General features: G+C 50.3%; 1 protein-coding gene across 3 annotated transcripts; it reads left to right on the plus strand.

Annotated features, from left to right (window-relative positions):
* Positions 1 to 35,476: 35,476 nt before the first annotated feature.
* On the plus strand, positions 35,477 to 46,428 carry LOC119103452 (protein bowel). 3 transcript variants are annotated; one of them, XR_005094768.1, is made up of 5 exons: positions 35,518 to 35,560; positions 38,184 to 38,224; positions 39,140 to 39,257; positions 41,142 to 41,252; positions 45,401 to 46,428. XR_005094768.1 is itself a non-coding variant. In XM_037226994.1 (4 exons), exons 2-4 carry the CDS (start codon positions 39,148 to 39,150, stop codon positions 45,453 to 45,455), a joined length of 276 nt encoding a protein of 91 aa, XP_037082889.1. In that variant the 5' UTR covers positions 35,477 to 35,560; positions 39,140 to 39,147; the 3' UTR covers positions 45,456 to 46,428. The 3 variants fall into 3 exon arrangements, 2 of the variants coding, with proteins under 2 accessions (XP_037082889.1, XP_037082890.1); XM_037226994.1 differs by lacking the exon at positions 38,184 to 38,224 and having other exon boundaries at positions 35,477 to 35,560; XM_037226995.1 differs by lacking the exons at positions 35,518 to 35,560; positions 38,184 to 38,224 and adding an exon at positions 38,793 to 38,898.
* The last annotated feature ends 25,661 nt before the right edge of the window (positions 46,429 to 72,089 follow it).

Genomic DNA, 72,089 nt, shown 5'->3' on the forward strand with positions numbered 1-72,089 from the left:
TAGGTGACGCTGATCTTTTTAGAAGGACGAAAAAGATGCGACATTTTCGAACCTCTTCGGCAGAATGCCCTGGAAACCCTGGCAGTATGTTAAGTAGTGTTAGGTCCCTCTTCCCGTTTTTTTGTCCATGAAAAAATGAAGTCATGATTCTAACCACGTATTGTACACTCACATGAATCGATATACACACAGTCCATGGCCAATCATTTATTCAAGTATGGACGGCAGTGTGTCGAATTCTTTCAACTTTGTTTTAATCAATACGACGACAAAAATGTATCAGAACCAGATCAAGATTCACAGCGATTTGGTGGAGGGACATTTTTAACGTCTCGTGCACGATGAGAAACGTTGTGTCATTTTGTGTCAGTTAATTTGGGGAGAAGGCAGAAATTTTGTCTAGAAGGGTGCATCAATATGTGCTGGCGAACTACCCACATCTTTTCAGCTTTCAGCAGCGTACTTAATTGGGATCGGGTATTGACTTATCATGAATTTAACTGGGGGGGGAGGGGAAGGGGCTAGGTGCGCGGAATTCGTTGCCTGCAGTTTTCCAAAGCAAAGCGTATGTGGTGTTACCAGTAGATAACATTCTGCCAGTGCTGTATATTCATCATAACATTTGATAATGGAATGCGTCAATGAGCTGGTAACCTGTATTTGCATTACTTAATATCGACACTTATGCCTTTTGTCGATCTGTTGTAATGGTCCAGTTTCATGACAGGTGACAAATCATTTAAATATGGCTTCAGTTGTTGTAGATCCAGCTCGGCCCCATTTCGTGTGTCGTGAAAATTTGTCATCCGGCGCAATCCAATACGCTGATTTATTATCAACCATGAAGTTTTCAATGGCCTTCATCAAACTCCATGCAGGTCATCTCACCAGACAATCCAAGCAGTCAGCCCAACCGAACAGATACGTCAGACTGCTCCAGATAGATGCCAACGCGCTAGACCAGACTGCCCCAGATAGATGCCAACGCGCTGGACGGGTCTACGAATGGGTCTACCAGATATATGCCAACACGCTGGACGGGCCTACGTATGGGCCTACCAGATAGATGCCAACGCGCTGGACGGGCTACGGATGGGCCTACAGATCGCCTCATCGGACAGCTCATCAGATCGCTGCGGAGAGCCCCATATGACAAGCTCACCGGACACCCCACCAGACAGCTCCACTAAACGCCCGACTAGACGACCTTATCAGACAGCTCCACCAGACAGCTTCAACAGATAGCTCCACCAGACGGCTCCACAAGACACCCACCAAACAACCCCATCCGACAGCTCTGCCATCCAGTTCCATCAGACGGCTCACTAGACAGCCTACCAGACGGCCCACAGGATAGCTCCACTAGACAGCCCAAAGAGACGGCCCTATTAGACAGCTCCGCCAGATAGCTCGAGCAGAAGCTCCACCAACCAGCTCCACAAGACAGCTCTACCAACCAGCCTCATCAGACAGTCCACCAGACAATCCGCCAGACAGCTCCACCAGACTTTTCCACCATACTTCTCCACCAGGCTCCACAACAGCCCCACCAGACAGTTTCGTCAGACAGCTTCATCAGACAGCCCTACAAGACAGCCCCATCAGGCAGCCTCATCAGACAGTTTTAGCATGTTCCTCCATCAGAAAGCCCCACCAAACAGCTTCATCAGACAGCTCCACCAGTCAGCACCACCCGGCCCCGTTCGGCCCCCGTCAGCCGACTGGAAGTGATACGAGCTGATAGAACAGACGTAGCCTGTTACAGGTGATCTACGCGCTGTGGTGGGAGACATAACCGACTCATTAAGCCCGGCATTAGCGGGCTCAAAGGTGCAGCGCTGCAGCGGCGGTCACCAGCGCCAGCGCCAGCACCCGGCCGGCCGCTCGGCGACTTTCTGTGAGGGAACCGGCTGGCAGCGCCGGCCGTGGAAATCCCCTGGTCCGAGCGGCCGCACTCTACTGCGCACCACACTGCCCCGGCCAGACGCGCCGGGCGCTCATCGGAGCGACGTTAAGACGCATGCTTTCGGCCCGAAATTCAAATTGGCTTTCCATTTATCGCCGGCTAATATCGTCATCCTGGATTTGCGGCCGGATGAGAGCCGACGCCGGCCGGCGGCACACCTGGGCAGGGGCCAGAGCAGCGCCGCCGTCATGTTCCGTCCACGGAGATGACGCCGTGGCGAGTGCGCCGTGGGCGGACGGCGGGCGGACATTCCGCCTGGGCGACGAGCCGTCGCAGGCGACGCTCCTAATCGCCCGGTCGGCGCCGCATTCCCATTGTCTGCGGCCGGGATTCGTGCTGCGGCGTTCGTGGAAGGAAAGGCTGGCGAGAGCTTTGATTGCGAGACTGAGAGTGACAGGAACATCAGTATATTAAGAGACAAACTGCCGTCCGAGGAGACTAACCGGAGCGGCTCACTACCGCAGGCCGTCCTTCATCGCCGCTGGATTGCGGACGGCCCGGCCGTTGGCCCCCAGGCCGAGCGGCCGTGCAGGGAAGCGCGCCATTCATCCGCTTCCCGGCTTTTACTTACATTCACCGCTTCCTGTCTACAAAATGTCCTTGGGACGTGGATCAAACGGGCACGAATGAAGCTGTCTATGTTTTGCTCGTTGACGGGTGCATTCTAAGCATTTTTCTGATAATCAATTTTGGCCTTACGGGCGTTGCGAATGACACAAATAGCTCACCGCATTGTGGCATCCCGCGATTTTCGAGCAAGGTCTACCATAGTTGATCGAATACGCTTCCCTCACAAGGTCAACAATGGTAGTAGACAAAAATTACCCACTAAATTGATAAGATAAGATTATTTTAGATTAGCTTTATATCTTTGTTGATTCTTAAATTGGCATGACAGGTGCCATTAAAGTGCGCTGGCTAACAGATCCTGCCTACATACCGTCGCCGCAACGTGTGGCTCGTTCCAAATAAAAACTAGCGGGCGCCACTTAACCTCTGCGATTTTACAACTGCTCTGATGCTATGAGAAAGCACAACTGTCTCAATCCCAGTGCTTACCGTACAATGGTTAATCAGTGTCGGTGGGAAACTATTTTTACTCGGGTCGTTCGCGAGACGGAATTGAGGCATCCACTTGTCATTTTGTCGCACAGTGTGGTACGGCGAATCAAGAACGAGGGGCCGGGTTCGTCATTCAAACAGTCAAATGCTTCCGGTTTGTCATTCGAAATGAAACCAGTCGCGTGCCAAATCACGTCGTCGTCATCACCTTGAGGCGCAGAATTCGAATAGTTGGAACATCCAGACCATAGAACACACTTGTGGGTCGAATGTAGTCATGTAATGCCCTGATTCAGATCGTATGACGATATTGACCCATGGACAGTGAACTGCGTATTTTTGTAACGTAATGATTCGCTGATTCCTTGCCCAAAATACCAAGTCTCTCTCAGAAACAGAAAAATGGCTTCTGCAAGTCTTCAGAGATGACATGGCAGCGCAGTTACCCGACTGACCTCGGGCTATTCGTTGTATCAACACGCATTCAAATAGCTGTGTCATCAGCTGTCCAAATTGCACGACACTGTCGTTGGGTTGTTCTCTTGTGTTGTGTGGATAATGCTGCTTTGGGATGACATCCACCCCACCCGCCCCCGAGGGTGAAGTGCCAAGTACGCAACCGAGGGTAGCTAAAAGACGTGTGATTGGTAGGGTTCTGCGCTCAGATCGTGTTGATAAAGTTTGGGCTGTGGTCTGATGAGTGTAAGCCTGCCTTTTCCCCGCAGTAATCTCTGCCTTTGTCTTGGTAACCCCTGTCTTTCCCTTCTCCCACTTGCCTCACATTGCATCGTCAGAATGGACTCGACACACCGACTGCATACCTTATACATCATACCTTGGCCTTCGATGCTGCTGCTTTCTCGGACCACGATTCTGCCTCGGTCTAAGCTATGCATCCCAGAAGCCCAATCCCGTAGATAAATAACGATGAAGACAAAATTTGTCAGAAAGAACACCTTAGCCATCACGACTTTTTCACGCAGGGCGGAGTTAGTTCGGTGCGGCTGAGTTACATAGGAACTCACATACACTGACGCTTTGTCTGAGTCTGGCAATTCCGTTTCACGAAACTCGCACCCCACCTGCCTGAGGAGGCTCAAATTAATAGGTCCCTGATGCTGTTCGCCACCCTAGTCAGCATGGACGCTCTGCAGAAGCGGCTAGCTGTTCCCAGGACACGCTGCCAGCTCAGCGTCGTGAGCCTATTAGACTGGTATCTGCTGGCGTGGCAGTTTGAGGTCATGTTGTGCACATCTTCGTCAGTGTCTACCCACTAATGAGTTCCTGATTAGAACGGGAAGCTGCCTATCTGTGTCAAAAGCGCTCCCGGTTTAAATCCTTCACCAGGTGTGATTAGAGCCTCATTCTTGTGCGATCATTTTCAAAATTTTAACGGCCTCCGATATAGTGAATGCCAGGTATCTTAGCCTACTGACCAAACATTGACACTCCCTGTTGAGAAGTAGGGAATGATGGAATGGAAAGCACGCTTCATGAGAAGTACGGAAGCCCGTGGACATGCTTACCAGAAGTGTTAAGCTGGAACTCAGTTTACATAAAATATAATTTGCAATGTGTCTATCTTACCCTGTGCTTTCAATACTCGAGTTTCAACTATTTTTAAAGCAAAATTTGTATGTCAATACTCAAGTTCAAGGCTTGGTCGATGTGCCTATGCTCTCTCCCATTTTTGTCTCGACTTGACGAAAATATCCATGCGCTTTGTATGAATGATCTAACCACTGCTTCGTTATTTTGACTGCTGCGATGTGAACTGAGTATTGAGTTAAGACATGTTATAACATATCCAAGACCTGTTTACTGCCCTCTAAGTATTAACTTGTCTTGGATATGACATGAAGTCAAGGCTATCTAGCTCATGAAGTGTAAATATTTATCCAGGCGTGGATTTTTATCCAGGCCTTTCTGAACACTCCTGTGTCCAGGCTACCCTCGCTTGACCGTGATATTAAAATGTCAAGGCAAGGAAGAAAGCCATTTTCCTACATTTTTGTGGTAACCTGGGTCCCCAGGCACGCGGTGTTTAAAGGGAATGTTCAAAGATATGAAGGATGTTGAAGATCATATACCTGGGGATATTCCAGATGGTACATACAAAGATATCGAGCTTATTGATATGAAGACATTGAACTGTGTATCAAATTTGATTAAATAACTAAAATCAAATAAGGCAATAAAAAGGTCACAAAATCACAGCTTTGATTTTGATGTGATTCAGTGCGATTTTGCGGCTTATTTATTGTCTTTGAGATGTGTTTCAGCCTGCAGTCAAGGGTATACGGCATTACCTTTGTTTTAGATGTCAAAGACTGCTGTAGACAAAAATCCTTTTTCACTAAATGTGTTGCGCAGTGCTTCATCGTATGAATTCGTCATGGAAAGTCTTTATGACGTTAGAGTCGCTGCCAGACTGGCCACGTTAGAATTGCCACTCTTACGGATGGGTCGACCCACTAATAGTACTTCAACTTACCGAGAGGTGACTGTTTGTTGGAGCGTGCTTGCGGAACGGAATATCGTCATGTGCCCTTATCATGGCCCGTTCTCGTTGTGTTCTTACATATCTATCGGTGACATTATAATGTCTATTTGCATTCACATTCTCGGCTACCGCGTTGTTCTTAAGTAATTCAATTTCAGTTTTGTGTCCGCCATAACTTGCACCACTGACCCCCCTCCCCCCCAATTCATGTATGATGTAGCATAACACGTGGTTCATGTTCGAAACTTGCACCGAACGGATTGCTTTGCCTGAGGGCCAACCGAAGTCCCTTGATGCCAGAGATCGTGCTGATATACGCCAGGCATAAATAATTCGATGGTCATATCTAACTTGATCTTTAGCACTGCATGGCCAATAAGGTGTCAGTATGAAATCGCGGGCGTTGAGCTCAGAAAAAAGGGTTTTAAGGTTTAAAATGGCAGGGCTGTGAAATGCAATAAGTGATTTTCAAAATGGCTGTCATTTCAAAATCCCAAATAACTGTGGCACGCTTCCTGTAAGTGCTGGAGAAGCTGTGGGATATGGCGCTCCCGCAGCACGACAAACGTGTCATCTCCCCACATCCTGATCTGAGGAGGAAAATGGTATACTGCGGCGGAAAACAAAGCAGAATAATCTTGTAATCCGTGATAATCTAAGTTAAACGTGACCTCATGTGGTCACGCTCATGTAACCACCATACCATGTGCGAACCCGAGGAGTTACCTAATTTACACGGAAGACTTTGGGCTTAATAACTATAAGGATTGGGTAAACGGATGGCTTCCTACATAGAATGGGTAGCGGACGGGTTAAGGTACAAATAAAAACCGGACATGGTTATAAGCAGCGGTAAGACGTCTATGAAATGTCGCGGAGATCCTTCAGAACATTATATACCATATTGCTGCTTGCGTTTAGTTTAGTCATATTTTGTTCCATTCGAACAGCTCTTGCAATTATGAACGAAAAACAGCACCTTTGGTGCAAAAATTCCCCAAATCGTCCGGGTAGGTTAGTTCCTTCAAGCGCGTGGATTCCAGCTCATCCAACCGTGGCGGGGTGGGTTCGACCCACTCAATGGTGAATAACGCTAGTGGTATTTGTCCTGACTGGCATGACCTGAGGACGCCAACGGCGGTTACGATAAAAAGTCACGTAACGTTCCTAAGAGAGCAGGATGAGCCGTGCAGAACACTGCGGCACAATAAACCTTCGCCACAAAATTCTGCCATTGACCCGGAACTTCACGATCGGATGTTGAAGCCTGGGCTCCGCAGCAAGCACTGCCTGGTGAGGGCACTGATCCTTGAAATTGCTACTATTAGAAGGTTCGAACTAAATCTTTAAGAGGACGATTTCATAAGTCAGAACTTAGGTCCCGGAAAATCCACGCCGTTGGATAATAAGGTGGGTGCTACTGAAGGGGAGTGGGTGGCGGGATGGTATCAGCACAGCCCTTTGGGTACCGGGTGGGTTGAGCAAGAGGAATATTGCCCGTGAAGGCCTCTGCTCTTCGCGCCGGTCCTGTTTCACTTAAAAGCGACACACGTGCGTGTGCGACCACGATGTAATTCTCCGTTTCATAACCGGCGCACTTGTCTTTGTTGCGACGCATTCATCTCCTCTTCCTGACTCGGGCGAAATGACGAATGACTGTCTACTCCTGGATCAAAGTTACCCGGAAGCAGATCACGTACGAGTGGTTTGATGCTATTATTGCCACCAAGCCCCGGATCTTGCCCCGAAGCTCTCCACCATCATACCACAAAGAGACCCACGACTTCTACAAGAGCTCCTAGGATTGCAGCAGGATTTTCCATTCAACTGCCAGTCAAACAGTTGCGTGTCCAACAGCATCATGACAATGTTTCCTCGTAGTGTGAATCGTCCTATTGTACATGAGACGCAGCTGTATGGGCTGTCCCGTGTTTCGGTGATGTTTCGGAGCTCCGAAGTTTCGATGATGTTTCGGCGTTTCGGAGTTTCGGTGATGTCATTTATGTCTTGGATATTTGGCGATGTTTCCGCAGAACTGAGTACCTTATCTATACTTACCTTGTTGGTGGGGTTGATAGCCAATGCTATGTGTGTTGCCCCTTTCTAACTTTCCAAAGTTGCTATCTGTCAACGAGGCTTGCATCGTCACACGCTGGTCGACGAACGCTTTCTGATCATTCATGTTCTGCCGCACCAGACAGAGTCTCACCCCGGGTGGTTACCTTTCGTTGCTCTTCCAGTCTGGCCGATAGAGGGCGACTTGTCTCTCCTTTGTACGACCCCCCGCAGCTGCATGGCATGTCGTATGTGAAGCTTTTTGTTTTACTAAAGTGTCGGAGGTACAACTTTGGTAAGACCTCTACGCAGCGTTAAGCGTTCTTTACAGGCCGTTCTGATGCCGCATCTTTCACAGATTCTTTTGATCTCTGTCAAGTCTATGTTGTATAGCAATGGTACCGCTGCTGCTGTCTTTCCTTCAGCTGCCCTCTTTGTTGGGCATGCTCTTTGGGCTCCCTTTCCATGGATCCTTTCGAGCAACCATTCCTCCGGAACGGTTCGGTTGCGTCGCTTAGTTCTCTCGTCGTAGCTGTGACATCATCACTGATGACGTTTGCGCGATGCTGAAGGCATCTCACGATGCCTTTCCTAACTGCACTCGGGTGGTGTGGCTTGAAATTCAGGTGGCGATCTGTTGCTGTATATCGATGTCCTAAATCTGGTGTTGGTTCTCTCAACATGTACGCCTGGGAACGGCGGCTTGCTGTTATCTTTACATTCAATGGTAACTTACATGAATCGTTGTAAGCTGTTGGCGTGGTCGAGGTATGTCGTTACGTTTTCCTGGTGTAGTGAGAGGACGAAAGTGTCGTCGACGTAACGCAGGCATACTAAGAGTTTCAGTGATGCAGTTCCCATACCCACGTCTTCCAACTGTTTCATGTAGATGCTGACAATCGCTGGCGACAGAAGATGTCGACAACTCCCAATGAGCCGACCTGGATAGTACTCATGTCAGATGAGCCAGTGGCTAGCAGTGATGTCCGTACCATCCACAAATAGAGCGTCAAAGCGGCTGGAAAATACCTACGGTGTGATCAGATTCCACATTTCGGAGAGCAGCGAAGAACAGCTGCTGCATGTCCATTGCCGCATATGGCGAATTCAAGTAGCTTTCCACGAGTACTGCCCATTTTTCACGCCTCTCAAACGAGCTGGAAGTTGCCAGTCGTGACGTCAACGGAGCCAAACCACCCTGGTGGCGCTCACTCGCGTATCGTGTGCTCATGACCACGCGCACTCCTGATCTGACGGTATCTTTGCCTGCATCTCCCACCGTAGCACACCGCGCCCCGCCCGCAGACCCCGGTCAGACCACGGAGCTCCACCCGTCACGCCGTCATTCACCGAAACGCGGTCAGACCGGCTGCGGCGTCGGATCACGCAGCCGCCAGCGGGCGCTCCTCGCGTGGCGCGGCGGTCTGAGCCCGGCGCGACCGTCAGCGCGCCGCGCCACACAATGCCCCCTGATGGCGGCCGGCAGCGCGGCGACCGGACCGGCGCGCGGGCCGGGCGCGCCGCGGTCGAGGTGGCGGCATGACGCGGCGCGGCGGACGAGGCGGCGGGGCGCCCCGCCACGGGCGGCCCGCCGGCCGCACCGCTCACGCCGACAGGGTCATTCACGGAATAATCAGACAACAGTTATGACCGGGCGGTGATTTAGCAGAGGCGCGGCGCCGAGACGCGCTGTCGCCGGCTCCGGCAGGCGGGGGCGTCGGTGGGAACCCGTGCGCCCTGCTCCCGCAGGCGGCGGTGGAATCCGGCGGACCCTGCTCCCGTAGGCAGCGGCCAGAACCGGCGGGTTCTGCTCCTGTAGACGACGGGTGGGACCCTGCCACCTCCTGTAGACAGCGGTGGAAATCGGCGGGCCCCGCTCCTGTAATCGGTGGTGGGACCCTGTCAGCTCCTGTTGACAGTGGTGAGAATCAGCGGGCCCCGCTCCTGCAATCGGTGGTGGGACCCTGTCAGCTCCTGTAGACAGCGGTGGGAATCGGCGGGTCCCGCTCCTGTAATCGGTGGTGGGACCCTGTCAGCTCCTGTAGACAGCAACCGGAGCCGGCGGACCCTGTTCATGTAGACCGTTACGGGAACCGGCGGACCCCGCTCCTATAGACAATAATGGAAACCTCCTGTAGACAGCGTGGGGGGTACGGATTCGTGGGCCGTACGGGCTCGTTGGTGGTATGGATTCGTGGGCGACTGTGTTAACGGATGCGAGGAAAATGTTTATTGCAATTTGTATAGGCATGTTGAGTCTCTCTTTAATTTTCGCGCTTGTAGCGATGGCATCAGGTCAGGTTGCTGATCATTATGCGTCGGTTGAGCGCGGTCTGTGGGATTTTGAAGCTCACTGAATGGGCACGTACGCTAAAAGTCGTTGCGGCCGGGATTTTTGCTCGGCATGCGGTACCAGGGGTCAGTGGCGGGAACTACTCGGCCAGCATGTGGCTGCAGACTAATGCGGGGCAATTGCCACAGAAATGCTGGCATGCACAATGTCGAATCAGACGATAAGGGCGTAATATTCGGCTGTCAGAATTACCGCGCAAAAAAGTGTATCTGAGAAGCTGCATACGGTTGAGTGCTATCAGTAACACGGTTCTCAGTATCCGCCATCGTCAGCAAACGTTCCAATTTCAGATAGCTGAGGATGACGTACGCGATATGAGCCACAGGCAAGGCTTGGGCGCGGCTGTTCATAATGGCGTTACGCCGGGGTTGGCGTGCCTTCCACCTACAGTGCCGGCTATGAAAGAAGCTATCAGCTAGACTATCACTAACTGGGCGGAAGGGGGCGGGGAGAAGGCAGCATTGAATTTGCCGGTAGCAGAGTTTTGTATTCGTCTTGCAATCTCCGAAAATATGCAAGCGTTTTTCCCCTCTATCGTTTAATCTGCGAAGTTAAAAGACGGTGCAAAGACTCTCGAGCCACAACTTCAAGACAAATTATCTGGTGACGCTAAAACCCATGAAAAAGTAAGATATTTGAGCAACTAGTGAGCGCTTGCTTATCGCAGAAATGTGTATATAGGCCGTTGCCTTTATAAGTCCGTCATGTGGTATTCTTGCAGCTTTCTAAACTTGGGCTACGGCGAGGCACATCGAGAGAGGAGGCCAGGCCATTACCCGTCAAGTTCAGATGTCCCACCCAAAGGAATCCATACTCATTGCTCAAGGCCGAGGATAATGTCTTAGCTCGAACTCAACCAAGATCGGTGAGGTCTAGTGTAAGCTGATAAATGCACAATTTTCCCTTATCCAAGTTAACGAAGCGTTTCTATGCAAGCAGCTGATCAGACGCCTGGTCTCAGTGCCACCAGGAAAGACTAAACCCAATGCTTTAGCGAGCTCAGGAAATGACATCTAGGTTCAGTAAGGATTTCCTGCGTTACATGCACGCTCAGTGCATACCATCTGATGTAACTGCATACCACTTGTCAGCACAGAATGCAATGGAGAAAGGTGAAAGCTATAATTTGCAGCCATTTTCATTTGGTAAATTTGTTTTCCTTTGGTATCATCCGCCATTGTATTCGGACGCTACAGGAAAGTTTTTGTGCATTAGCTAATTAAATTGTGGCGTTAAATTTTCAAATACAATTGACTGCACATTTCAGTAATATCATTACCAAGAGTACGAAAGTCCTTCTATGAATGCGATTTTAAAAGCATCGCGGGAGCTCAAGAAACATGGTGAACGCCTTTCAAATGCATGTGTCATGACATGAAATTGCTATGCCGATGCACTTTTATCCTGAGTTGGAGGGGCAGATGTAGATATTGGGCGAAGTTGCCAGCTCGCTCCCTATTTCTCTGTCCCAAGGCTCTGCACACTTGTAACTGAAATACACATCATCACAGTAATAACGCCAAAAGATGCAGGGATCACAGATGGAACGGTTGGAGCGTGCAGATGTGCCTTCCCCAACAGCACATTGCAAGGGCAACAAAACAAAACAACATAACGAAGACAAACCACTCACAGTATAATATGTATCGCTTCATTTGATGGCATCAGCTACAAACCTTTGATATGTTTACATTCTGCATCAATCTGTGCTTGTTTTCAAACGCACATTGACTGTGGCCGGGATTGTCACTTACCTTTTGACAATAGCCACCTGAAAACGGCAGATAAGCACACGAGAGAAAACGTGAACGACCTTCCCTTCGATGTGCCAATTTTTTCGCGTCGACCTAACGACGCCATAAGCGCAGCCTTTCGGAGTTCATGTATCTCATGGAACGTGATTATTTCCCGATCCCCCTCCACTAAGCAAGTCGCGCCTTGGACACCGCAACGTAGTCCTGTGCCAGCGTGAGTGCGATAGCAACGCTATCGCTCTGCACATAGCTGAATGCAGCGCATTTCAGCCCGCCTTCGTAAACTCACCCCCGGCAACATCCGCTCCGGTGTCGATGGTCGCTGGCCCTCGCACGCGTGTGTAGGGGGCAAAGGCGCCGAGGGTCAGATTGACGACCCGCTCGTGGGGGAGGGGCGGGGGCGCAGGTGACATCCAGGCGGAGGGCGTCCGGTCGGCGGCCAGCGGCGCTCCCCGCCGCGCGCTGCCAAACTGACGGCCGCTTTATACGCGTGTTGTGAACGCCTCCCATGTTAGGGACGATGAGAAACGCGACAGCAGGGACGATCGGAATATTCAGCAGGCGTGGCCACCGCCTGCGTCGGAGGACAGCACTGGTCGCCGGCAGCAGCAGACGAGGGCAGGCGTCCCGCCGACCGGACGGCGGCGGAGGCGTTTGGCGACAGCGCATTCTCTGAGAAGATGGGATGGGAACCGAGCCCAAGGTTTACCTTGTTTCTTTACGTGCAACCTAAAGAAACAGGGTAAACGTTCAACTTTCTCGCCACGTCTCCGATGACGAGAAACTGAATGGCCAGATACAAATAACCAAAAAAGAATAGCCAGATGCAGATCTTCAAGGTTCACATTCAAAAAAAAAAAAATGCGCTGAACTATATTTAAGCCAGTTTCTTGTTAAGACGCAAAGCTGCAGTCTCTTCACGCCACAGATCATGTATGACGTAGTTGGTCAATACCTAGCTTAGACACGAAGGCGCTCTTCCAGATATGGATCATCATTGATGACCCCTGAAGATGTTGCCCTGGACACCGGATCACAACCACTGAACCATCTCACCTCATTTCAGTGATCCTTCATACCTACCACGACAAGATCTTGAAATCAGTCCCGTCTAAATATCCGGATCTGGACTTCACTGCCAAAATTCAGGCGCGTTTTGTCCGGGAGAGTGAGGGTTGAAGCTCCACGATGATGTTGTTCAACGGTCGTAGACATCAGGCTAAAAAGATCAAGGACCATCTCGCTCATGTGGTTTCCCTCTGAAAACGTCGCCCACTTTAGCTTACACTCTTCGTTCGTTTGTACGGCTAGGCAGAACCCTTCTAAAATCGTTTCAGAAACTCCACCGTATGATTTTGTTTCACTCCCCCTAAACGACAGGCTCGCAATGCTGCCTCACGGACCCGGCCTGGGTGGGGGCGAATGCTGAGCGTTGGCTCGCGGCTTCTAAAAGTACTCACTGAGCTCAGGCCAATTTCGAAATACATGAGGCCCACATAGACGCACCGCGGAGGCGGCTGAACGGCTGTCACGTTTAAATTACACACGCAGAGAGGTGCCTGATGTCAAACGAGTTAACTTTTATGTATTTAAATGAGTAATTGATCAATTCTGCTGTGGAAATAACTTTGAGTGGATTTAGGAGCATTCACGTAGTGCCTCCTCCCCACGGAGGCATGCGCCCTCTTATCAGATTTATTGCGGGGTATTTACATGGAATGGCATGAGCAACGAGAACGTGCATAACTGTTCACAGCTGTTGGAATTCCGTCTCAGATTATCCTAATTAGACACGTACAGCTAAACAGATGAAGATGATACGATGTTGTGTCACGGCATGCAAAACTGCTCGCATGTCTGCGTCGCGACAAATTGGGTTTCAGGTTATTTTTTTCGTTGTGCTCACTTCCCCACAACACAAATGCATACGACCCGGGACTGAATACCAAAACCTTAGATCGAAATCGTGTATCCACTGAACTCTGTAGAGTCTTCATCGCCGAAGGATCGCAGTTTGTCGTTTCATGTATCGGACGCGCCAGAATGCCTTAACTTGAAATGAGGGCCACTTCTACAGACAGTGTTACCGTGCGCTTTTCGTGAGTGTATAAAAATCAAAATATTAGAGTTTGGTCTGACTAGGTGCATAGTTATTCTAGGTCAGTGACAGCGTCGTGAGTGAAAAAGCAATGATTTCGTGTATGAGAATGATGACTAAAATAAATACTTTTCTAGCTTTTTTGTGACATAATTGCAACAATGGACACAAATTACAACCACCACCCCAGTCCCACGAAACTCAAAGCCTAGTAATGGTCTGCACACGGTAACGCTTACAGCGTGTGCTTGTGTATAGCACATGTCGAAACATTGACGTTTCACTGTTTGAGCAAGCTGGGTCATAAAATTCTTCCAAATATAGTGGCTTTAATCAGGATAGTTTTTAGCAGGTGTTAGAAATGTACTGCATGCTACATTACATCAGTGTTGACGTCACAGACGAGTGGTGACACGGTGCTTTTCCGATGCCGCTCAGATTAGTGCTTATCACAAATTTGTCAGCCAAGGTTCGCTTCACGTACTTAACAGCATAAAATACCAAATAACCAAAAAAGGTAATTACTGTACAATAATATAAATGTCATTTTATATCCAATATATCATATATATATATATATATATATATATATATATATATATATATATATATATATATATATATTTAAATATCTTATAATATAAAATAAAGGTAAAATACAAAAAAGGAAATTACTACTCGTGAAAATTGGGTCGGCCTATGCAAATTACGACGAACGCGAACGGCCAGCTATGCAACGTTTAAATTGTCGTATCACTTGAGACTTTTGGCTTCGAATGCTCACCTGTGAATCGGGTTCGGTGCGAGCCTGTCGGCTACCGTTGGTCGTTCTCGTGTCGTGAGGAGTATACCCGCTTCAAAGACGCAGCTAAACGCCAGTTTTTTAAGGTGCTGAGCGACTTTTGCTGAGGACCTACCATGGATGGAGTCCCTAGAAATAGCGTCAAAAACCCTGTCGATCTAGGAGCCTTGCTGTTGCGGATGCCTAAGCTGTACCCTGCGAGGTCAACGGAGGAGGTTGAAGCGATGCATGTGAACCCTTTATAAGGAGCTTTCTACTGCGAAGAGGAGCAGCGGCTTTAGGGTAGGAGATCTCCGGCATAGGCCTCGCGCACTGCCTGCCTCACCGCAGATTCAGCGAATTGGTCAGTTGACAGCTGAGAGATAAAACGCTTCACATGTTCATTTTATTGTATGAAGAACTACATAGATTTAATTCAGATGTTAAGTAGCCCTAATCAGGGTAGTTTTTAGCACGTGACAGAAATGCATTAAATATTATGCCATATCATTGATGACGTCACATCCCAGTGGGGACGCATAATTTTTCCAATGCCCCACAGAACAGAATTCTAAAAACTGTTCCAACAAAATGATCGTGCATGTTTTATATCAATATTGTTTTGAGCTGCGTGCTAGGCTCCGTTGACCGAGATTCCGTCAACCGGCGCGTTTGCTAGATCTGTTCGGCGGCAGGCGGTCGTGGTTGAAATAGATACCTAAGGGAGAACTTAACAAAGACAATTACTCACGATACTTTTGATTAGCTGTACACTCTTGCTTCAGCATACCATGCCTAATTTTCCTCAACCTGTTACATAATATTTAAGGCAGAACGATTTCATGCACTCGCCATGCTCCCATCAACCGAGCGCCGCCGCCGCCATGCCGTGCTCAATGACAGAGTAGAAGTTTTTGTTTTGCCTGACCGCCTCAATACCGAATGACGTCACGATCCAAATAAGGCCGAAAATTTCCCGAGCTTTAACCTAAGCTAAACTAACCCTGCATGTGGCCTGCCGCGAACGCTCTCGCCAGCATGAGATCGCAATCATTTTATTTCAACGGTAAAGTGATACAATTTCGCTGCTTCCGATGCTGGTTGGTGTATTGTGGTCTAAAGAAGTTCTACATGGTAATTTTATAGAGATAGTTATTTTCTGAAAGGAGATGCGAGCCTCAATTCACGCCTGGCAGGTAGTCAGCGAGGCCTACGCCGGCGATACACCAAAATGTATGATTTTGTTCCAATTTGTGTGACGTTATTCTCAGGTGCCTGTATGGCCATATCAGATTTGTAGCTGCAGGGATGCATTTTTGCAGTAGGAGTGGAAAAGGGGCTCAGGAAGAAAGAAATGGCTGGCCTGCCTCCAAAATGCAATGAAAGCTGTTTCCCCCAGCGCTGACCCACTTTCTTTTCTGCGTTGTAGCAGGGGCGTGGTTCCGCAAAATTGGTTGAGGGGCTTGGCCTTAAAAAAACAATGCAACCTGTCCCTAAAGTGTGCCAACAAACAGGTCTCTTCCCGGACTTGTGGACACACTGGACTGGACACACCTCAAAATTGGGAGCTTAAGTCCAAATGGTGGTCGTAGGATGCTGTCCTTACACCTGTCCCCCCCCCCTCTCCCTTCGCGTGCTTGTGATCTTAAACTGGCAAATATAGTTTGCAGGGAAAGGGTCGACTGCTTCCTCTGCGTGCTCCATTTCCGCCTACGCAATCCCTGGTTGCACTTAGAAGACAAGCAGCCCGGTGAATTTCGTTATGCAAGGCCTTGCGTTGTAGTGTAGTCCCAGTTACGTCACAGGTGGCAAAAGCGGAAGTTCTGTAAGCGGCTTCTGTGGCGCGATTACGCCGACCGCTGGATGCACGCCACGGTGGCTCCGTAAAGCAGGAGTACATTCGTCGGACGCCGGTCAAATCTCCCATCATGGTTCAGGAGCTCGTCATGCGGTCGGCCTGAAGCTCCGACAAACGTGCGCCCCTGCCGGCTTTCCACACCAAAGGCGGAAGATATTGCTGAGAAGTTCGTTGAACTGATCAACTTTTTCTCCACCTACTTTGAGGTTGGCTTGAGTGCAACCGGCCGGCAATCCCTTGTTTTGGATGGCGCCGCAAGCGGACGCATTAAGCCATCCGTGAAACAGGAGCCGCTCTCGCTCCCTGGCTACGGTTTAGCGAAGACCATAAGTCCACGACTTACCCTCACCAGCTGCCAAAACCGGACCCTGTTCCTCCGCAGAAGAGCTTCAGTGAGTAGTACGCCAGTGGCAGGGAGCGGGTGTGCTAGGGGCGTGGCTGAGAGTAAGGCTGAGGTGTGCATACCGCACTCAGTGAAACATTGCCTCCAATTTTACGAAAATAGTGTTCACCCCAAAATATTAACATAACAAATTTTCCTTAGCACATTTTCTCACAAAAGCATAATTTTGGGAGAGATGGCCGTTATCTTATCGCGATGAGCTTCCCTCCTCATCTACGCATGATATTTTGGGGTTGCGAAAAAGAGGGACGAGGTGGCCCAGTTTTAACCCTCGGCAGACAAGGAACTCATCGGCTCTCGTGAGATCTTCCGTGCATGGATAAGGTCTATGCGAGACATATATTCGTTTCCCAGAAAAGCATTCAACCTTTTCGCAACTTCCGTTACCGTGTAAAAATCCTGCCAGCGTTAAGAGGACTTTAACTCTACCCTTCTCGACACGGAAAATGAAGGTTTTGTTGAGGCGTGTAACCGTATGCTATGTTCAGGCACCCATTAATGTTCTTTGGAACCTTCCGGGGTAATAGTTTCCTATTCGGCCTCGGGTAGGGGTTCCCTAGCCTAACGTGGACTTGAGCTCCCTCATTTTGACAAAAGCGCGGGCCAAATCCGGCGGAGACACTTTTTGGAACATTTGAGGATACGTTTGTTATCTTTCACTGTTCTTGCCCCCCCCCCCCCGCCCGCCCCAATTTATTTTGCAAAACTGCCCACCTGTCACATTTCATGGTTTCAAAAATCAGTTCCTGGTCTCACCTAAGTGCTAAACAAACAGACCGAAGCAAATGACTCTGGATTTGTGCATGCCTGCTTCCTATATTTAAATTGGCCAACAATTCCGTCTTGCCGCTTGCTTTGTTTTTCCCTGGTTATGTCAGAGATAAATTGTTATGCCTGCCAATGGTCTACTGTGGGCATCACTTGAGGTTGAGCAGCATATGAAGCTACATTAAAAGCAGCTAAAGCTCACAGAGATAGGAACCATTTAACCTCACATTTGACAACAATCAAGGGCGCGTGTCAGGTACTTGTTCACAGTAAGAAGGTTGCGCAGTTATTTGCCACGAGTGTCACACTTCAAGGACACTTCACGAACGTCGCGAGCAGTGCAGTCACTCAGGCTCTCATCTCCAGTCATCCAATATGCGGTGCTGAGCTGAGTGCTGCCCTTAACACTGGCGGCTAACCCAAACGTTTTCGATGACACCGAGCGAAACCACAGCAAGAAACTTGCCGGGTTGTGCCATTGTTCACCAAAATGACTGGAAATTTTTAGAAACGTAATGTCCAAACGATATCGTTCAACAATCATTCCAACAACTGGCCGGAAGGTGTCAGAGTTCACCACAATGACCATAAAATTGTTTCAAAATTTAGATATACATATATATATATATATATATATAGATATAGATATAGATATAGATATATATATATATATATATATATATATATATATATATATATATATATAAACGGCATTGATCAACAAGCATTCAAGCTGCTCAAAAGCTTAGCGTAAGAGCATCAGGGTCTCAAGGCGGATTACGGCTGTGGAACTACTAATTTGTGGTCTTTTGCTGCCAATGAAATTTTCAAGAGGGCATTTGGTGCATTCTGGTCCATTGTCACGTATGAGGTTACCAGGGCTGGTTAAATGTGCCAACTTGGTGGGTAAAGTCGGCGACAAAAACGTATGTCTTCGCGCAAAGCAAAGCAAAGCAAAGCAAGTTTTAGCCACGATCACGACAACTAATGTAGCGCACACTGCTCAACCTGGCATAAGGTCTCCACACATAAATATTATGCCTCCGTGGCAATATATTTTATCACATAACACATGAAAACCTTTCCGTAAATACCCTTCTTCGTACCCTACGGCCCCATGGTACTTTTTTAGGCTTCCTTCCAACCCTGCGACAAAGATGTTTTTGATTTGTTATTGGTCGCTCGAATCGGCGACAGACCGGCGGTATATCAGTGTATCCTATGGTCCGGCCAGTCGGCCGATACGCTGTTCTTACCAGTCTTTTCTTAGTGTCCCAAACTGGGCAGTAGAAAATACTGAGTAAGATCTAGATATGGGGATTCATGCGGCCGCAACGGCGTGTTTCAGTCGTTGCGATGAGAATGATATGAGGTGGGCGGTGACTTTCATTGCAATGTCACCTTGCAAGGGGCATTCACATTGCAGTGTCGTGAATACCTGCCTAGGGTTTAATTTTTGGGCCTTGACAGTCTAAAGTAAGTTGGCGAGATGATCCAGTCGAGGTAGAAATTGACCTGTGATTATCCAACCCGCCTTTTCAAGACACCGAAAAGGCTGTTGTTTCACTGTAGCAATCACAAATGACCAGCTTTCCTCCATTTGAAAAGCCGTGGGTTCGATATTGAAGGCTGATGGTACTCCTCATGAAGGGAAATGACAGATGAGAGTGGCTCGCAGTTCCAATTTATGTCATTTTTGCTTTTGCCCTGATTGGCGATGGTTACCAATGATATAGATCGATAAATCACGGGTTCACCTAGTTTTCTTTTCAGGTCAGGACTACAGCCCTTCCTAACTTTGTGAACAAGTGTGTCAATCTGGGAGGCACTCACATTTTAGGGCAGACTGCATAGTTTTTCGCTGCTTCCCCAGCCTATCTCCAAAAACTATGCCCTGCCTGAAATGCAATCATTTCATCAATGTTTTGTTAGCATTTGAACAAAATTATCAACATTTGAACCTTTTACTAATATTACTATAGGTTGCTGGAAATTTACATGATAGCGAATGATGCAGCCAATCGATAGGCAATGGGACGTGAGGAGTAAAGAGGTAAAGCAAATGTAGGCGGTGGGAAGAGGGAAGGAGAGGTCACGTTCATTTGTCATTTTGCTTTGCCAGGACTTCGAATGACAGGAGGTTTTGTGGGATTGTGGTCGAGTTGTCATAGGTGCTCGGTGAAAGATTAACATTTGGTTCTCTCTCAGGCCGATGCTGACAATTTTCTGATGTAACAGGAAAGCTGTGGAAGTGAGTCATTCTTCAGTGTTCATCCATAAGTGCATATTTTCTTGCTAGGATGACCTTTCATGAATGCAGCTGTGATATACTTCAGCCTTATTTTTGCTAACATTGAAATGAACATTGTCCTCGTGAAGCCTTCAACATAATCCTTGTATATATTAAATGCAGGTTGTGAAGGTAGACCATCTTCCGTAATGCAATCTACATTGATGACGGAAATTGATGTAGTTTTCCTCGTGGTCGCCTAAGGACTGGATTCAATCTTTATGCATCACTGAGAGGGAGGTAGCAACCCATGGCCCACACAGTCTCGCCTCCCGCTAAATGTGTTTTTCAACAGAGTTAGTCTGCTTTGATTTGATAATAGGCGATTTTGACTTTTCTTCTTTTTTGTTTTATTATTTTAAATGTTTAAGCAGCATAATGGTTATGGCCAGTGAATAAAACCCACAGTCGATATGCTTTGTGTTAAAGGCTATTTTTCTTATATATTTTGTAATCTTCGAGCTCGAAGTCTTGCGTGGGGCAGCGGGACCACCATTGAGGGGCCCAAACTCAGCACGGCTCTTTTCATCCTCTAAACCAGTTTGACTAACCTGCCACAGTTACGTGGCGCCACCACGGCCGAACGTGATTGCCCCTGTTTTGTCTTCTAAAAATATGCATTTAAAAAGCTGCCTGCTTTCAAGGTAAACGCAGTATGACTGCTCTCAAATCTGTACTTTGGCAAATTCTCAGATCGTCACATTGATGTAAGGCATTGTGCTTGGTTGTAGATAAGTGACTCAACACGCGCCCGGGCGGATCGTTGAATGCGATGCGCTCGAGTGGGGATGGGATCAGTTTACAACTTGAAATCTTAAAAATTAAGAGCGCTTAAGACACCAAATACACATGGTCTGTATCTGTACTAACTTGCTTAAAATTTTCGGGTTCCAAGGTCATGATCTCCGTGTCAAAAAGGTTAAATAAGGTTGAACAATGCCAAACTCAAGATTGTTTTCCTAACTTCCGTGGGGTCTCATTATGCAACCACCTTTAACCTAGATGGTGGTTCTAAGCGAAGCCCACTGGTGTTCACGTAGGGTCAGTGACCTTATATAGCCTTCAGAAGATTGCTGTGATCAAACACCTTCAATATTTTTTCCATTAAATAATCGACTAAGCGTCAAGGATCATGATAGGTGGTATGCCTTTAAAAACAAACGGTTGCTCGGGGCCAGTTTGGGTCAGTAACTTTTCTGGTCCTCAGTAAGTTCGAATATGATATCTGTTGAGGTCGCTGTGATAAACAAAATTAGAAGTGATGGGTAAAAACTGCCCATAAGACATGTTGTTCAGTCAAAAAGTAGGACACTCGTAGCTGAGTCAGGGTCAATGAAATTGCTCATTATTATGTTTTTACTTGTTAACTTGTATAAAAACCGTGTCAAAAGAAAATGGCTTCATCTTAACACCCCCTGGGCGCATCAGATTGAACGATCCCCTAACAATTCCTTCGCCGACAGCCATGGTTTGGTTTCGACCAGCCATGAGCCATAGATCAGCGACTTCAGAAGGTGCATCTAATTTTGTCCATCAAAAGATAGCCCATTAAATTTTCTGCAACTATACCTGGATTGGCGTGGTTACGCCCCGCCATCAGAGGTTATTATTTTAAAAAAGACCTCAGCGTGTCAATTGTCGCCTCGCCCACCCGAGCGCGTGTCAATTGTCGCCTCGCCCACCCGAGTGCGTGTCAATTGTCGCCTCGCCCACCCGAGCGCGTGTCAATTGTCGCCTCGCCCACCCGAGTGCGTGTCAATTGTCGCCTCGCCCACCCGAGCGCGTGTTAAGCTCCCGTAGAGCTGACCTATCTTTGTGGCAACAGTGGTAGATTGAGTGGAGCTAAGAAGAATAGTTGGAAACGACGTTGGGCGTTAGCCATCATTGGGCGGGTAGAGGCGGGAAAGAGGAGAGGAAGGAAGTGCAGGAGGCGACACATCTACTTAACCTTTGCCAGCTAGCCATAGTCAGCACCGGCAGTCAAACAGGCTAGGTAGGTGTGCCTCCTCCCTTTTCCCCTCGTTTCCTTTTCCCCATATGATGATGGTGAACGCCGAGAATGATTTCCCCAACCATTCTTCTGACTTACCCGCCTACTAGTTTTCATCTACTGGCCTACAAGTCTCCGACAGTAAGCAGTTCAGGTGTTTTAGGACCTGTGATCATGTATGTACCAGCTTGGCCTTAATATAGCTGAAGCTTTTCTCCACATGCCCTTCCAGCACCTTGCGAGTTTGCACATTTATCCAATGAACAATGTTGAACCGGTGTTTAATCCTATCACGGCCGTCAACATTCAGCCATAATCTGCTCACCGTGAAGATTAAGACAAGTTATACAGTCTGTCAAGATAAGAAGAGCGCCATTTATCCGTGACGGTGATCAGAGGCATTCCACAATGTTCCGCGTTTACTAGCTGTTTGGAATGCAGGTCTGTGGATGACCAGTGCCGTCGATCCCTTATGGATTTGCTTCAGTGCTTTTAGTGGCAGTCGTGCCGAAAAAGCAAGTTGTTCACTAGCCATGGCTTTCTGGCAAGAACATGCTTGTTTGTATCGGTGCGTGAGCCTAATTGAGTCATTTTCCAGAAGTTTTATTCCTGCTTAAAAAGAAAACGTGTTTGGCCGATGTGAGCTACATCTGGCTTTGGAATGGGAATAGCTGCCAGCAAACCGATTTTCAACGTTTTTTCGCAACCCTGATTGCGATCATGCCAGTGTAAGAATTAAACAGATTCCGAGAAGCCTTTTCATTTCAAACTAGCCAACGTCTTGATTTATTGTTCGCTACAATCACACGTTTATTTTCACGTCTTACACCGCAGTGCAGAGCCAGTATTGCGAATCATTCAGCAGGCATGTCATTTCATCACGCTGAACTAAGTCAAAAATACCAAATTGATGTTGGACGCACACATGACGGACGGCCAAAACTTATAACAGGTGATGATGTAGGGCACTTCTAAGTATTTCAGTTTGGCCTTCATCTAAAGGGAGCATTACACCTTGCTGCACTTTTCGCTTATTGTTAGATCAGACATGTCCGATTTCGTCAGCAGCACCGGCTTTCCCGAAATCCTTCCGAAATCCGTCTGAATAGCTGAGAAGTTTTATTTGAAGTAGCCGCATCAGCGGAAGAAATCTGATTGGATTCCCTGCTCACTGCTATGAAAGTAATGCCTTGTTGCTGTGCTACTTTTCCAATGTGTCTGTTCTCAATTTTTGCGATAAACTAATCCGTCAAAATATTTTTAGAGTGTATGCTACGAAGGCTTCAAACCAGCGGTGGCGTCATCAATTTTTGACAGGAGAGACGAGGTTGTAAGCGATCACGACCCTTTAGTGACAAAGTAAATGGGTAAGCGTGTGTATTTAATAACCGGCGTCCTATAAATGGGCACCGCCATACCAATTGCGCTGCACCCCCGTAAGGCATAGGGACAAAGCAGCCAGGGATGTGGCAAGGCTGAGACCCACACTCCTCCGAAATTAGCACTGGTCCTGCGGGCATTGACTGGAGAGAAGCCATTCAGATGACTAGCATACCCTCGCCCTCCCAATGTGGAAGGTCGCTTTTCCATTTTTGCCTTTTGTTTTGTTTGATGTTGTTCACCAGCTGCTCTGAGCGTGCGACAGCTATTGTTCAGCATGCGATACAGTCCTGTAGCGGAGCGTTATGGAGCGATATTGTCCCCTTCTTGTTAAATCCCTTGCCGTTAACTGTCGGCGAATTCTAGTAATCACCTGGTGTTCTCCAGTTGAACTGGAATTGTATTTTTCTTAAATGGTTTCTAGGTACACACTCGGTTTATTGGAACACGTGCGACGATAAAGCCGATAAGACCACTGGGGTGGAAACGCAAATCTCTGAGAGGCAGCACCATGCATATCTGAAAACCGGAAGAGCTTAGCCGGTGTCCGCGAAATGACGCCACGTTACGTAACCACAGCATTCTTGGAAAACGAAAGCGATATGTCAGAAATGTACATCTCCAAATGCAAATGCTGACTACCCGTAGACAGTATTTGCATGAGCGCGTGTTCCATTGCATCAACATTCGCGGGGACGCGCTCGTTTTGACGTTCAAATGAGAGGCATACAGCAAGTGAATGCATCGAAAGCAGAGGGTCGACGAGGAAGTGGTTCCGTCGCGTTCGCACGGCTGCCCACAAACCGGCGCTACATGTTTTCGTGTGCTCAATTTCTGTGTGCCGAGAAGTGCGGAAATGTGTGAACGCCGTGAAATTACTATCTTCGGATGGTCGCAATGATGTTGTCAGCATTTAGATGAATCTGTTAAGCACATCAACTCGGGCTGCGGTCGTCGGTGACCACGCCCATGACGAGGGCTGGTGATAGTCGCCTGCCATCTTTCGTATGATACTTTGTCCTGGAAATTCATGCCGGGCAAGGTATCACGCACTGAGAAAAAAGACATTTAGGTGCTTTATAGCGAATCAAACACCTTCACGGCCTCACCAAAATTCCAGAAACAGGACATCTGAGGGCCTTTTTCAGTTACCTCTTTACCTCGTAATCAGTGCTGACGCTGAAGAAGGGATCCTGGCCATCTCTTTGCTCCTGAAGTATCTGGGGAGTCCTTTTTGACTCGAGAGAACGAGAACGAGACACTGCTCGGATTGTCTCATTACACACAACACCCTCCTTTGTCAGACTTCTATAACGCCGTTCAAAGGTCGCAAGCGTGTCATGGAAAATATGCTGCTGCTCAAAGAACCCAGGTATCCCCGAAGGATATTTAGAAAAGTTGCGATTTTCTGCCGCCGCTTGTGCACGCCTTACCTTTTGTCATTGACATCGATACAAAAGCGGGCACGTCCGCTGCGCTGGCTTTGGTAAGGCTGCCAACTTCACTGGTCCGGTCGGGTCTGCCGTCACGCTATAACTGAGTTGGAATTGATCGTCATGGGATGGTTCTCGCTGGTTATGATGATGTCGCTCCCTGCGGTGACTCCGGTGAGCCTGACCACCTTGTGTTATGGGCGGTTTGGATTTGGTTATGCTGGTCCCTTCTCAACTTAAAGGTGATCTTTATCTCGTGATTCCAAAAGGTGTGGCTACCTTACTAGGATACAAATTACGTGTTGCATGATAAATATCAGGGTATCACATTATTTAGCTCACATGGCAACAAATAGTGTTTTTTCGAGCAGTAGGCTGCCATACATTTGTGCTGCTGCTTCCAAACTGTTTTGTCAACAGATACCGTTAAAGTCAGTTTTGTGTATTTGACTCGATGTATGTCTTCCTTGTCAATACACTTGTGCGATTCGTGATCTGTAGTTGGGATTGCGCTAGTCCAATTTGGGATCTGGGCGCCTAATTTCGCAGACCGCATGGCTTCTTTAAGACAGTAACGTTATGCATCTTCCAGATAGCATTAAGAAGCCCTTGGCGCCATGATGGGTTGCAAATTTATATCTTTATGATAAATGACCTTGAGCACAAGGACGAACTGATGCTATCCTTCCTGGTTAGCTCAGTTGGTAGAGCGCTGGACTTGTGGTCAGAAGGCCTATATTCGAATCAGGTAGCGACGCATACCTGGCTGAAAGCCAAGCATCTTTCAGTCCTGCTAAGGATTCCAGAACCTCTGATGGCGGCCGGAGAGTTTACTGGCCTAAACGTGTTATACATCGTAATATACTGGATGAGGACAATATACAGTCCGAAGGACGATTTCATCCGTGATATCGAGTTTAGGTAGTTCCCACCGCCAGGTCTCAGACACAAACCAATAACAGTGAAGGTACCTTGGCAAGGAGGGAGTACGACGGACGTCAATGCCACGCTCACATCATTGGGGAACCCGTTCACTCTCACATAAGCATTTGCCCTCGTTTAGCATCCCATCCCATCTGATCAACTAATGCTACCAATACCATGTTTCCAGAAGGTGGGATAGCACCAATTGGTCTACATAACTTGTAAGCAAGTAGCGAAGTGTTATGAGGTGGGGGGTGGGGTTAGTGGCAATGTAAAGTTTTCTCCAAGGACCAAATTCCTGCGAACGTGCTCAAGATGGTGTGTAAATAGTGCAAACCGCTTGGCTCAGGGGCGGGGCCCTTGACCTACTTTTGGCTACTTCCCTAATACTTTGTCACATTGGTAGCAATAGCTTTTCTGAGTACGTAGACGGACAGCATTTCAAAAACAGATTAATTACGACCAAAACCGGCCCAACCGGTCAGTTGCACACTTCCAACCATTGAAAAGTTGCAAGTGGCAGTTGGATTGTGTACGTTGAGACCGCCAGTGGTGTCGCTGTGGGGTTGTTGGCAGCAACACAGTCTTCCCTAGGGTGCACAACACTGCTGACAACCCCCTGCTGCGAGCGATACACCGTCAGGTACCGTGGTGATCGATGGCGGGGTTTTCAGACATTTCTCAAACAAATCCCGGCAACGCCACGGATTATCACCGCATCGAAGCTCTCTAGTTTGCGCTTTCAAAGTGCCGGGGGTAAAAGATGCATCTGTTTCCTGCAGTATTAAAAAGGAAACAGCTGACAGAACTGACGCTAAACGCGCAAAGATGACCGGAGAATGGCCGCCGAATCCTCAGGATGCCGCAGAAATACGCGCGGGGTCAAGTACCACGAGCTGCTGTTGCCTCTGACAGCGCCCTGGTGCGAGAGGGGAGTTGGTTACTTCGTCAACTTTCTCCGTGTTCGGTACGTCATCAATCAAGCGTCCCAACTGTGTTATTTGCAATTAAATTGGCGATTATTAGCCCAGGGTAGCACGTGGGAAATGTGAGTGGACCGTTGTCGGGTTGGCAGATCAATCATATCACCATCCATGCGCGATGTCAGGCTGTGCCCAATCTTGTGTAAGTTATTGAGGAGCATTTACACCCCTCAAAGCTGTTTTGGCGCACCTCACACATGGTGCATATATCATGGATGCGTTCTGGATGAAGTGATCTATACGAACCCAACAGGCATTGGGTTTTAGGTAGCATGGAAATAGCAATGTCGGAAAGTTTAAGCCTGACATCATACTTGTGTGTATCATGTACAAAATCCACACGGATATTCTCAGATATTGACTGGCAATGCATTTGATTAGCCTGAATGTCCGTGTACTTGCTGAGCTTGCGCGATATGCCAAACCACCCGTGAACCATTACTTGTCAGAGTTTTGCGCCCTTCTTTTCTTGTTCCCATTCGTGCATTGGGTTTAAAACGGTTTTGCTTGCCAAAGGCATACTCGATGTTCCAAAAACCACGGAGTTATCAATTATTTCCCATTTTGGTTGGTCTGTTCTTAAGATGTGTATAACTTTGTAAAGGTGTTTGTACCCGTGAACCATTACTTGTTAGAGTTTTGCGCCCTTCTTTTCTTGTTCCTATTTGTGTATTGGGCTTAAAACGATTTTGCTTGCCAAAAGCATACTCGGTGTTCCAAAAAGTACGGAGTCATCAATTATTTCCCATTTTGGTAGGTCTGTTCTTAAGATGTGCATAACTTTATAAAGGTGTTTGCACTCGGAGAATTAACGGATTTAATCCTTAGAATGCATCCGATCCGGGCCGGCTCTCCAGAGCCAATGTGCACTGTATCGACTGATATTTTAACTTTTCATCAGACGGTTCAGTGACGTATATCCGGTTTGGTTTTCCTTTTCCTGTTTTGCCCAAAGACCCTTTCTTCTAGTCTTTAGCTCAGCGTCTCATATTTTTACTTGAAATGTCTTGGACATTTCAAGTGTCAAAAAGACGTTTATGCAGAATTTTCCATCCAATTCCTGGAATACCGTCATCAATCGATATCAATCCAGCAAGATACGTTGCCTCAGGCTTCAGCGGATAAGCTGCTCTCCGTCGGTCGCCGATAAGCTCTCCGTCGGTCACCAGCAGCGCCAAAGCCCCGCCTCCATGGGCATGCGGCGACATCTCTTATCCATCAAAACTGATAGGCTAGAATTTGATCTAAATGTGTTGTTCAGGATTTCATAACAGACAGGAGAACGCTGATATGAGATAATAAAGTCGTAGTCGCTGTTTTGGAGTGTATTAAAAATATCCGGATTGAGACCAGTTATGCATACGCTTTTACAAATTCGTCTCAGGTAATGGTAATGATGTTGTACTAAGTTGATAAAAGAATCAGGCCAACGCACTGGTACTGCTGCTGATGCTAATGTCCTCCACATTAGGTACTGCTTGACTCTCTGAGGTGGCTGCTCAACTGCACAGAAGCCGAGAGTTAAAAAGGTATTAAACTTCACTGCCCGCATTGCTCTAAACCTAAATAACCACGTCGTGTCTTTCGCACTCTCCGAGTTGTGTTGGCCTTGACGATGCGAAACATTTTGCCCGACACCCACGCATCCGAGGCGCTGCGAAAACAGGTGGTCAGTCGTGCCTCGGTGTCCTCGCGCGTGCCACTCGGGCCCCAGATGACCGTATGTCGTGCCTCGGTGTCCTCGCGCGTGCCACTCGGGCCCCAGATGACCGTATGTCGTGCCTCGGTGTCCTCGCGCGTGCCACTCGGGTCCCAGATGACCGTATGTCGTGCCTCGGTGTCCTTGCGCGTGCCACTCGGGCCTCAGATGACCGTATGTCGTGCCTCGGTGTCCTCGCGCGTGCCACTCGGGCCCCAGATGACCGTATGTCGTGCCTCGGTGTCCTCGCGCGTGCCACTCGGGCCCCAGATGACCGTATGTCGTGCCTCGGTGTCCTCGCGCGTGCCACTCAGGCCCCAGATGACCGTATGTCGTGCCTCGGTGTCCTCGCGCGTGCCACTCGGGCCCCAGATGACCGTATGTCGTGCCTCGGTGTCCTCGCGCGTGCCACTCGGGCCCCAGATGACCGTATGTCGTGCCTCGGTGTCCTCGCGCGTGCCACTCAGGCCCCAGATGACCGTATGTCGTGCCTCGGTGTCCTCGCGCGTGCCACTCGGGCCCCAGATGACCGTATGTCGTGCCTCGGTGTCCTCGCGCGTGCCACTCAGGCCCCAGATGACCGTATGTCGTGCCTCGGTGTCCTTGCGCGTGCCACTCGGGCCCCAGATGACCGTATGTCGTGCCTCGGTGTCCTCGCGCGTGCCACTCGGGCCCCAGATGACCGTATGTCGTGCCTCGGTGTCCTCGCGCGTGCCACTCAGGCCTCAGATGACCGTATGTCGTGCCTCGGTGTCCTCGCGCGTGCCACTCGGGCCCCAGATGACCGTATGTCGTGCCTCGGTGTCCTCGCGCGTGTCACTCGGGCCCCAGATGACCGTATGTCGTGCCTCGGTGTCCTCGCGTGTGCCACTCGGGCCCCAGATGACCGTGTGCTGCAGCTCCCGCGAGTGCTCGCCGAGGGTCGTGCGTCGGTCATTGTTTCCGGAGCACTAACACGTGGAATCCGCTTCCGCCAAACGTTCGCCTGAGAATCCGCTTCCATCAAACGTTCTCCTGTCTCCCGCTGAGTGCCTTGGCCTTCAAAAACAGCCCATTCGCTTAGGGTCGGTCGGGATGAACATGTTGTGCCGTGTTTTCACCGCGTGTAATATCCATGTGTTTTTACTGTCGTATCTAATACATGCAACATGAATTCCGGAAAAGCTTTACTGTGGGGGATCATAAATGCGCAATGTCTATCTATGCCTAGCAGTTGGGATGGAACATCTTGGTTTCGATCTTATTTCCACTCAGACTTGCCGCCTTGTTTGCGTACGCAGCCCGTCACGCTTGTAAAAGCTTAAATGAAACCTTTGTTTGGCTGTCAGGGGTGTTTGAATATTAATATGTTTAAGACGGACACCTCAGGTGTACTAATCGGGACTGGGCTTTAAAAACCATGTACTTTTCACCAATAGTGAAGCCCCAGTGTCGCATGCCACACAAGGTCGCATACATTACAGGTCTAACAGCTAATGACTGCTGGTGTTTAAAGGGAGTGTCCCTACTTTGGGGCAGATTTCAAAAATATACTCTCATGAAACCTCAGGTCCCATTGCGTTTAATAATCACAATGGGTAGTGTCAATGCAGCACCATTAAGATATAAGGAAATGCGTTTTAATCATTTTCGCGTCCGAAATACGCTTTCAATGCTTTGTAACAATACTACACTTTTTTTCTTTCTTGGTAACTCAGAGTGTATCCCGAAACCGCCGACAACCGCAGTTGTTGCGACCGCCGTCGTCATGACGACGGTGGAATCTGCTGAGGGCTATTGTCACCTGTAACGGGTTAGAGGTAGCACTTTTGAGCAGCTTTCACCCACACATTGCGGACCTGCGAGCATAAAACTGGCACTCTGCTGTTATCAATGACGTCAGTACAAACAGACGTTCGTGATTGGCACAGCGGGCTGCAATGGCCAGTTACGGAGAAGCGCATTGGTTGAAGTTTGAAATAGTGCGGTACGGTAGACCACGTGATACTCTGTTCCCCAAAGTCAAAGTGCCTTTTGAGGAGAGCCACTATGCTTAACGCCATAAAGTCATATCGCCTTAACGCCACACGCTTAACGCCAGGGGAGACATAAAATTCATAGCTTAACGTCTTGTTCAATTCGTGGGATAATAACCCGCTATTTGTATGGCTCTGTCTCTAAAAACAGGATGTCAAGCGTTCGTAACATTTAACACACAATTGTTTCAACAGAACAGTGTGTTGCAAATATTGCAGAGCACACACATTTGAAAAAGCAAGGCAAGTGTAACGCAATACCTTCATAGTGATGAACAGGGAGTCCAATGGGATTTCGCCCGCAGGAGCGGCTTCTCCAAATTGAAATTCTGAGCTATTCAGAAGTATTTCGAGAATACTGGCATTACCGATTATATCGGACACGTCTGATCTTTTTGGTGGCATACGCATTTAATGTGCTAGACAAATCATCTCGTTTGCTTCGAGTGTTCGTCGAGGAGAATCAAGGCTTAAACATGCAAATGGCAGGGGAGGGAGACGTTCTGTTGTAAGCAGACGTTTTGAGAAACAGATCATGTGAAAAGCTTGTAATGTAGGAGGACTCTTTGTATAACACAAAATACAGGACGAGCCTTAGCCAGTCCTGAGATACGACTTCTTAAGTGATAGAAGAGAAAAGCTAAGTTCTATTGCATTTGTAAACGCCGTATCTATTCGTTGAGCATGAATTTTCAACAACCGCAAGCTATTTAACGGGAATGTTTCACGTTTGAAGATGTTGAGGCAAGCACCAAATGTGGTGAAACAGGCTCACGTATATTAGTTAGTTATATAGTTATTGGTATACCTTTTAAGTAGAAGAGGCTGCTCTAGACATCGCAATTCTCTGCTAAGTAAATGCTCCTTGATGCGTCATGGTTTGATCACGTCGTCGTACCTCGCACAATATTGATTGAGATTCAATTGATGACCGTCATATCTGGAAGTCGCGCCTACGAGCGCCAGATGCGAACGCATCGACAATTATATCCTTTTTGGCCTTGATTGCCGCAAGGCTTATGGAATGGTAGAATTTGAAAGACGTTATTATGACATCGTGAATGCCAAGGTGACTTTGAAATATTCTCCCCGATATACCTTCTCCCATTTTGCGGGTGTGCACCTCGGAAACTAGAGGGGCTTAGGTCTTAGGAAGGTCAGGATTGTGCAGGATTGTGAACAGCGTCGAAAGGTTGCGAGATGTCTGGTTCAGTTCAACAACCCATATAAATGTAGAGCACTCTCTTCAATCTGGCGTTGTTGTCATTGGGGATATATTACGTTCTTACCTTACATTACGCTACATTATCCTATGTTATATGTTGTGCTACACCGTCCATACATTACGCTACGCATGGAGAGGAAGGGGTTTTTGACGAGGGGTAACGGAAGCGTAACAAAGGAGGGATGGAAATATTTGGGACAGAGTAACATCAAGTTCAGGTGTGGTTGCGAATCATGTCAGTCTTCAAAAAATCTGCATTCTTATGGCTTCATCCTGTGGCTTTCTCTCATTGCAAAAACCACGCCCGATATTTGTTTCGTGTCTGGCTCGGCTGGGGGCCAAGCCGACGTACTTTTTGGAACATTACGCTTAAAAAACTGCAACCAGGGTGTTACGCTACGTTAAACGTGAGTAAAGTATTGTTTGCAAGTGACAATAAGCTTTCTCAGAAACGTTGAGCGCGACCATTTCGGTGGATCAGACGGATTGTCTGTACCGACTTATTGTCTTGAATTAGAACAAACTGCTCCATCCAGTTGGTACTCGTCACCAGCAAGAGTACTGGCCCTGGGAGAAGCCTTAAAACTATAAAATCTTTGACTTAGTGGGTCCGACCTGGCAGTCAGGATTTATCAAAACTGATACCTTTGGAACCAACAAATGTAACTTTAAGAGGTTTTCGGCAACAACCTTTATTCTCTATGCGTTTCGGTTGATATGGCAGCAGACATTTACTTGTCAGCCGTTCGATGTGGCACTTCTCTCTGCAATCTCGCAGTATCACCGCGATTTCGTCCCCACACATAACTGACGTGGAAAAGTAAAAGTTCAAAACGGAGGGAGCTTCAGAGCCCCAGTGGTTACGGCGCTGGTCTCAGCAAGCGCGGTCTCGGCGCCACAGGGAGAGCCCGGGCGGGTGGCGGGCGCAAATCTCAGCGCCACAAGGAGAGCCCGGGCGGGTGGCAGGCGCAAGTCTCAGCGCCACAGGGAGAGCCCGGGCGGATCGCGGGTGCGGGTCTCAGCGCCACAGGGAGAGCCCGGGTGGGTCGCAGACGCAGGTCTCAGCGCCACTGTGCCACGATACGCGGCTAACAGATTCTTGCCATGGATCCATGTATCCTCCAGTTTTTGGGCTTCTCTTAAAAATCTGTCATTTTTTCAAAATTTCAATCATCAGAGCAGATAAAAACCCGAAGCTAACAACGCGGCGCAGGCCAAAGCGAGGGCAGCAAATTACTAGCAGGTCTGGTAGCCGTGCGGTCAGTGGGCCAGCATTCGACCCGAAATCGATCAATGCTATTTTTTAATCGGTATCGAATAGCGGACTGTCATTAGCACTCAACCCTTTAAAGATCAGACCATAGATATCGCGCAAGTGTGGGACGCTTTTCATGCCAACGAATATTGAACCAAAGGATTTGCGCATTTTGCAGTATTTTAGCCACTCTTGACAACAGTGTGAATCACTACAAAGTCTTGGATATTGATTAAAATGATCAAGTACGGTCGGACTGAAAGCCGTTCTGTCGAAGTTACCTGACTCCATTACCTTTCTTCTTGGCGTCATATAAGTCATATTCGTCGATTGATCCATCCGTTATTACCGCGCTCCTCCCCCACGCGGCACGCGGCGTATTGATGCTGAGAAAATCCAACAATTGCCTGATATATTGATGAGATCGAACCTCCTGGTACATCGAACATCGGTTTTTCTCAGGTTGAGAAGTCATGATGACCAAAATTGGCCTCGTGTCATGGGTGGAGAATGCAATATGGCGACTGTGGCGGAGGTTCCACTAACCTTAGCTGTAACTGACAACATTTTGCCAGACTGCCACTTTACCTCTAATTATTCCTGTTCCGGCCAGTGTGCGCATCAACCGTTCTCGACATCCTCCACTTGCTATCAGCGCTTCCGCAGAATGCCAGGCCGCGGATACGGACGCTACTGCAGAGGCACGACAGACAGGACCACGCTGTGGTGGGTCCAAACACCACGGACGCAAATCACCTGCATTAAGGAATACATCTAGTATTGAGTGTTAAGGGGTGATAAGTCATTTCAGGCGGGCCAAACTACAAATTAATGCCAGCTGCGGTCAATCCAGGCAGTCAGCGCGAGGTAATGTGTTTTCCGCTGTCTTTGAAGGGACTATAGCCCTGTTGCACTCCCATTTCCCATTTCCCTCTTGGATCGCCCTTGCTTGAGTTCAAAACCGCACTGGCGCGCCGCGCTGTTATGTGCGTTTTAGCGCTCCATTTTGCAATGAAACGCTTCGACGGTTCGGCCAACACTGCGCTGAATGGAGCATCTCAAAAACTGTGCACGAACATGGCGCCCCGCCACGGCCATTGTATGCGCGTGGACACGCTGGACGCCTCGGCCAATGTACATAGCCACGTTTTGTCTTGTGTGAAAACAATTTTTGACCATAGGCATTGTCTGGGCCATGTGCAAACCAAACTAGTCGGATACTTTGGTGTTTCAGCTGCGTGAGCAGCTACCTTCAAATACTGTTGATTCAACACCATCACTGTTGGGGAATGATGCATTATGACGGGCGTCTGGGAAACGATTCTTTCGAAGTAACTGTTTACCGAGTGCGAAGTTCATGCACGTAATGATCAACTACCGTTGTGGATACACGGTTATAATTCTGTCCTCCCGTGTGGAGATCAGCCAAGGGAAAATAGTTTTGATGCAGTTAAAGAAAGCTAAGCAACCGAACGTTTTCACAAAAGGTGCTCTGATTTTCTCTAACACGAACTGCGCAGATATCCACTGTCCTAAGTGGTGTCATAACACGCATTGTTGGATCAATAAATCGCCACTTTTAGTTTCCGTTGACCATGCAGCGAGCACATGTGCTTGATGCGGTTCATGGGGAGGGGGCAAACAGAGGCAACTGACTCCTTCATCTATGGAGAAAATAACGGGTCCTATGACGACTTATAGCAAGAGCCGAGACAAACAATTGCTTTTACCACTCCAATTTCGCAGAGGATTTGCCATGATTGCATAGACACTGACCCAGTTTGCCCACTGTTTTTGTCTTGCTTGGCTCAGTATTGACGGATTCGGCATGCAATGATGCCTGCTCATATGTCAAACGCAAAGACTTCCAATCTGTATCGCTTGTGTCGTGTTCGGTACATGTTACTGAGCTGTTGATAGTTATCGTGATCCTTAGTGCTAATTTACCATGTATATTTTGTCCTGTGTGCACTTAGTAAAAATACGGTCAAACTACAATATTTAATAGTATGTGTAGTGTTTGACAGCATGTGCAGCATTTGACAGTATGTACAGTATTTCCAAATGCCTTCGACAGAAGATGCCATGGCGACAGTCATGACGCCACCAAAACTCCGAGTGGAGCCGTGATAGTGGAAAAATTTAACATGCGCACGAACAGAGGTAAAATATTATGGAAAAACACCAAAGCTGGGAGCCCGATGGTATGCGTGAAAGGTGTCGCTTTGCAATGAAATTTCGACTTTTGACACACCGGTCACCGGTGATGTTCAGCCAGTCAGCTGTGCACCGGCTGGCCGACACACCGGTCACTCAGCTGGTCAGTCAGCCTGGTCAGTCAGCTGTGCGCCGGCTGACCGAGCTCAGCCTGCCTGCACTACATTGGCTGGACGCGGGCTGTACCCACCCACAGATTCCAGACGGATGGCTGCTCTGGTTTCGGCGGCACCCCGGCGCGTGCCATTGTTCGGAGTGGAGCGGGCAGCCGTCCGCCGGGCCGGCCGGTGTCCACCGGCCTGTCACATGGTGGCTAGCCCCGCCCACCGCCGCCGCCCGCCAATGGCCGTCCGCCGCCGCGGCGCGTCACCGCCCCGCCGACCAATCGCGTCGTGGGGGAGGGCAGGGTGACGTCATGAAACTTGCCACGCATTGTGCAAAAATGTGTGGAAAAAACGAAGATGGAAGACCAAGGTGCTCTGGCGGAACCATCGCACCATTCGATATTCCGTCGTGGAGGTGTTAAGACCGCGGTCCCTACCAACCAGGTAAGACCGACAGCCCAGCCATCCCGGTGCTGCGGCCTGCACGACCAGCGCAACCAGTGTTGCACTTCTAATCCTCTGCATCTGTAAGCGCCGGTAGGCACCGTTCTCCTCTAAGTATTGAATGTGACTTAGACTGGCACGTGCTCTCCTCTTGGTACCTTGAGATAGAAGCTTCGTGCTCGGCGCATGCAGTGCCCCCCGCTATCCCCGCCGACGGCGCCGCCCGCTGGCCCCCCGCATCGGGCCGTTCGTGCTGCCGCGGCCTTCCTTCGAGCGCTGCTGCCTCTCAGGGGACGGCCGCTGCACTGCCCGACCTGGTGCGCACAGCAGCCGCCCAGACAGGGACTTTCCGTAGTCTTGTGTCCCGGAACAGCATGTCACCCCAGGGCCCAACAGCACATACCGGTCCCGTCAACAGTCGGCCACCGCACCGTCCGGCGGCGGTCTACTCCCATCTGGACGCGTGCCTATCGGCTCAGGCTCAACAGCCACTGTCGGACTGAAATCCCGGCCAGAGCGCGGCTTAACGGTAGATTGGCCACGTTTAAGAGCGCCGCCGCCCACCTGACGTTGTCACGAGGAGGAAGCCATGCAGCAAGTCACTGCTTGCTGAATCACGTGGTAGAACGAACGTTTTTCTTCTTGGCTGGGCGTGTGCAATGAGATCACAGCATTACGGGTTAGGCATACAGCTTCGGATGTACCATATTGCTAAGCCATGAAGTGTTCAGAGGGGCACTCTCTTAATGCTGCGGTTAGCGGACTGTCAAACAGTGGGAATGTTAGCGGACTGTCAAACAGTGGGAATGTTAGCGGACTGTCAAGCAGTGGGAATGTTAGCGGACTGCCAAACAGTGGGAATGTTCGCGGACTGTCAAACAGTGGGAATGCAGTGGAACTGCAACGTCCTGCACAAAACACAAGTAAGATTACGGGAGTATGTCATGTCTGTAGGCCGGCTGCACGAGTGATTACTGGAACACTAGCATTTGAAAACTGGCGGTGAAGTCATTTGGGAATGTATTTTTTAGTAAATTTCACCAAATGGTAGGGATTGTTGATGCGCTGTTCGTAATGTATGCAACTTGATTTCATGAGTCCAAAAAGATACGAATAAGTTATAGTGGGTCACTTTCAGTCCTTCTCCAATGCAGTTAGCCTGCACCCCACAGTTCGATATCGGATTTACTGGGGCTTATACCGTGTCGCAAACCGCAGGAAGATGTAATGTGCATGGTTTTGTGCATTAGCTGCGAAGTGCAAACTGCCAGGCTGTGTATTCAGTTTGTGCCGAGTTACTCGGAGCACCGTGGGGGTGTAAGACAGAATACTTGACTTCCTGCTCAATGCAATTTCACTGTTTAAATAACACAGATGCTTTCCTCATAGGCCCATGAATTGCAATACTTTCCCATTCTTGTAGGTATACATCAGCTCACACGCCTGATCGCTGTATTCTTGGATTGCCTGGTTCCCAAACTGACTCATAACACCTGCAAGCCTGGTCCCGGGATATCTGATACGCCCCACCAATTTATTACTCCCATAAATGCCGCCCACAGATTCCTGGCGATAACCTTTTGAACCCGCCTGCGCGCGTTCCCGGTACCCTCCCCGCGGCTCGGCCGTTCTCACGCTCACCGGCCGGCGGCGGCGCGTGTCAACAAAGCGGCGTGCGCGCGCCCGCCGGCCGCCCGGCGAATGAATGAGATTCCAGCCGCTATGATCGTGTAACACAGGAGCGGCGCGCGGCGCCGGCCGCCATTGTAAAAACGGTGGCGCCGCCGGCCGCGCGGTGGCGAGGCCAGCGGTCCGGCTTCCGGGCGGAGCGCGGCGCGGAAGTACAGCCCGGTCAAGCCGGCGGCCCGGCCGGGCCCAGCGGCCGGGGCGCCCGCCGACTCCGGAGGCTCTCGGGGTCGTCTGGCGTCTGGCGTCTGCGGCCGCCTGGGCGCTCGCCGGCGCCGGAGGCTCTCCGGGTCGTCTGGCGTCTGGCGTCTGCGGCCGCGGGAAGGGAGTGCGCCGGGCGCTGCAGATGGTCCTGCAGAGTCGGGTCGAGTCCAGTCGAGCGAGCCCCGGCTGCCGGAGCCGGCCCTGCGCCGCGTCCCGCCAAAGCAGGCAGACCACGCCGCCCGCCGGCATGGAAACGGCGGAAAGGGCTGGCAGGGCCAGTCACTGGCCAGCGGGCTCAATACAGCTCACTTGTGACGCGCTGGAGCATCCGTCTCCGGCGCGCCAGCCTGGCAAAACAGCGATTTACACCAGCACGACAGCCAAACGTGACACTCCGCTCAGTATTTAAAAGCACCGCGTTTGCGCTTTGCTGCTACTCCGCGCGCTAAACCGATGCTCAGGTCATGTAGCTACCCTGCGGCCACTGCACGTCACATGGGGAGTTGAGCTGATCCGACCCAACCGGTAGGCGTCCGCGCCCTGGCTCAGCTGCAGAACACACCGCACCGACTTGCTGAGCCCTATTAAGATCCGGTTGTGGCTGACCCGGACTTGAGCCGACCTCTTCAGATCGGCGCCCGTCAGCATGGCGACCCCGTGGCCGGCGCTCTGTGACGCTCTTGTCGTCCCATGTCTCACACTCCGACCTAAATGCATGTTCTGGGTGTTTCAGATGCGATGTATTGCATGCCAAAGTCATCTAAACATGTGGTAGTAAGTAATGTTTTGTCTTCCCTCTAGCTACCGCCTCGCTTGCATGCCAGCTAACCGTAGATTACGGGCCGGGAGCCGGCGGGCATTGGTGCAGGCTGGAATGGTCTTGCACGCGCCCCGCCCGAGGCGTGCTGGCGCGTGTCTCCCGCGAGCGGCGGGGTGACGCTCCAGTGCCCGGGGTGCCGGCGCGCGCCTGCCGCAAGCGGCGGGGTGATGCACCAGCATCCGGGGATGCCGGCGCGCGCCTCCCGCGAGCGCGGGGTGACCCGCCAGCATCCGGGGATGCCGGCGCGCGCCTCCCGCGCGGGGTGACGCGCCAGCGCCCGGGGTGCCGGCGTGCGCCTCCCGCGCGGGGTGACACGCCTCGCCCGGTGACCTCACGTCCGGCCGGGCCGCGGGCCCACGTCCGCCGTATTTGGCGGCCAGCCCCAGTGGCGTGACCGGACGGCAGCGCGGCGCCCGGCGGCGCCCGCCGCGCCCCGGCGCGCGCGCCGCCACCCGGCCCGAGCCGCTTACGGCGGCAGCAGTCTGTTGCCAGGGAGCGGCGCCGCTCGGTTCCGGTCGGTGCTTGGTGGTGGTGGTGCACGTGCTTCCCGGCCGGCGTGTCGATAGTGTGCTCCCGTCGTCTGATGGGGGTCTGCAATGTGTGCGTGTCGCACGCGGGAGATGTTTGGGTGAGGCTTGCGTGCAGTTGACTGTGAGAGGTGATTTTAACTGGTGTTCCAGTGCTTGATTAGCTTTTGTTTCGTTTCAACTAAGCCTGGGCTCTGGCAGCTCAGGTATTGTTTACAGACCAGTGACTTTGCCTTCAGCACTTGAGTGGCTAATTCTCCAGGTGGTCAGAAGCTCGTCGACGAGGCTGTACCTCCTCGCCCGCCACCCAGTGTTGTCTCTCACGGACCTGCTGCCTTTTAGGTGTAGTCATGCTGGACACTGACTTTGAAATGGATGATCGATCCCACCTCGGCATGGGCAACAGGACCGGCTCCCCCGACCGTTACTTCACCTGCAAGTTCTGCCAGCGGCTGTTCAGGTGAGAGAGGGTGCTGCTTGGTGACCACAGACTCCTTGTAGCGCCGGCGACGCGATGACGGCCTCGCCCGCTTCCGTACAGGAAGTGGGGCGAGGCTTTGATGATCCGTTTTGTTGACCGTCTTACGGCCAGTTCCGTCGGCACGCCCCTGAACCCAGCTTATTACCCGCATCAAGAAGCGGAACGTCCGAGCCGAGCTGACTCCAGACGGGGCTGGGCTAACCGCAGTCGTGGCAGCTGAAGCCGCTTTCAGCGCGCCCTGAGCCCATTGCAGCCGCCGGATGCCGGCAGCCAGCGAACGGGTCGGACAGGTCCCGTCACGCCCGGAGCCCGCTGTGCCGTACCACCCTGTACATAGAATGCCCGGAGCCCGCTGTGCCGTACCACCCGGCGCACAGAACGCTCGGAGCCCGCTGTGCTGTACCGTCCCACACACAGAACGCTCAGAGCCCGCTATGCCGTACCACCCCGCACACCAAACGCTCGGAGCCCGCTGTGCCGTATCACCCCGCACACCGAACGCTCGGAGCCCGCTCTGCCGTGCCGTTCCGCACACAGAATGCCCGGAGCCCGCTGTGCCGTACCACCCCGCACGCCGAACGCTCGGAGCCCGCTGTGCCGTACCGCCCTGCCCGAGAACACCCGGAGCCCGGTATTTGCTGCGGCGATAATTGTTCACTCAAGCGACATCAGGACCTGACTTCCGGCTGGGGGTATATTGTTGCGCGGTATATTGTCGTTCCGGTATATTGTTACGCGGCGCTGACCATTCCCGCCTGTGCGGGCCGAGCCGTGGGATAATATCCACGCTTTGAGCCAATCAGTGACGAGTTTTTAACTTGTCTTCCATTAACTACCCTTGGTCTTACAACCCTCGATGGTTCCAATGACTCTGGTTCTCCCGAACGGTCCGACTTGCTTTGTTTTGCATTGCTCCGCCTCGACTTGCTGTTACTTATCTAGTGCCGACCTGCCGTTATCCTGCAGACGAGTTGGATTGTGACCGCTCCCGCAATCTGAGCCGTTAATTGGGCCGTTCCTCAGTCTGTGCAGCGGTCAAAGGTCGCCGCTGTAAAGGCCTGCAGGGGCGGATCCAGATGGATGCACATTAGAGTCAGGGACACTCACTATTCTCACATTCAAATCGGATAACTGTGTGCGCACCATATGCCGAATGGTCACGATCTTTTACGTCGGTAGAGGCATCTCCATTTTCAAAATTCCACATCCGCGCGTGGCACTGCTCAGCTCGCCTGGCCGTTGCGCAGACCTAGACCGCCTACAATCCCCGATCAAACGACCGAAGGCGGCAGTGGCCCCACTGCGGTTGCGATGGCCACTCGTGTGTGTGTGTGTGTGTGTGTGTGTGTGTGTGTGTGTGTAGTTGTGCACGCCGGTCCGTTGGGCCCTTTGCACTGAGGCTTTGTCTGGATGTGCAGCTGCGCAAGTCCAACCATCGGAGGCAAATGTTGCAAACCAATGGTGTGATTTTCAACCTACCATGCGCTATTATTTGGCTTAGTGTAATTTAAACATACGAGTATGCAGTTTGTTAGTTAATCTAATGAACACATCTGCTATACTGGGCCACACAACTGTACCATCAACATTTTGCCCTCCAATATTTCGCTGCCCAGTCTAAAACAAGTTAGCTACAGCAAGCATGCCTGTGGTGAAACATTCTACTGTTTTGCCAAATCTAGTGGCTGTTTGGACCAGCAATTAGTCATTCGTGTCGGTAGTCTTTTTCGTGGCGTTCGTAAAATTAACTTTGTGGTCGAGCTTTTGTCAACCGGAAGTAAACCGTAACGCGTCGGTAGTCACACGGAGAACGCGGACCGGAAGACCGACCACGCGCGTGTCTGATCATTCATTGATTTTCAGGAAAGCCTACAACCTGATGATTCACGAGAGGTCTCATGACACAGCCAAATACAGTGCTGACATCTACAAGCTTCGGAATGAGCTTCAGTCCTGCAACAGAAGAGATCTCAGGTAAGCAGATAGTAGTTTTCTAATTGTTCCACCTTTCTCTTTCTCACCGTAGAGGTACCTAAATAGAATCTCGACTGGCATGGAAGCATGGGTCTTAACTCAGTCTGGTAAACGCATGGTAATTAGTTTTCTCGGTGTCTTTTGACTCGAGGCAACCGGTACACTGGCCTTACTGATCGTATCTGCAGAGCATGGTGTTGTCTCCTGGCTAGATCGGTGCGTGCCACCCGGAACATAACAGAGCGGGAATGCCGGCTGGCAGGCCCACCCTGGCCTGTCGGCGTATGAGTCTATTGCCATTTTAAGGCAGCTGAAGACAGTCACATCCGTGAAACTACCCGAGGCAGAATAACTTTGGAGAAATTGCCAGCTTTCCTTGGGCTGAATAAATTCTCGGCAAAGTTCTCTTCCGTAGCGGGATCCACATTGTTCCGCTTATCTCTTCCCTCATCGCTTTTGGCCTTATAATGATAGGAACTGACGCATTCAGTCTTGGTCGCTTCGTCGTCTTCTCTCCGCCGCTCGAAGTCGGAGGATTAAGACCTGATGTACCAAGATAGGAGGTGACACACCTTTTTACATGCGCCGCCAGGGAGAGCTATTGTCTCATACGTCACCGTGGTTGTCGCGTTTTTTGGCGGCCGGCGCGGTCGAGGCTCGACAGGGGCGATGTGGGACGTGCGCACCTCTGATCCGGCGCGTGGAGCGTGCACGCGTCAACAAAAGAAATGTATTAGTATTCGTTATGCTAATGACTTGATCATGGCCTGTAATGGAGACGAAAACAGCTTTATCATCCGAGGATCATCAGTTACCGACAGACAAGTTGTTCACGAAACACCGTTATTAATGGTGTAGTAAAATTGATTACTGAAAATAAATGCATCAATTACATTACAAAGCCGCGAAGCTTCGATGGCAGAAGATTTATGACGAGTTAGTATTCATTGAATGTAAGATGATTTGAATGGAGTCTTTGCTGGGGTATGTGATTTCGTGGTTTGGTTGAGAACGGAGCACATGAAAAGACGCCGACATGCCGTTCATTTTTTCGCAACACCGCAGCCCACGTCTGATTGTCCTATCTTTAGCCCGGGATTAATTGATTGAGGGTGGATAATACCATCGAAGCTGGATACCTAGTTAAACGACGTCTTGCCACAGAGTAATGCACAGGCTCAGTCTAATCTACTTGCGCTGGAGATTCGTCGGCGGCGGCCTCGACATCAGGCTCGCTCGAGGACATTTTTCCTTTGCAAACATGCAACTCGAGTGGCGGCCATTATCGCGGGCTGATCGACACGGATCGGCGGGGTCCGTACTCAAGAAACTTTGGGTTTGGGCAGATTAGTTTCGCGTTTCGATCGTGTGAAATGACACCAAAGCATGGATGGACCGCAGCGACTGGAAGGCGTGGTCACGTGCCTGGCCGGGACTGAGCACGTCTGTGAGGCCCGCGCCGAGACGCCGCGTGGCATCAAAGGGCCGCCCGGACAAAGCTGTGCCATAAGTTCTATCAAGGCCAGCTGCCATGTTACCTCGCCGAAGACCTATGATTAGGGCGGGTGGTTTGGCCTCCAAGAAAGGGTTTTCATCGTGGAAGCTTTCAAGCCCGGCAGTACAAGTTCGCGGCAGGCACAGCGTGTGAGCGTCTGCGGCACCGAGCGACCGACCCGCTGACGGTCAGGTCTAGAGGCGCTCAGCGGGACCTCGGAGGGCCTCAAGAGTCCGCTGACATTGACAGCTCATGACGGCCCCAGGGCATGCTCGCTCCGCACAGAGGCCAGGCGGGCGGGGCGGTATAATGACGCTGAGTGGCGACCGCGGCCGGTCCTCGCCGGCGTCGCCGGCGTCGGACCGTTTCACAATATTGAGCCGTCTGGCCCATATAACGAAGCCCGGCCGCGCGGGATCACTTCATCGAGCCGGGCCGGTCGGCGAGAGGCCGCACGTGCCGGGGCGCCACCCAGGGCGCGCGGCGGGGAGGCGATCCGCTCGGGCGCGCACGGATCACGTGCGGGCCGCGCGGGCCGCCGTGTCGCCGGCCGCGGTGGTCCCCGGCCCGGGGCGTAACTCACGTCGCCAGGACGCTATACATTTGGCCGCTAATTGTGGGCGGTTCGCCCGGCCGACAGCCGGGGCGACGCGGCGCGGCGCGATTTAGTGCGGCCGGCGCGGCGTGGCGCTTTTTTGGCGCGCCCGTGCGCGCCGGCGGCCGCCCAGCGCGCTGACGGTCCCCGATCCTCCCGCCAGCTAATGGCTTTACGACGCCGTGTTTGAAAGCGCGCTGTCACTGGAGGTGACGCGTGCGATGGATGGCCAGCTGGAGACGCAGGGAGGCTAATTGAGGGCGGGCATGGGTCCTCCCCATGGACACCGCTGTCCCCTGCCCTGCCCACCGTCTAATAGGGCAAGAGAATAAAGAGACGTTGCCGATATGTACTCCATTTGTCGTTAAAAGTGAATATGTCGCGCGGAAAATCACGCGCGTTAAGGTTGGCATGAGTGCTCAAAAGCGGAAAGGCCGCTGTTACGCTGAGAAACTAAATGTGTCTAATTTGAGAACACCGCACAAATCTGGTGGATATTGCATTTTGCGTCCGATGCCGACTCAGCTGGCGTCTGGTAATCCCTGGCCTCTCTGGCAGTCCCGGCCCTATGCCACCCTGTTCGTTAAGCTCTCTATCTTTGGCCATTGAATAGGCTGGATCTTGCTTGCTTGCTCGCGAAATGAATAGGCTAGATCTTGCCGATGTAGGTGTGATGCCTCATGTGGCGCATCTAGATGGGTGAACGCTTAGACCGCACATCCTTCAGCTGATGGACAGTGATTAGGACTGCATGTTCTGAATGCGGCAGCTATGGAAATGATAGGAGAGCAGCGGCACGTTAGATGCACGTTGCTCTAAATGTGAGTTTACAAATGTTTCCCGCCAGTGGTACCGAGTTTTTCCACTTCATATGTGCGGCGAAAAGTGCAGCAGTCAGTCAGAGTACCCATCATTTAAAAAACGCATCGCGCTCACCGCCAGATCCTCTGCTGGCAGCGCGTGAGTGTGGCCGTGAGACGCCGGCTCGTGTGTCTCCCGCACGGGCCGCACCGAGCGTCGAGCGCCCGGCGAAGCGGCGGAGCGCGGTCAGTGGAGGACGCCGAGACCGATGAGGTCAGAGAGTGACTCCGCGGAGCAGGGGCCTGAGGATGACTCCATGTCGTGCCTGCAGCGGGCGACAGCAGCCTGTCACGCGCTGACGCCTGACCCGTTCGGCGGGTGGCGGGCTGACTCAGGGACGGCCGGCGACGCCGCCGTCCGCGAGCTGCCATCCGCCTGAGCTCTCTGACAGCGGCTAGTGGGCGCGCGAATTTATCGGCCCACACGTGGCGGTCGGCCGGCGGGTGCTCCGGCCGGCCCGGCGCGGCGTGCCGGGCCGCTGGTGCGGCGTTGGCGGATGTGATCGGTGGGCCCTTTGGAGGCGTGCTCGGTACCCGAGGCCCTCACGCGGACGAGAGGACAATAGCCGGCCAGAGTTCAAAGCTATCTGAAGACTATTGGACCTTACAGCCGATTCATTAACTGCACGATGGGGCCAATCAATCGTGCACTTTGTGCAAGAGAGACGGCATGTTTCTTTGTTTCTAACCGCAACGAGCAAACGCCAGGAGACAACGTTATGCATGTTCTATGGCAATAGATTAGACTGGATTTGCACATCTCCGACAACTACTGACTGCACGTCAACCCTTTACAGAAGGTGACTTCACAAATATATGCATGTATCTACATATCTTCCGTCTATATAGTAAGTAGAATTTTATCTCCGTGTCTCCCTCTCTCTCCCTCTTGCTTACCACCACTCTATGGGCTTTGGTCTCTGAGGTGATTGCCTGGCCCTTTCGGCCTACTTTTCGGGCCGTTGCTGTGTTCTATTCCCAAATAAATGGCATTGATGTGAATGGGGCAATCAGTGCTAGTGTGCAATTATGCATGCTTAATCTTCATGCTCAATCCTGGTCAACGACATCCAATCATATTTTTATATCTGCATAGCGGGAACAACAATTATAGAAAGTCTGTGGTAATCCGGAACAGAACACAAGTACTGACCGGAGCCGTCACCACTCGTTTGTAACGGCCCAGCGTTTGTTTCAGGTTACTCTTGGCCAGGGCAGTCCAGGAGGAAAACTTTCAGGCCCTCAAGGCCTGATGACTGGCCAGATGCCAGCGCAGACTGGCAGCTTCGAGTCGCCTGGCAAGACAAGCCTGCATCCCAGCCCCTGTCTTCCGGCGGCTCCTGGCGATCAGCTCAGCAACCCCAGACCGGCGGCTCTCAGCGACAGGTTCAGCGACCCCAGACCCAAATCTTACAGCGACCGGCAACCCCAGACTGGTGGCTCCCAACGACGAACAACCCTAGACTGGTGGCTCCAGCGCCCAGCTCAGCAACCCTAGACTAGTGGCTCCTGGTGACCAGCAACCCTAGGCTAATGACTTCCGGTGACATGTTCAGCCGCCCGACCAGCGACTCCGGAGCGGCAGCTGCCGACAGCTGCGCCAGCTCCCGAGGCCGGCAGCTGCTGACTTCAGGGCCGTCCGTCGCGGCCGGGAGGCGCCTGGTGCAACCTGCGCGGCACCGACTCCACCGTTTTGGGCCCGTTCTCTGCCGTACCCGCTCCCACGCGTAGATGCATCTGGTGTAGGCCAGGGCGGGGATCAGACTGTGATTTTGTGCTAGTTTGTAATTTATGCCCGCACGGTTCGCAAATGTTTTTTTCAGATGAATGCTGCACCGTTTTGTGTTAGAAATAGGCTAACTGAAGTCAGTTTTGAACGGAACTCTACCACCCTGTGAAGGCTCAACGTCCGTTCATCTGGCTACTTCTGCTGAAGTGTTACAGTGGAAAAATCTCCCTTATGGACTCGTGGTGTCATATTTATTCACTTTTCTTCCTTTGAGCTCGGGGAATTGCCATGACTATTGAAAGCAGTTTTACTCATTCATGCCTGGCCAATGTAAATCCTCGCCAGGCGCTTTTGATTTCACCTGTGCTTTGTATGCGGTATGTGTTGGCCATAGGTAACGAGTTGTTGCGCATGCCCCGTTTTTTGCAGTAGGAGATGAATAACATTGAATGTTATCATAGTCATGTATATATTATATATGAAATACAGTCCACCCATGAGCCAACTGAGGTTTCTTTGCAGAACAGGTCGTCAACGCTGAAAGAACCCTGTGCTCGGTAGATGCGATAGGCGTTGCAGGTTCTGTACGAGAACATTGCGTAATATTTAAATGAAATGCCTCAAGACTCAGACAAGCCCGAAACGTAAATTTAGCGTAGACACTTGTTTCGTAGCTTGTCAATGAGCTTTACAAGCAACGTCTGTAGTTAATTCACATCTATATTAATAACAGTCATCTATAATCATAACAGTTATCTATAATTTACTATCGTACATAAACTGTACCCAAATCGATCATGGACTGGCTGCAGGACGAACCGTTTCTGAAATGTTGGATGCTCTGGGCCGACCAGTAAGGTAGGTTGTTTTGGCAATCAAAGCAGGGTAATATCTTCCAAAGTCGTGCAGCAAAATACCAATAATATGTATGCCCTGAAAAACCGACTAGAAGAAGCAACATTATGTCCATTGCACCAAGCCAAGATAATCGTTATTGTCCGTAGCCGAATAAAAAGTGTGCAAAACGACTGACAATGGTGCTTAATTCAAGCACTAACTTGTCCTGTTTTTACGAATTATGCTGTTCTCAAAATCATACAAAGATCTCCAGATTATTTCGAAATAATTGAAGAGTTCTAGTGGCAAATCGGGGTACACCATGGACATGGAAATCGTCAGAGAGGTATTCACCAAATGACTTGACCTCCGTGAGCGTACAAACTAGACAAACTAACTAAAACAAAGTAGGGTTACTGATACAGCAGGGTTTCACTCGTACTTTACGATTCCATAACACTATTTCAAATGTTTCCGTATCTTTTAGAGACACAATGTTTTATAAATACGTGGATCCGACACTGCATGCGGCTGGCCTGGAGCCGGCAAGGTTTGGCTCGTGCTTCGTAGTGGATGCATGCGGCTGGCCCAAGCCAACAAGGTTTGGCTCGTGCTTCGGCATGGATCCTTGCGGTTGTCCTAAAGCCGGCAAGGTTTGGCTCGTGCTTCGGCATGGATCCATGCGGCTGGCCTGGAGCCGGCAAGGTTTGACTGACGCGGTCACTGGGACCGGGTTTGAGCTAGTGATCACCTCAACTTGGCGTCAATCTCAAAGCCCATGTGTAATGAATGTCTGGGTTAACTCCCAAATCGCTCAAAACTACAGCACTTTACATGTGAAACGAACTCACAGATTGCGGATTTATCCACGGATCGCATTGAAATTGTGCAGAAACTTGCACCAAAATGGAGACTAGGACCGTACCGGACCGGATTGTACAATTTCCCAGCCCACACGGATTGAACCGATTGAAAACCAACAAGGCCACAAGCACTGATTGTTCCTTGAAATGTCAGCCCAAGGCATAGATTGAATGAGTAATGCCACCATAAAATTACTTGTTTTCACTCTAACTAATGCAGGCACATGCTCTATAAGGCATAAACAGAACTCACTGGGAGATTTTCAGAGGAATATATGACAGATTGGTGCCGACTGGTAATAACGCTGCAGGTCATTGTAACGTGGAACAAGACAGATCAATGTGAAGTAATGGATTATTTGTAACATGCCAATGACTGCATTTTTTACCCTTTTTTGTACGAAAATGCTTATGTACATATATCATATGTCACATAATTATATATATATATATATATATATATATACGATATACAAATGATACATATCAAACAATGCAAAATGTCAGAGTCCATGATAATAACATGAACTCTCAGACACTTCAAATAGCCTGATTAATCATGCTAGCACGGCACGGAACTCTTTCCCATTGCAATAGCCCATACACGGTAGCTGTATGCTCGATTGTTCCAGCGAACATTACTGAAGAAGGAAAATGGGATGTCCTTATATGCACCATATTCGCTGTCAAACCGATTCCGATTAAAAAAAATGTGAACACAAATTAGCCGGGATGCATATTACTAAAAACTGGTGAACAAACAGAGCGCTAGGCTAGTCGGACATAAAAATGCAAGACACCAAGAGATCCGCTTAAAGTAAAACAAACAAATGATTGTGACAAAATTGTCACCGTAAAACTCTTTGTAATGCAATAAGCAGCTAACTGTCTCAGGTCACGTTTGGTCATCACTAGTGCGCTATCCAGACATCCTTCACAGATCAGATATCTAAGAGATCCTAAAAGATTTGTAACGCTATGTCTTGCTGTAATGATTTGCCCCACCCCCTGCCCAGACTGCAATATGTTCCATGCTGTTAATCTTTAACCTGCAGAATTCTACTAAATCTAAATAATTTGAGTGGAGCAGTGTTGTCGACATGCGGTGTAATACCCTTCGTCCATTTCCTTCAGAGGCATGCTGATTACGGTCCGCTGAACAATGGTTGTTATGCGCGTCATCGACAAAAGTATCAATGCACACAAGTGTTTTGAAAGCCATAGCAGAAATTCCAATCAAACAATCGCACAGATGTCGATATAGCGAATAGAATCTGAAAGCTCTAGACCGAGTAAAGTAAATGTTGGAGTTCTTGTCCGAACCGGTCACGCGTAATCGCAATAGGTCAGTCCACAGCCGGATTTCACCTGAAAGGTGGATGATTCCACGTTTAATTCAACACACTGAAATAGAAATAATTTATTCCATTTAAATTACACTTGACACCAAACTACACCACACAAAAAAAAACATCTCCGGCATCTAACTCAGCAACAAAGAGCGGTACTGTAGTGGTTCTGAAATCTTGCATTTCTCACCTACAACACACGACTGTGAGGCTGATCATGTGATCTGAAGCGTTCTTGCGCTAACTTGCCACTATGACCATACCTTTTAACGCTTATTTGATGAAATAATTGCTCCCCAAGCTGGGATAATCGCAGTTAAAACATATATAACAACATAGTGCAGAGCAGGAAGCTCTTTGTACTGCATAAACGTTTCTATACCAGAAGTGGCAAACCGCACGAAGTCAGAAGTTGAATTATGGACATTCGCAATGAGCGTGGCCGCCAGTTCACGTATCCCTTCAGCGAGCACCCAGCCTTGATTTCCTTCGGGATCAATGTAGGCTCTTTCTGGCTGCTTCTAATTTGAATTAATTCTTGAGAAATTGCACAGTTCAAATGTAAACCTCTTTTGGCTCAGTCGGGGGGGGGGGGGGGGGGGCGGGCGGGAGGGGGGAGGGGGGAGGAGGGAGACGTCACCATGGACCCTTGGCTTCACATCATCCATTCATCAATTTCGAGGTTGACCACGTCCCGGAAAAGAGGTCTGGATGCGGAGAAATGGATGAAAGAGAGGGAAGCTACACGCGGGGAACCCATTTAGAGAGAAGCCTGAACGCGGGAACCCGGTCAGAGAGAAGCCTGAACTCAAGGAACCTGGTCAGGGAGCGGCCTGAACGCAGGAATCCGATTATTAGAGAGAGGCCTGGATGCGGGGAACTCGGTCAGAGAGAGGCCTGAACTCGAGGGACCTGGTTAGAGCTGCTGATGCAGCGCAAAACGTTCCCTCGGCATCATTTCATCGACCGCATCACTGAGCACGGCTCCAGGGGCAGAGATAAACAAATACCGCAACGTAAGAGCGTTTATGTTTTAAATTGTTACGCATTAGTGATCACTAAAAGCCCCTATCAATAAATTAGTAGATGTAAAAAAAATCAGAGACTTATAGCGTGCCACCTTAAGAAATGAGGAACAACAGACTATTACGCGTTCGCATTTTGGTCGTCAATGACAAATACGCAGCAAAGCTGTATTTCTTGAGTTTGTTGGAAGCTCTGATAATGGATCTACAAAATGAGGAATTTATCATCGGATGAGAAAAATACCCGCTAGCATCGTGCTTTCGCCTTGCATTGGGCAGTACACTCTCTTTTAGTGACATTGGTTTGCTTTTTGCTTCATAATGTACGACGCACGTTTACGCATGCCTTGGAAAATGGCTACACGCCGCTTCCATGACGGTCATTATGTCAATATCGCCATGGAGGTGTATATATGAATAGTTGTGTACCGTGATAAACCTTTGCACTGATTTTCGTTTGAGTTATATTTAAACCAAGGTAGCAAATGCGAAATCAAAAATAGGTATCTTAACCTCACGGATGTCGCCAAAAATAACTTTCTTGAACACAAGTGCAGCGTAAGAACGTTAGCAGACGCATCACTTTTCGTTGAAACGCGCTCGGTTATGAAGTAAATTTGGCACCCTAAGTGCAGCGCCAAACCTGATAAAGCTATAGCCAATAATAGCTGATCTTTTCATATGAAAAATATTTACCTTGCAAGGCCGCTGACCCATAGCAGATCAGTCAGGCCATGGCTGTCAGCGATAGCAATTCATAAGGAATCGTTGATCCGATACGACAGTGGAACAATAGATGAAACCATGCACCTTTGGGCTGGTTTCTTAGACTACCAGATAAATGAAGCTATAATTTGGCCAAATGATTCCAATTGGATTTAGTTCACATGAATTTAGAATCATTTAGGAATCCATGATACCAGCTACCTTGAATCAGGCGTAAAGGTCAGACTGAGGTCAAAACAAAATTGCCTTCTTACGGGACATCGTGCTTTATGCCTTTTTGGCGCTCAATTGGAGCTAGTTTATTCCAGAGGATTCAACAGGCATGATATTCGAATTGTATGGAACTCATAGGAAGTCGCTGACCTAGGATGATCCGACCAACCTTTTGTTCTTAGCAGCATACCGCACAGCTAAATCCATGGGACTAAATTTAAAAAAATCAGTGATATCTCAGGTTTTTCGTCACCGTGACCCTTTGAAGATCAAATAAGGCACTGACTTGTAATGACCACTAGCTATATTTTGCTTACAAGAGATAGCTAGGGGTTGCATGAGGAATTTTGAGGGCACCTCGGACACCGATCTGAGGTTCGACATTCTTTGCCCTTATTTAACTCAAAGGTTAAATAATCTGTAGACTTGAAAATTTCCCACAAGTAATTTTGCATACAAGTCTACCTGTCTTATGAATTTGGTGTTTCTGGCTCTCCTAATTTTTAATATCTTAGTGGGGGAAAACTGCCCCGACCCCACTCGAGACCGTGGCAGCCAACCGGCCATCCGGGCTCGTGTTAACGCATATTGCACACCATGCTGGCGAAAAACAAGATATCGATGAAGTTTTGATGACACTTCGGCGACACATCTACGCGGCAGTCCTTACAGTGCTCACCAATGGTGCACTTCAGTACTACGAGGCTCATGTCAGAGCAAAACTCTGCTGCGCTACCTGATTCAATTTGAAGATGAAAATGTCTCCGAAAACGTCAATGCTTTATTGCAACGCATCCAAATTTATGAAACGTTTTGCAAGTGTCCTCTGCGAATACGTCTACCACACATACATGAGGCACAGGCGTACAGTACCCGCACAAAAACAGGTACACCAGCCGGTATCTGCTATAGCATCTACATGAGGCAGTCAGCATCTGCATGAAACATGACATCCTTAGAACAGACATATGTACATGGTATCCTCTACATATATACAAAGACATAACACCCTCTACCTATGCAGGCTAATCACTCCTCCAGCTGATATGCTCGGCGAGTCACCTGAAAGATTATGACTGAAAAAGGACGTGTTGCCCACAAGTCGGTGTTCAACATTGCTGGCATTCCTCACATTTTCTACACGAGTTGACGTCAACTCTGCATTACAAACGGACTGAGTTTGCCGCCGAAAACCACCACATAATCCCACTACAGTGGAAGGGCACGACCAACACAAATTAAAAAAGCGATGTCACCATCTTTTGCTGTAACCAAAGCGGGGGTGAGCAGGCAGCCGCATTCTAAACGGACCCGCCGCCCGGGATGTCGGCTCATGCTGTGCAGACGGTGATTCACCAAACACAGAAAGCGGCTCCAGCGCAGCGTTTGCCCGTACAGACATCGCCCCTCCATGTATGGTCGGCAGCTTTGAGATGTACAAGATGTGTTTCATACCCACTCGCTCACACCCATGCGCGGCCGCATTCGCCATTCTGCCTTTGCACGGCGTAGGTTCACCACTAAAGACGCCGCCGCTCGGGACGGGGTCGGCTCAGGCTTCGGTTGGACCGGGCGCTGAGTTGTGAGCGGCGTTGGCGACCCGCCGCGGCGGGCTCAGTACGAGTGCCGGCTGTCGGGCCAGCTGGCGTCGGGAGGCACCGCTGGTATCTTCAGATCGCCGCGCCGTGCAGGCTGGCATCGCGTGACTGCTCGGCGTGTTCACACTATCTGCTGCTCGTCAAGACTGACGCAAACCCTCTCCCGGGATGATATCAACTCTTCATTTATTAAGATTTGCGGCGATATGCATATCGTATGGAAACCGGTGTGCAGCCGGTGCACGGGTCGAACCTGAATTTAAATCAGACCGACCGACGCCGCGCGCTGACAGAGACCGTGCTGGACGCGCGCCGCCCCCGCCCACATACCGACAATGCCAGCGTTGCGTGACGGCCCGCCCTAGGGCTCGACGCATTCAAACCGCTCTGACTGACACACCGCCTGCCGATCACCAGGCCGAGATACAAACCACCCACCGCGGCCGCGCCACGGGAAAAACGTGTGAGCGCGCGGTGGAATCTGGAGAGCCGTCGTTCGGGCACCGTCGGGCCCCGTGGACTCGACCCGAGTCGGGTAATTACCCAGGCCGCCTCACCGAATGACAAGATTTGCATGTTGGACGGTGAGGAGGGCGCGCGTCTGATTGGTTTTTGTCGGCGGCGGGGCGCGGCACCGCCATCGGGCCGGTGATTTACCTCTCTGCAGGGACGCACGGGCGTGATATGATGGGTCCAGCACCCGCGGCGCATCCACAAAAACGTGAGAATACCCAGTCCGGAATTAACGGCATGGGCCAGTCCGCTCGGTAGTATGTATACACCGAAGACGGGAGCGCGCGTTTGTTGGAATGTTTTAGAATGGGCCAAGGAGCTACCGACACGACTCATGTTGCATTCAGGAGTATCGCACAACATTGTACAGGATCGCAAATGCCCAGCGGTAATCCCTGTTTATAAATGGTCTACACCCATTTAGCAAATAACCGTAATCACCACGCCGCTTGCGGTGTTATAGTAACAGCCAGAGAGGCAGTCTCCTGATGGCATCCTTTCCGTTGCAGTCTCCGCGGCTAAATATTTCGCAGCCGGTTGAGCTGCGGAAATTTGTTTCTTTGCGCTGTGGCCTCAGTTCGCTGTCAGATGTATCCTGCGCACGCCCGACAAAGAAAAGCGTTCCTCTTGTGCTGTACGCCATGTGACAGTGGTCCGCATTCCTGCCGCCGTCCTGATGGCATTAAAGTGTCCGGTTTCATTCTCACTGTCCCTTCGTCGGCCACGGACGTAAGTGTTCCGAGGGCTTACCTACCAAATATAGCAGCTCCAAGCATATTCAAGCACTCTATCCCGGCGCCTTATCGCGCGCATCTAGAGATTCTAAAAACGCCGAGTTTTATCTAAATGTGTGACCCGAGCCAGCGGCGCCTTTCAAGCGCCGACAGACCACCCTCAGCTATCCGGAGCGGGCGGCACCGCCTAAGGAAGCCATCAGCTCCTATAGTTCACGGTGACTCCACAGGTGCAATGCGTGGATGCGGGCCGCCGGTGCCGCCCGGTGCCGTAAATACCGGGCCGAATTCCGGCCGGTTGGACCGCCGACCACCCGGCTGCGGGCCCCACTCGCTACGTCCCCCCCCCCCCCCCCCCCCACTAACTGACGACAGCAGACGCGAGCCCCGCCAAAGGGCCGTCATCCAGCCGCGGAAGCTAGCCTTCCAGCGGACTGGCGGTTCGTCAGCAGCGTCAGCTCGTGCAGACTTTTTGTGGGAGACTTCTTCGTGGCCAGCGCTCCAAACTGCGCAGCGTTCCGCACAAAACAAAGGAACCGAGAGCCTTCAGATATCTTGTTCATGCCACAATTTTTATATTATCTGCAGCCCGTATCCCTTTTTGTAGCTAATGCAAAGCCCTTCTATGAAAGCTCCAGTTTTTTGTTTTTGCTCGCAGTTAACGGCAGCAAAGTGCAGCGGAGTACATGCCGGTGTTGTAAATCCCTGGGATTTTTGCGTATTCACCTTGCATCGTTGAGCTGACTGCATCGCTCAATTCAGTCGTGACCCAGAACCTTAAACCACGCGCAATTTACGAGAGGGACTTCGTGGAGTGGGAGTAATAGCTTAGGTGGCGACGGTTTGAGCTTACTTCCAGTTGGAAGATCTCGGTTCGATGCGCGGCTGACGCTAAGTCCCGAGGTCTCACATGACTGCCCCAGTCGCCGGCGATCGCTGAGAGGATCGCGCGACGATGGCACCCCACCACAGTGTTCTGAGGCTAGTCATATACTAGACACCAAAGACAGCAGCTTTGAACTGAAGTGTCGTTATTAAACGTGATTAGACTTGTCAAGAGGTGCACTCGGTTTTAGTCGTATTCGAATGCTGTCATCATCTTTGGTTAGGTATTATGGCTATCGCGACCTTTCAAATATCATGCGCACTAAATGCTCTGAAACGATCTGTTGCACGTCGTGTAATTAACCCAGACTAGGCATCTCGTTCACTAATCGAAGATCGTATAAGTATGTTCAATCTGTATACAGCACATGAGAACTATTCACATCCGTATGTGCGTATGAAGTTTTTCTGGCTCGCATAATAGGTGAAATGGAACGCATCCGGTACTGGCCTAACTGGCTCTCTGATATGCACATGTTGTACATTTCCAGACTAATTAATGAACAACATGATCAACCCATGCAACTTAATCAAGTTAGAGCCACTTTTGGTGTAAGCCATAGGCGTGCGCGCACTGTAGCGATCTGTGGCGGAGTGAATCGTGCACCAGGGGATCACCGGCTTCTGTGGTCGATTTAGTGTCAATGGCGATCAGAAACATGATTGCCAGCTATCAGTTATTAGAGGTGACAACTCGTTGTCTGGTGTGCTATGTAATTGGTGGTAAGACACGGTCAACAATCGATGTTCATAATCCAGGTAGCTGTAAGATAAAGACGTTTTTGACGTCCATATCTGTTAAGCGTTGAGCAGCCTCGCGAAAAAGCACGATAGACATCGCGTCATCTGGTAACGATTATCTTGTTGAATCTTGCTATGATGCCATTGACTTATCGGAGAAGGTAAAAGCACGGAAACTGTGGCGGTGCCGTGATGAAGACGTGCAAGAGAGTGACAGGGAACTTCGAAGATCAACGGCCAAGTTGTTGCAACTTCGTAAATGTGTGTTATAGATAGTATTATTAATGATCTACAATAAATATTAGATAAAATATGTAGATATATTAAAATAGTGTTTCTGTGCTTCAGTAATGTTATCATAACGCTGTAAACCAGAGCTCGAGAATGACACCCATTGTTGGCCAACGCCGTCCAATGCGATGTAAAGGTTATTTGTTTTTGAACTCGCATATTTTGGAAATAGTTTATCAAAACCTCATGCCACACACACACACACACATACACAAAGCACATCCTTGGCATCACGTCTCAAGAAGCATGCACCACATGCATTTGACCACGACGGCATCTCTGTAGATCTCGTATCTCGATGGTTATCCGGACAAACAGCCATCTTTTCTCTGCTCATGGCACGACAGAGACTCTCACGGCCAGGCGCAGCGTCCAAAGCACCCACCTCGATGGCACCTCTCATAGCCGCCTGTTCGGAGCCCGCCTCCCTTCAAACGGCCCGCTGGGAACGGCCCGACTTCATAAACCACCGGAATTCTTTTCCCCACAAAAACAGCCGAATAAAGAGGCTATGATTAGTGCCCTTACAGGTGCCTACATGCGAGCGTTTAGTACCATATCATAATCTGCGTGACCTCTGACCGGTCGGCCTCGTTCTCACGGGCGCGGCACGCGGCGCCGATCGGCCCGAGCTCTCGGCTACGGCCGGCCGCTCGGCGAGCGGGCTCGTCAGCGGTGGCGGCGGCCGTGCGCAGCTGCCAACCGCTACCCCCCAAAAAATCACCCTCGGCCACAGACCGCGGCGCGGACAGAGGAACCGGCCGGACGGTGAGTAATTCGGTGGTCGCTAATCGTCCCAAAAAATGTGCAAATCGACCCGTCTCGTGCAAGCGCTGCGCTGCATTCCGCTCGCGCTTCGACGTGTGGTGTCGATTAATCACAAAGTACCACACCGTGGTGGGAGGGGGGATAAATCATCGGGTGGCAGCGCAAAAATATGCCGCGAGGGCCGCGAACACGGTAGCCGTCTGGAGCGCAGCCGCACTGCCATGTTCGGTGGCGGGCCCTGTCTGAACTCAGCCGTAAATGTCAGCGACTTGAGGCGGTAGCCGCCCGCCGATGTCCGTCCGCTGCTGGCGGTGAGCGGTGATGAGCGACTGGCTGGCCTGGCGGTGAGCGGTGATGAGCGACTGGCTGGCCTGGCGGTGAGCGGTGATGAGCGACTGGCTGGCGGTGAGCGGTGATGAGCGACGACTGGACTGGCGGTGAGCGGTGATGAGCGACTGGCTGGCCTGGCGGTAAGTGGTGATGAGCGACGACTGGCCTGGCGGTGAGCGGTGATGAGCGACGACTGGACTGGCGGTGAGCGGTGATGAGCGACTGGCTGGCCTGGCGGTGAGCGGTGATGAGCGACGACTGGACTGGCGGTGAGCGGTGATGAGCGACTGGCTGGCCTGGCGGTGAGCGGTGATGAGCGACTGGCTGGCCTGGCGGTGAGCGGTGATGAGCGACGACTGGACTGGCGGTGAGCGGTGATGAGCGACTGGCTGGCCTGGCGGTAAGTGGTGATGAGCGACGACTGGCCTGGCGGTAAGTGGTGATGAGCGACGATTGGGCTGGCCGTGAGCGGTGATGAGCGACTGGCTGGGCTGGCGGTGAGCGGTCATGAGCGACTGGCTGGCCTGGCGGTAAGTGGTGATGAGCGACGACTGGGCTGGCCGTGAGCGGTGATGGGCGATTGGCTGGGCTGACGCTGAGCGGCGATGGGCGATTGGCTGGGCTGCCGGTGACCGATGATGGGCCTGTGGGACAGGCAGTGAGCAGTGATGGACTGTGGGGCCGGCAGTGAGCGGCGATGGGCTACGGGGCCGGCTGGCGTGGCCCACTCGTCGGTGGGCCGACCTAAACGTGCTGTAGAGCCTCGGTCCGGTCGGCGGCGGCGGGGTCGGCGGACCCGCCTCAGAGCCGCGGCGGCTCCGCTCCGCTGCAACCGGACGCTGACTTGGCTGGTAGGTTCCAGTTGCGGCGAATGGCTGACAGCGCCAACGTGGAATATTGGGACCTTTACAAGACTGCGCGGAAGAGAAAGCCAGATTGGGGCTTAGAGCCGGTTGCTGGAAATGTTCCACGTTTTTTCAGCGCTCACTGCTTGCGGTGCTTGAATTCTCGCACGCATATGCATACATACACACACAGACGGACACACACACACACACACACACACACACACACACACACACACACACACACACACACACACATATATATATACATATATATATATATATATATATATATATATATATATATATATATATATATATATATATATATACAGACGGACACACACACACACACACACACACACACACACACACACACACACACATATATATACATATATATATATATATATATATATATATATATATATATATATATATATATATATATATATATATATGTATATGTGTGTGTGTGTTTGTGTGTGTGTGTGTGTGTGTTTTGTTTCTGCAATTCAAAATGGCAGGTTTTCTGACATGAGCTTATATTTGGTATAACTATTCTATTCTCCGCTTAATTTATTTCGATTCTCGTTAATAACAACTACAGTCCCTGATGCATTATCAAGGCCCATACAACCACAACGGGCGGTAGTTTCACAAACACCTCCACTCACACGAAGAAAAAACAGATGGAGAGATGGTAAGCGTTGATTGCATTACCAGAGCAGGATGCCAACTGCAGGCAGGGCTCAAGAGAAGAATATGCGTGATGAAATCTAAATAAACTGCCTCGTAGCTATAAAACGAAGCCGAGTGACGTATTCACCACAAATATTTCGCACCGCTCGTGGATCGCCATAACTAAATGTTTTGTTTTTTTTATTTTATTTTTTAATGCGGCCTTCATGGAGCATAGTATGGCCAAGACAACAACCTTCTGACACGACCCTGAGCCTCATCGGCGTTGTCAGGGTCTGCAGGCCGGCAGTGTTTGTCGCCAGGTGTCACCGGTCCGTTGTCAGGGTCTGCAGGCCGGCGGCGTTGGTTGCCAGGTGTCACCGGCCCATTGTCAGGGTCTGCAAGCCGGCGATGTTAAACGCCAGGTGTCACTGGCCCGTTGTCAGGGTCTGCAGGCCGGCGGCGTTGGTTGCCAGGTGTCACCGGCCCGTTGTCAGGGTCTGCAGGCCGGCAGTGTTTGTCGCCAGGTGTCACCGGCCCGTTGTCAGGGTCTGCAGACCGGCAGTGTTTGTCACCAGGTGTCACCGGCCCGTTGTCAGGGTCTGCAGGCCGGCAGTATTTGTCGCCAGGTGCCACCGACCCGTTGTCAGGGTCTGCAGGCCGGCGGCGTCGGTTGCCAGGTGCCACCGGCCCGTTGTCAGGGTCTGCAGGCCGGAGATGTTAAACGCCAGGTGCCACTGGTCCGTTGTCAGTGTCTGCAGGCCGGCGGTGTTGGTCGCCAGGTGTCACCGGCCCGTTGTCAGGGTCTGCAGGCCGGCGGTGTTGGTCGTCAGGTGTCACCGGCCCTTTTTCAGGGTCTGCAGGCCGGCGGTGTTGGTCGCCAGGTGTCACCGGCCCGCTCGCCGCCCGCTCACAGTCACAAGCCGGCGAACGGATTACGTCCCGTCCGACCGTCCCGCCCCACACTGGACCCCCTCCCCCTAGACGAGTTATGACGCCGGCTGCGTGCTGCAGACCCACCTGAAATGTAAAGCCGGAGACTTGCATGCCAGAGACGCAAGTTTTCAAGATGATTTGGATGGCGCATTGGTATCTTAAGGTAAATTCTTTCCACGTAACACATGTAGGCGCCACCATAATGACCGGAAACATTGGGAAGGGGGACACCTCTCTGTCCAATGTATGAAATTGTTTACCTATGAAGCATGTGATGCTGCTGGACAGGAGTAGGCTAGTACACTAATGTCGAACGCCTAGGTAAGACCACTGGACGGGGGACGGGGCAAGCCGCGCTGGCGGGCTGGGACCGGTCGACGGGTCCATCGGCGGTGGAGCGAGTACAGTCCACACTTACGTGAAAGCCTGCCATTGATGTTTTAGTTTTACGTGGGCAAATTTGACTGAAGATTGGGCTTGATGTCCCATAGTGTTCCTCAAATTCTTACGCCGTCTGTTGGCCTGGCCGAGCCACGGAGACACGTAACCGCCGTGTCGCCGAGTCGCCTGGCCGCGTCATCAGGAGGACACCGAGAGACGCCGCGCCATTAAGAGGGCACCAAGAGACGCTGCGCCATTAGAGCGCCTCAAGAGACGCCACGTCACCAGGAGAGCACTGAGAGATGCCGCGTCATCAGGAGGGAACAGAGAGACCCCGCGTCATTAGGAGGGCACCGAGGGACGCCGCGTCATCAGCAGAGCACCGAGGGACGCTGTGTCATCAGAGCGGCCCGAGAGACTCTGCGTCATCACGGCAGCGCAAAAGACGCCTCGTCATCAGGAGGGCACCGAGAGACGCCACCTCATCAGGGCTACCCGAGAGACGCCTTGCTCAGACATGGGATAATGAACAAGGCGCTCCGTCAGAGAATTAGACGCGCTATCATCGGACGGATTTAAAGAAGAGCTGTCTTTTGCACGGTAACTGTGGATTGCCGACCGTATGGGCAAAGCCAACAGCGGGCGCCGTGAGATTAACGCGGTATCGTTGTCCACACTGGAGACCAAGTACGAGCAGCAGCTTCTCGCCGGACTTCAAGCTGTCGGGTGGGCAATAAGCTCACTAACTAGATAGGCTGTGAATCAGTCGACACTTAACAATTCGGGGCGAATATTTGTTTCCTATAGAAAACTGATCTTCCCGTGCATCCTTTCGTCGCATGCCTGTCTGAAGCCTGCCTGAGGAATTGAATGAAAGAATTTGAGTGAAAATGAAACAATCATGCGATACACATTAATCCATTCAGCTGGGAAAGTACTGCCTCAGAGTCCAGTTGATGTTTTAAATTGTCTCAGTATGAACCTGGGAGCGACGCATGATCTTTGTTCAGTATACCTGCCATCGAATGAGTGGCACGGAATCCTTGTCGGTACCTATACAACGTATGACATCTAGCAACCGGCACCGCACCCACTCGGACGGCACACGCAGCGCCAAGAACCGGCACCAGACCGGTACTGGGCATGATAAGTCAAGAGCCGGCAGTAGACCGGTACTGGGCATGATAGGTCAAGAGCCGGCAGTAGACCGGTACTGGGCATGATAGGTCAAGAGCCGGCAGTAGACCGGTACTGGATATGATAAGTCGAGAGCCGGCACCAGACCGGCACTGGGCATGATAAGTCAAGAGCCGGCAGTAGAACGGTACTGGGCATGATAAGTCAAGAGCCGGCAGTAGACCGGTACTGGGCATGATAAGTCGAGAGCCGGCACCAGACCGGTACTGGGCATGATAAGTCAAGTGCTGGCACCAGACCGACACTGGGCATGATAAGCGCCCAGTGACCGGGATCACATGCTTATCATGGACGCAACGCTTCATGACCAGTACTTGACCCTTGTTGCGCGGGCGCATTGCCCAATGACTGGCATTGCAGTTGGTGTGGGACGTATTATTTAGGTGCTTTCACCGGACCTTGCTCGGTTCTTGGTGTCTGAGGAGCATCACCAGCTCTGTGCTCTTCTGCATTCGGCATTTACAAACTTGGTGCAGCTAGCATCCGGACCTAAGCGATGGGTTTTAAGCCGTAACACAGGCACCAAAAAAAGAACACAAGGATATGTAAACCGCACTTCATAAATAGTATTATTGTAAACAAAGATACCAACAGTAAGTGATGGATAGATAAATGGCTTGGGCATCGCAGTATATAAGATACGTGTCTTCTCTTCACCCGACAAAGTTCAGCCCAACTCACCCACGCATGCCAATGTATGTGGGATGCGTGAAATGGGTTCATGGTGGCAGAATGAACACGAAGTGCGCAGGCAAACTATATAGACTGTACTGTTAACTGTAGAGGGAAGCAATCCCACTGTTGATCCGATGAACAAGAGTTATGTCTCATGCGCTTCTGAAAAAGCTTGTGGCGTGAAGGAATAGTTTGCTTGGGTGGAGAAGACAAGTATAACGTCTTATCGACATTTGAATGACACACATGATCCCGAAATGTGTCTGTTTTTCGAGCTATATCAAAGTGCAAAGTTCATATTCAGAGCTACCGGCGCATTTCTTCGAACCTGGTACCCTGTTTCCTGATCAGCATCAGTGCCTGCAAGGCGCTCTGATTGTTTCCTGCCTTGTACGGCCGCAGCGCCGAAGCCGGGCAGTCGCCCCAGTCGCAGCCCCGAAGCCGGGCGGTCGCCCCAGCCGCAACCCCGAAGCCGGGCAGTCGCCCCAGCCGCAGCCCCGCAGCCGGGCAATCGCCCCAGTCGCAGCGCCGAGGCTGGGCAACCGCCCCAGCCGCAGTCCCGGAGCGCCTCGGCCGTAGCCGGCCGGCCGTGCCGCCGACTCGATGCTATCGGCTCGCTCGCCCCGCCTCCCATTGTGTGCTGATTCGCGTCGCGATGTTCCGGTTGGTCGCCCGATCGGACAGACGCCCGTCCGGCCCGGTTTGATTGAGACGGCATCGAGCGCGCCCGCTCGACTCGGCGCCGATCGTATCTGCGCGGCTGGCGGCGGTGTCGCGCCGCCGCGCTGGGCCTTGCTGAGTGGCCGGATGGCTGGGCGCCGCGCCCGTCGCCGGGGCAGTTGCTCGGCCCAATAACTCTCCAGCGCTGCCGAATTTCTGTCCCATTTAACAGAAAAGGTGTCGGTGCTCCGATTAGGTAGTCATTGATTGCATTCATTTACTGTCATGCCCTTTGTGTATGTGTGTGTGTGTGTGTGTGTGTGTGTGTGTGTGTGTGTGTGTGTGTGTGTGTGTGTGTGTGTGTGTGTGTGTGTGTGTGTGTGTGTGTATGTGTGTGTGTGTGGAATCACGTATGCGGTTGCCTACTTTTGATGCCCTTCTGGTATTCGGTGAATTCCAGAAATAGGCCTTTTAGAATGTTCTTACTGCAGATTACCAGATGACATTACAAGACAAACTTCTGAGCTGGCAAGATTTTCTCGTCTTCGATCTAAAACTACTCCTGGTAAAGACAACGAGCAAAGCAGACTTCGAATACGATATATTGCTCAGCTGCTATCGCCGGTCATATACACTTTTGCGAGCAGGCAAGTACCTTGTTTCCAGTGCTGGTTCCTGGCTCCCAGTCTACCTTTATACAAATGGAACCCTGAATTCTGGTTTCTGATTCCCGCTGGATCTTTCATAAACATCAACACCTGGTTCCTGGGTCCCAGTGGACGTTTTGCAGACGACGGACTGTAGCTCCTAGTGCTTAATAGTTAGTTTTCAAATACCAGCTACAGGCTCCTAGTTTCCATCGGTTCCTTTACAAATGCCTGATTGCGGTTCCTCGTTGCCATTTGTCTTCCACAAACAACAGACCCTTGTCAGTGGTTCCCATTTTTCCTTTTTTTGCACATCCTAATACCCATCCTGGTCCTGATGTCTGGTTTCGACTGGTTCCTTCACAAAGACGAGAGCCTGATTTCTGGTTCGTATTGGTTCACCAACAAAACACCAGGCCCTGGTTTCTGGCTCATATTGGCGCATTGATAAACAGCAGCTTGGGATAGCATTTGACGAGATCAATAGTCTTCTCGAGCGGAATATTTTCATATACATATAATATAACATATACGGAATATTTTCGAGACGATCAATCGTCTCGAAAATATTCCGTATATGTTATGCAGCATTTACCTGTTCCAAGCGCGTGGTATCATCAGTCTTCTTTCAGAATAGGCACTTTTTACTGACAAGAAGTCCTGGTAACGTCCGAGTTCTTGATCGTTCCCTTGACTTTATATTATTCATGGCTCTTGCTAGATCCTTAGCCTAATTCCCGGCTGGATCTGGGCTCTTGCTGGATTATTGAACATATTCTATGCCAGATCATGGTTCTTGTTCGATCCATCGTCGTAATTCCAGGCCAGATCTTGGTTCGTGCTTGATCCCTGTACACACTTTAACTCAGATCTTGGTTCTCGCGGAAACGCTCGGTGCAGCGTCAACCTGGATATTGGTTCTTGCTGGTTCCGACAGCACAGTTAAGTGCTATGACCTTGGTGTTGCTGCATATCCTGCCAAATTCTCAACTGGTTCCTGAGCTCTTCCTAGTTCCGAAACCTGAAACCAGGAATCGGTTGCTGGCAAGGCATCTTGCAAATCAGGCGCACGTCTGTTTGCAAGCAACAATTAACGACAATGAATCACGGTGTAAGATGTAAATGATGTAGCTTGGACGTGCAATCATCGTCAGCAATGTATTTGACAGCAATGGACTCAATGCACTTCACAAACCCTTGAGTGCCAGTAATCTCGCTGTGACGGTGAACTTATTCAGCGCACAAACCCAACTAGTCCTGAACTTTACCAACGAGCGGTGCCCTAACTTGACTGCCCTGGGATTGACATAAGTACCCCAAAGCAGTTTTATGGTTTAAAGATGTTGTATGGGTTTTCTTTCCAAAATGATGTGCAGTCATTCGAAACGCAGTGTATTTATTTCAGTTGCAATAAGTTCAGAGCAATTTGACCCATGTCACTGTTCATAAAATTTGCTATCTTTGTAATAATTAACGTCGGAATGTATACAGCTTGCAATGCTTTTCGAAGAAAAAGTGCCTTATGGACATTATAGTGCGATGTACGAACCAGTTGATGTCATCATCAATGAAACAATAATCTATACATCCTGGGTACTGAAGGTTTACTGCTTTAAGAGAATAGGCTTATAAAACAGTAGTAGACAGCCTTATTTTGTGCTGGTAAGGTACTAAACACGAACTATTTAGTCGGCATTTAATGGTGGGGAGTTTTGCGCCAGCTGATTCTTTCGAAAGTGCGCGTTGGCATCCATGCCCATTTGAGAATGTTGTTATCATCTCGTGAGAATAAAGCAATTTCCAGAGGGAGAGAGCTGCTGCCATTGGAGTTCTGTCACGTTGAATGCCCCCTTTTGGAACTAGCTCAGTTTATGGATAAATCGCACATTTCTTTCAAGCCGACTATTAGAATGGCATATTTTACTGATAATCAAAATATTTATCTAATGTATGGCGAAATGGTGTAGAACTAAGTCATGCATGTACCAGTGTGGAATTTTCAGCAGTCCCCCGAACACATTGGCATAGAAACAAGTTATGTTTTAGTCTGGCCAGGGTTTGACAGCATAATTACACCTTACACCCGAGACCATGCCTATACAGATGGCAGGCCACTGCCATCTGACTGGTAATGTTCTTTGTCTTCACGCGGAAGCCCTGCCTTTAGGGTTTGTTCTTATGCCCCGGCTGAAATTCAGCCTTGGGAGCATCGCTTGCCAACCGCCCTCCTGCCTCTCAGGGCGCGCCGCTCCTCGGGGGACAGGGCGGCCAGAGCCGGCGGACGGTTCCAAGGTCCATGGTCTGCCATCTATTGACGAAACGCTAAACTAACGGTCTGGAGCGTTCGACCTCATGACCAAGAAATATTCAGCAGCATTTGAACAAATGATTGATCATTTTGACCACTAGCCAAGGATGACCTCACCAGTACCTTTTAAGTCCGCTTCCCAATTTTCCCTGCTCGACTTTGCACATTGGCGGCAACACGGCTGGTGCATCTGCGTACTTTTCACCCCATGGATTTCCTGTACAAAATGGTCCACGCGGAAAGCACCATTAAACTATTCAATACACTGAAAAGATGTGAATCCCGTGCGACTCAACTTAAAGGCACATCGATCAAAGCAAATACTCTTCTCAATCACGTCTGCAGCCTTGCGCTGGGCAATGCCATCATTTCAAGGGATTCTGGGTCACGTCAGAACATAGCATGAGGCCGTATCACAAGGCTGCGCTCACAAAAAAAGTTTTTTTTTAGTTTGGTGTGGTTTGTAAACCATAAATGCCCATAGTTCATCAGCAGCTGCTCAGAATCAGCTGCTCGCTGCTGCCTACGCACTTAGTTATGCATGTGTGCACAGATCGGCCAATCAGAGGTCACAGTTCACTTTGATGGGGATTGGGACACATCACCTCAAGACTGTTGGTAAACATGGTACGCTTCTAGATCCCCCCCCCCTTTTGCACCCAAACAGGGGTGTCACTTTGCATACTATTGAGGGGACTTGAGCCCCTCCCCATGCAGACTTGAGACCCCTAAATGCTCGTCTGATCCCCCCCCCCCTCCCGCAATTCATATGAGCAAAGAAAGGAATATTAGGTCAATGAAGCAGAGCAGACATCTATGCAAAGTATGCTTATATTGATTTCAGTTTCAAGGAAAACATATTTGCATCGGTCTTTTAAAAGGCCCATAAATGGTCCAAATCGGTGGAGAATGCGCAGATTGAACGCCTCTCCTGCCTGCCAGAGCATGACGCTTACAGGAACATGAAGGTTAAAGACATACGATCTCCACTTGTTGCTACCACTTTAACTAGCTGCAGATTTTAAATTGTTATCTTGCTAACGGAACTTCTTGCTTCATAATTCTGCAAGATAACCACACCTGATTGCCTCGTTCTGAGTGCATGTGGAACCACAAGTAAGGGTAGTAATTAACATGTTCTGCATCAGTCGGCGACAAAGACTTCTGCATTCGAAGGTCAATTCTATGCTCCAAACATAATCCCGACAGCAAACTGTGGCTGGATTGCGTGCGCACACGTCCGCGTTCGAGAACAGAAGCGTCGGTGCGTGCATAATTTGGCGGCTGAGACCCTTCGCCACCGGCTTCTCAGCCGCGCGGTTTCAGCGGAGGCGCGTCACGCGATCGCCGTCGGCGTCGGCAGCCTCCGGCGCGGCTGCTGCAGCTCCGCTGCACAAGTGGGGCCATATCAGATGCTGTTAATGCATCTGGCTGGCTGGCGGCGGCGCACGACACGCAATCCTGGCTGGCAGCAGCGCACGGCACGCAATACCGCAGTTAAGCGTGTGTCGCTGGCGTCGGTGACATGTGTCAGATGTCGCCTAACGTTACCCGCTCGACGCACGCTCAGGGCCATTGCACGGACGGCGCAGGGACGGGAGCGACGCTTGCTTTGCGAGAATGTGAGATAGCGGATTTGCATTATGTGCCTCACTAAGCGCAAGCTTTCTCTGGTGTTAGCTGCCCATGTGTGGCTCGCGTAATTCGGGATTGTGTAATATTCTAAGGGGTCATGTAGCTTGCATTATGCGTGCCGCACATATCCTATTACATTCTGCTAAATTTGAATGATACAGTACTATGCAATGGCATAATGCTATGCAGCGATATAAAATGATACACTGATGTGATGCAATGACCATGATGGCTCGGGTGGGCGGAAAACCTTGGAAAAAACCATCCCGAAGACCACTCTTTCCACTCAGATCCGAAAGTGACCGCCTTTGTCGCGGGTAATTGATATTTCACTTGTCGGCCGTTGAAAACATAGGCATATCATACCACCGCAATTTAAGTGCTGTCCGCTGGTTATCAGCGGTCTGGTCGCTTTGTTGCGTGTTTTCCCAGCGTTGCCATCTGTCGGCGGTAACCAAAACCAACCTTTGTGCCCGTCTGGAAATTTGTCACTGAGCAGGACAGCCGAGTCGCGCAGATGATTTCATGCGCACACACATCCTGCTTTGATGGCTGCAAAGGTCGTCATCATGGTGTGCCAGGGCGTGAAGAGTCAAGTTGTTATGAAATCGGGTTCTAAATTGGTCAATTCATCCCCAAAGATCTGGGATTGTGAGTAGGTATGATAATGCGCGGATGCCATTTGATGAAGCCTGTTACGTGGTTAATTATGATGAGCTATCCAGAATAGCATTTGAACAAATAATAAAGAGTGGCATGCTGCATAAAACGTTTCACCTTCCGTTTGAGAAGATGGAAGTAAACAACTAACCAGGAAAACAAAAATACAGCAGAATTTGAACCTACATCCTCCGGGAACTAAATTCTAGTTTAGTGATGGCGGAAAGCAGAATTTTTGGCAGGACGTAGTTTTAGATAGTTGGTGATAAATGTGACAGTTAACATCTTGCCAGCGCCAGTTAGTGGCAGTATCAGTTATGTAAGCTTTCCAGGTGCAAATACTCATGTAGACGGTATCTCTTTTTCTTTGCCGTGTTATCTTTGTATTGATGGAGTTAGTAACACTCGACACACTCTGAGTGCAATGTGTGATTTTTCAATCGAGTTGTCATACAATCTACATATAAGCATGCAGGACTCACATGCAAAGATTTAGCCCTGCAATGATCATTTCTGGTCTAAAGGTCTTTCATCTAAACAACCAAACCACCACATGCAAAACACAGACAGATCAATGAATGCCAGCGCCAAAAGCGTGCAGTGAAAATGCAGAACATGAAACATTGCACAAAAACAAATCATTCATGACAACCATGGTCGTAAGTCTGGCGGGCGTTGGAAAATCACACGTGTTCCCCATTACAAGATCATGTGTGTCTAAAAAGCGTTGGAAGATCACGTGTGTGCCCTAATGAGCGTTGCGGTTCGACGCTTGAACTTGCTAAAATCTCTGCAGCGCGGAGTCTATGCGGGGAGTGTTTCATCCCGCCTCTGCCCCATATGAGAAATGCTTTTGAGCGCATTGGAGTCGTGGATCCAGGGCAGTTCGGATCGACGCTGGACAGGACCCAGGGCGGCTCGGATCGACGCTGGACAAGGCCCAGGGCGGCTCGTGGTTCACCCGTCTCGTTGATAAGGCGATGCACGCCGATGCAACTGAGCAGTGATACGACTTGGTCAAGAGTAAGCCACTTGACACTTCTACGAGATCCGGTGGTGTGGCCCCTTTCACGCTTTCTGGTTTTGATTCTGGCGGCAAAGCTTATTGCCCTGCCTTCGCGGTTATGCCAGTGAGCCGTTGGAGGCCCACATCGGCAACAAATATCTGATGTGAGGGAAGATGAGTGTCTCTGTGGTTGTGGGTCCACATAAGCAACAAGTACCTGATGAGTGTTTCTGTGGTTGTGGGCCCACATCGGCAACAAACACCTGATGTGAGGGAAGACGAATGTTTCTGCCGAACATTCCATTGTCTGCATGGCAAACACCATCTCCAGTTTTGTTTTATAAAGATAAGAAGGCCCAAGAACCGCTGAGTGGTGTGATGTCGACGCCCAGCCAGCATGCCAAATCGCCAGCATAGTGGGCGATTTTGCGGAAGTGCATGGTGAAACTATTGCAAACATCACCTAATATCTTAAAATGAACCAGTCGAAAATTGCAAGCCCATCTGACAAACGTATGTGTAGGCGTCTGGGAGCTAAATACCACTTATTGTGGTATTCGGGCGGTACAGTCTCCTATGGTACAGGGCTTGGTGGACAGCGCGTAACACCAGGCCAACGTGATTATTGCTGGGTGGAGCATTCATGAAGCTCCGTTGGGACCTATGCCCCAGGTCTTCCCTGACGCGTCATACATACAAAAGATGACACGCTCGCCAGGTGGGGTGTCAGCACGATGGTTACGATACTCACGCGGCGTTGTGTGTGCCAGCAGGAGAGGGACACGAGGTGTCAGCTTTGCTGGGGTTGGAGACGCCACGCGAGGTGTCAGCTTTGCTGGAGTCGGAGTCGCCACGCGAGGTGTCAGCTTTGATGGGGTCGGAGACGCCACGCGAGGTGTCAGCTTGCTGGGATCGGAGACGCCCGCGCCGGCAATGAATACTTGGTGGTGGGTTGTGCGCCAGCTGAAATGTGACGGGTGACGGGAGGGTCTGCCGCGGCAAACAGCTGCTCAGAACAGACACGCTCCCTGGTCCCACGGTCTTGGCCTTAATCACGCACTGCAGCACAAAGAACACCTCTGATGGAGCAGTAGACGTGACACAGAAGACGCCGCTGGCCACCTTTGCAGCTGGAGAGTAAGATCTGCGCAGGTTGCTGTTCAGAACATTTGTGGTGCCCTGGCCCACGATAAAAGGCTAGTCTTGTATCGATCAGCGGCGACCGGGTATAGTTCGGAGACGGATTTCGTCTGCTTGGCCGCAATGGCACACCTACTGAGCTTGCTGCATATGTCCTTTGGTTTCTTATAAGTGAGTCGGCTTTTGATGTTCTGAAGTGACTCGTGAGTTCCTGTTTCACGGACAGGCGGTGTTACATGGCCGCGTCCGTGCCGGGTGACGTCACTCGCGTGTCGAGTGACGTCACTCGCGCGCCGAGGAGTCGGATCGCGCTGGCATCCCTCGGAGCCGTTCGCTGCCACGCAGCCTGGGCAATCCGCGTGGACGAAGTCGGTGATGGCCTTAAGTCTACAGTGAATGGCTATGTTTCGACCGCAGACGTTTAGGAATTCGGTGTACTTGTCAGTGGATACAGCGCCGCACACCTGCTACCCATTAGACCACAACAGGCGACTGAAGTCTGGTCTCTTGTGGAACTGATGATCTTTTGGCGCCGTCCTGGTTTGTTATGCAAGAGTGCGTTCAGGAGAATGAGGTCGTTATCGCTGGTGATGGCCGGGAACTGCTGGACATGCAGTTCCCGATGTCATTGGGAACGTTGGCTATGGCGTGACCAATCAGAGTGCGAGCTGCAGCTCCCTGGGTAGGCTGCTTGCTGTGGAGTGGAGTGATGGAGTGGAGTGGAGTGGAGTGAGTGAAGAGTGATGGTGGAGTACCAGGTCATGCAGTGTGGTGATGTGGCGCTGGACGTCGAGCTTAGTTTGTCCTAGAGTGTTGAGATTTACGCCTGCAAGCGCCCTAACGTTCCGAACATTTAGCATTGACCTTTTGGACCTTGGCAGGAACGAAATAACCAAAAGCTGGTTATCAGCCCACCCAGCCTGGGAGGACCACCATTGGCCTCGAGGCTGGGGGATGCGGTGGACGGGAAGGATGAGGAGCAGTATTCGAAACCTGTACCCAGTGAAGTCATCTATAACGCTGCGCCCGTTCTCGCTCAGCTGTAATTTGCTGCGTTCAAATTCAGGTCAACCCTGCGCCCTGCCGGGAGAGCTCCCCTCCCTGACAGCCTTTCGAGCACAGGTCAAGGACGAACGCTCGTAATCACACGAAATTTTCAATGCCTGTTGATCTATTAAGCTGACTTGATTTGTGCAAATTTGAAGTTTTGCTCTACCAAGACTAGTGACCTACGTCAGGTAAAAGAGGTCAGCCTCTTAACAAATTTGATCGTACGTAACATTTTGTGACTCATTTTTCATTCCTTGGGCTTTCGGTAGTGATAAAACATGACAGTACCTACGGTTACTTTTTCAGATTTGCCAAAAAAGTCGAGGTTGGTGACCTGTTGTCAGGCCAATTTGTACCATTTTTTGCAAATAATGCAAGTTTGTACGTACCTTTGTGTACTTTCGTTGTTTTACGTGAGAAAAATTACTAACTGACACGTACAGCCATCACATGATGACAGAGCGCATGGCGTCGGCTCAGGTCATTACCTACCTCAGTGAGCTCCTTCCGTAAAACGCATGCTGAGTTCAAAATATGCAGTTGTCAGGTAATTTTGGACGCAGATTTAGAATGCTTCATTGAAAACATGTTTTGATATCATTTTGATGCATACGGACCTCACAATAGGTCATATGAAGACATATGAGGTCATATGAGGTCATGCAAGGTCGATGATCTATCTTTCCAGTAGCGGATAGGCTAGATGAACGATCGCGACGCGTGTAACTACCTTCCTGTCGTGTTTGTGAAGCTGATGACGTCTGATTTCATGTGCCAACGTGCCTGTTCTCAGTTTGCTACAAATACATCACCAAGCGTTGAAGGGGCTTCGTATAACGTAGACAACAGCTATGTATTCTGGAGTATCTGCAGATGTACAATACACTATCCTGAACACAGAACATATTTCACTGGTCACGTAAGCCAGGATATACTTCAAGTTTGGCATCTAGATTATTTATTTATCTGACCCACGTTGACCTCAGATGACATCTAGGCTAACCTAATATTTTTTGTGTGTCTGGAATTTTTTTGTCCCACAGCTGCACCTAAGAAAATAAACGTAGTTATAAGCACATTTGAAAAAAGTATCGTCCTTGTAGGCTACTGGTAGACTAATTTTGAACTGTGACCTGATCTGACCTGATCTTTGTCGGGGAACAGAGATGGTCGGAAAGGGTTCCGCACAGTGTTAACGCTTGTTCCCGTGCACTCAATGTTCGTCTTGACGCGTTAACATACGTTTAATTGCATCTACCGCAACGACCGTTTTTGACCTTTGATGGCTTCTGCTGACCTCACACTTGACCTTAGGCCAAAAATAGGGCGTGCGTTCTTCATGATTTGACAACACTTTCACAACGGAATCTATGCTTTTCTCATACGGCGTTTAGGAGTGGGGGATCCCTCGGGGGACTTCCTTCGCCCCAGCCGGGCGCATCGACTCCTGTGCGACACTGCGCA

Source organism: Pollicipes pollicipes, unplaced genomic scaffold, assembly GCF_011947565.3.
Source record: "Pollicipes pollicipes isolate AB1234 unplaced genomic scaffold, Ppol_2.1 Scaffold_5724;HRSCAF=6776_pilon_pilon_pilon, whole genome shotgun sequence".
NCBI lineage: Eukaryota > Metazoa > Arthropoda > Thecostraca > Pollicipedomorpha > Pollicipedidae > Pollicipes > Pollicipes pollicipes.

Bases quoted from the DNA above. Each gene is read 5' to 3' on its own strand.
- LOC119103452 (XM_037226994.1), top strand. From the start codon at position 39,148: ATGCTGGACACTGACTTTGAAATGGATGATCGATCCCACCTCGGCATG. The intron at 39,258-41,141 runs GTGAGAGAGGGT...ATTGATTTTCAG, and splicing joins TTCTGCCAGCGGCTGTTCAG to GAAAGCCTACAACCTGATGA. The intron at 41,253-45,400 runs GTAAGCAGATAG...CGTTTGTTTCAG, and splicing joins TGCAACAGAAGAGATCTCAG to GTTACTCTTGGCCAGGGCAG.